Here is a 70,311-nt window from a genome sequence, read left to right as displayed (position 1 = left end):
GTTGAATTTCTGAAAATTTGAACACGATTATAACACAATTTTAAAAATGAGAAATACATATTAATTATCTAAAAACTCAAATTTATTGTATAAATTTAAGTATGATTATAAAAATAAAAAATAATTTTTTTTTTTTTTTTAAATTACTAAAAAACTGAGACATATTTATACACATAAATTTTCATTTTTAATTTATATAATTTATAATTATATAATATATAGATTCGTGTTTTTATATCCTATATTTTATAGATTATATGTATATCTCTATGTTTTATTTGTGTCCTCAATATATCTACAAGGTTAAACCATGTGTTAGTGTTGTGAAGTTTGAACTTGCTTTTTAAAATAAGTGTTTTTTTTTAAGATTTTTATGTAGTAGGATCGAGTTAGATAGTGATTAAATGCAAATAATTAGGTTTGGACATTGGAGTTAAGGGGGGGTTTATGTAGAGTCAATAATGCGCTAATTATGTTGTGATTGCATGAGAAAGAAAAAACAATATAAATTTTTATTTTTATTTTTAAATGGAATGAATCAGTTTGTTTATTTTAAGAAGGTTTGAAGGCGTTGAATAAAATTTGGTTGACCAATGGTGACACGTAAGAAAGTGATTTTCCTTTGGTTTAAAATAAATATAAAAATAGATGTGAGTAGTACTGAAGAGAAATAAGTCTGCAATGATTTTAGTTTATTTAAGAATATGATTTAAAATAATTGTTGATTTAATTGAAAGTTGATTCGCAATGATTATTTGTTTTTAATAAAAGATAGTTAGGTTGAATTGTGAATAGAGATGAGAGTTTGAGGTTGGCAATGGAAGCAGAAATGGAGAAAATTGGAAAAGGTCGGTCACCGGCTAATGCTATTATTATTCATGTAAATTGCCATAAAGCATAAATGGGTGGGCCTCTAAACTTTACTATCAAAAAGGTATCATGCTCCTTCAACTTTTTTTTCTTCTTTTTTATTAGAGAATAAATAAATTATTACAATATATTCAGTCTAGTCTCGTATTAATTAAAATTAAAATAAATTATTTTGATATATTTAATATAATATTATATTATTTAAAATTCGAGATAAATGATAATTTATATTTTTTTTAAGATAAAAGATGACAGAGTTAAAAGTTAAAAAAACAATACTTATTTAGGTTGAGGCAATTGTTTCCTGCACCCAATCAATTTTGACTGGCACCCGACAAAAATTTTAAAATTCCATTTTGCCCTTGTCTTCTTTATTAAGAAAAATGGTGAAAATTGGATATTGGCCTCCAGATGCACAAGTATGAAAGGGATTGTTGTTCATTCCAGATATAGAAATCTGTGTAAAAAATTAAGATTTTCAATTTAATATTTCGAACATATATATCCGTAAGATAAAGATGAATTCCAAACGTAAATGACCATAAGTGGAAAATGGATTCTAGATAAATTTATCCAAATGTAAGCAGTGCAAACAAGCTTACTTCCGAACATAAGCATCCACAGTAAAAAAAATCAATCTTCTGAATACCACAAATATGGAACCAACAAAATGATGTCTGAATAACCATATCCGTAGGTCATTAAGCAATTCCGACTAAAAATATCCGGAACGCCTAGGTAAAGAGAAAACTAATCATAATGTGTGACGTCTTTTTCAGTGACTTTGTTTTTCCGGTGGCTTCGTTGTTTGTCGCCGTCTAACTCCCTCACAGATGATGCCGCTTCAATCACCACAACAGTAGATGTCGCTCCTCAGTGAAGGTGAAGCGCCACTTCCTCGATGAACGGAGAATGCTGCCTCAGGGAGAACGCGCACAGAGAAGAATGAAAACGACGGTGGGTGGTTGTTGTGTATGTGTTGGGTGCTTGGATTGAGTCTTGGATTGGGTGCACATCCTTAACCTAATTTTCATTTCATTAAGGATATTTTAGTCTTTTCATAAGAATGATTGGGTGTCGGTCAAAATTGATTGGGTGTAGGGAGAATCTGCCTTAGGTTGAAACAAAGTCTCAACTAAATAGGGATTGGAATGAAAGAAAAAAAAAACTTATTTCTCAAACTGCTTCAATATTATTTTAATTCTTATCGAATAATTCAATTTAGATTTTATAAAAAGTTTTTTCTCTTCATTTTCCAAAATTGAGAATCATCACTTTTTATCATGTGTGGAACGAAAAATTAAGTAATTATTCTATAGGTGATACACACAAGTTCTACCTCTGAAAATGATTTTAAAAATAATATTAGAATAAAAATAGTGATTTCAAAATTGGAGATACAAAAGTAAATATATATATATATATATATATATATATTAAAACTATAATTTATATATTTTATAATGACTAAAATAACTGTTTACAAAATATTGGAATGAAAATAAAAAATAATTTATAAAAGCTAGAATTAAGATGGACTAGTTTTCCATTAACTAAAAAATGTATTTAAATATTTCTTAATGGATATGTAGTTTCTTCCTTTAAATAGTCGCCTCTACATTTTTAAATGATTTTTTAACATTTCAATAAAAGTTATATATCTATTAAAAAATGAGGTTATATTAGTAAGAGGTTTGATAAAAATAATATATTTATTATCATTTCTAACATGTGTGCATAGTTTTGCATTCTTCTAACAAAATGAAAGGACGAAACAAAACTCTCCTACGTGAAATTTTCTTACTTTATATATATATATATATATAAATTCATATACAAATTCCTATGGTTTATGCCATTTTTTGTTAATTAAAAAAAAATCAAATCAATATTTTTCGTAGCTCTTTAATATAAACATTTACTACACATATTACTAAAATACAACTTTAAATTATTTTTTTAAAGTCCAAAAGCTTAAATAATTATATTTAAGTTGTATTCATCAAAGTGTCGCTTGGAAATGTTTGAGTCTATTTACCTTCATAAAAAATATTTATTTATTTCTAATTACAAAATGGTGACATCATTTTGAATATATTATTGTGCTTTGTAAATTTTGCAAGAGAAAATAGAGAAGATACAATCAATTTTACTATTCTATGTACTACTATTAAAAACCAAAAAATAAACTGAAAAATCATGAAGCAATTTTTTTTAATATAAGAGTCATCATATTATTGAAACATATCTATGAAATTTAAGATTTTGAGTTATTAAAAAAATTAGGGGTGATACTGTGGGCTGGTCCACCTTGCACAAAGAGTGCGGGTTCATTTCATTGACTCGTCCCACATAAGAGGTAACTCACAAGGTTAAGGGTCAACTCGAATAAGAAAAATATTTTTAAAAAAATCATTAATTATAAAAAAACTTACTGTTGGAGATTTCACATCTACTAGAGATTAGAGTCTTTCATTGTATATAAGTGGGTGCAAACTTCAACCTCATGAGCCGGTTTTATGGGGTTGAGTTAGGCTTAAAGTCCAACGCACGAGCTTCTATCTATCACTCTCGGCGTGAGGGGGTGTGATGGAGATCCCACATCGACTAGAGATTAGAGCCTTTCATTGTATATAAGTGGGTGCAATCCTCACCCCCATGAGTCGGTTTTATGGGGTTGAGTTAGGCTTAAAGTTCACTTCTTAATACTTACTCTTACTATTAAAAAATTAAAATTTTATCAATATTCATTTAATTAAGATAAAAATATAAATTCAAGTATAAGGATGGTTAGAAGACTCGATTAAAAATAATTAAAGTTTTGTTTTACATATATTTTTCCTATATATGTATGTAAATGTATAAGAGTATTTTATCAAAGTTTTGCTATAAAATATTTTGATGAAGATGACTAATTTTTTAACTATCCTATTAAAATATCTTTTTTGTATTATTTTTTTTATTAACAAATTTTAAATATAAAACTTTACTTCAAATTAAATTCATTGTCACTCTTAATATTATATCCTTTAGATGATTAAAATAAAATATTTTTGTTAGTACATTAAATTCAATTTTCTTGAAATAAAACAAAATAAATGTCACACTGAAAATAATAGGTGAATTTAGTATATTTTTTTTTACAATTTTTTTTATTTATGCCGGTCAGTAGACCAATCCGTCCCGCTATTGACCAGCGTGAATTGCAAATTATGCGAGACGGGACAAAACGGGTCAGCGATTTAAATTAATAAGTCCACCCCACACTTTTTGGTAACGGACTGCGGAACGGTCCGCATAACCCACCTCGTATTGTCCTTCAAAAAAAAATACATTAAAATAAATTACATGAAAACTTTAAAAATAATAATAATGATATAATAATGATGAATGGATGGATAACTTGGTTACCCATAAGCATTAGTCTAATTCTAATAATAGTAATAATAAATAAGAGTTATTCCGATATGTAACATGTTAGAGATGTTGAATCGCATCACTGAATTTAATGCTTCCATAAGTGTGAACAGTGTAAGTCACACATCACATGAGAAAACAACACCCCGACCCCGACACACTGCCAAAACACTAGGACTCTGTCATTGTAATGTTTGGAGTTTATGTTGTCACTCTTGTATGATGTGTACATTTTTTTATCTTAGGTTAAAATTTAAATATTCTTATAGTTTTAATTATTTTACATATTAATATTTAACATAATTTTATTTGATTTTCAAAAAAAATAAGATATTTAAACATAACATGAAAAGAGTAAAGGTGTTGTATCTTGTCAACCCCTCTTTATTGATTTAATTTGATTAATATTTTTGAATTTGTTAATTCGCATTTATCTTATCTGTCTAATTCGTCATCCTTTATTTATAATGCGAAGATAGATTATATGTTTTTATAATGAAAAAAAATGTATTTTCAATATTTGTGAAAAAAAAATTATATCTCATTTGATTTATTGGAATATTGTTAATATTGATTTAGTTTTTTAGACATTAAACTTTGGTTTATTAGAATATTAAAGTTTAATTTAAATTTATTGTTGTTGTTGCATTTTTATATTAATTACTAAAAACAAATAATTAGATAAAAAAATAATTATTGACATATCACTTCACCAACCACTGGTTCATCCTATGACGAGTTTTATTGAGAAATAAACAAAATTGAAGAACTATGAATAAAATCATATTTAATGAAATTCGAATAGTATAGGGCAAATATTAATTATAAGACTCTTTTTATCAAATGTGTCGTTACATTATTTGTTTTAATCACTTCGGATTGTGTATAAAGAATGTAGTTAAAAGAAATTATTTTATTAAAAGTGATAAATCGTAATATAGATCGGTCGGTGAATATTTTGTATCAATGGTTAAAAAAAAAGTTAGTTTTTTTAAAAAATATTGATCAATCTTTTAATTAAATTGAAATAATATTACATCGAATTAAATGATAAGTCATCTAATATTAAAAAAACAAATTTTTAATAAATTAATATTAATATTAAAAGTGAATTTTAAACCTAGCTCAATCTCATAAAATCAACTTGTAAGATGAGATTTATATCACTTGTACACTATATAATGTTTTAATCTTTAGTTGACATAAGATCTCTAATACACCTCATCACGTCGTGGTTACCAATTTTCTAACATATTTGTTGGAGATCCCACATCGTCTAGAGATTAGAGTCTTTCATTGTATATAAGTGGATGCAAACCTCAATCCTATGAGTAAAGTCCACTCTTTCCTAATATGGTATCAGAGCCATTTCGAGTCTATCGTGTCACCCACTATCAGACCACTCATAATATCTAGTCTCATGTGTTGGAGATCCCACTCGTGTGTGAGATAAGGTTTCTTGTTCCTATGGAAAGTGATGTGTTGGAAGCACTTTTACACAAATCAAAATGAAATCAAATACTAATTTTTTTTAATTAAAGATTGACCAAAAACAGTGGTTAATGAGAACGTGGGACATTAAAAGTGGCACGCATATTGTGTCATCATCTTTTATTGCAGTATTGATTTGGAAGTTATAATTTTCTTAAGAGTGAAGTGCTGGCAATGCCCACTTAAGAGAATCTTCAGGATAGTAGCTAGGGATGGCCTAAAAATAAATACATGTGCATAATAAATATTTATTAACACACACATTGTGGATAATAAATACAAATATTTGTATTTATTAATTTAACAACTATTGTACGTATTCTGGTATTTAGATAGTTGATATTTGCTGTTAGTGATTTTTATATATTTTTTTTAAAAAAATAAGTGAGAAAAATAAGGTTGTTTGTTTGAAAAAGTTTTGTAGTAAAATATTTGTGTTAAAATGTGATTTTATAAATTTTTATTTTTTATTTAGATTTGTGAAATTAAAGTTATTTTTTGTGGTGTAATTTATTTTTTAGAAAAATTGAATTCATTCTTATTATATATTATTTAAATATTTAAAAAAAATAATTTTATACAAAATCTAAAAGGTAATAAAATAATTTACTTTTCTTTCCAGATGAGATAGCTAGTACTGTACTCACTCTAACCTAATCCCAAATATAATTCACACTTTAATATAATTGTTTTTGTGTGCTTTGTTCATAAGGAAAGAAATTACCTTGTTTAACAAATGGGATTTAATTTTTTTTAAATGTTAAGGTAGTTTAATTTTATTAATTTGAATAAAAATTGTTAAGAGATCATTTGTTTGGTATAAAGTTGTTTAAATGGTGATTTATGATGGGTATGGTTTTTCTTTTTTATTTTGTTCATATTTTATATTATTCTAAAACTAAACTGTAGTTATTGTGGGTTTTTGAGTATTTTTGTGAAATGCGACAGATTAAATTAAATTAAATGGGAGATCATAATCTAATTAATAAAAAAATATCTTAATAGTAACTAGACAATATAGCTAATTATATTTTAGATTTTTATTTAGGAAAACTTAGTACGAAATTATATTATTTACAATATATCTTATGAAATTATTTGACCTAAAGCACTCAACTTAAAAGGTGTATATATATATGTATATATATATGTATATATATATATATAATTTGTTATTTATACAGATAATTTGTTGTGACTAACTTTTTTAATTTGTCACGTATAATAGTTTCAGTAGTACAAAATTAGAAATAGTCACAATAATTTTATTAAAAATATACGTGTCACATATCATCATTATTAATACGAAAGATTATATGATAAATTTGTTGGTATTATTAAATTATATTATATCTTAATAATTGTTTAGGGACTTATATGCTTTTTATATTATTAAATATTTTATTATCATTTATCTTATAATTACAAGTGGTCAAAATTGACTATTTTTTTATTCATAGTAAACTCAATGAAAATGCATTTTAACGGTAATAAAGACATATTTTTTCCTATAATGAAACGTTTCTACACATTATATTATACATGGTGTTTTTTTCATTAGTATAGTGGTTATATGCATGTACATGTATAATATTTTTATTAATAAAGTATAAACTTGTTTGATTTTTACTTTTTTTTAATGAGTTTTCTAATTAAATGTGATGAAGAGTATGGGATGGTAACCTTTTGTTGAGTGGATGCTAGATCAATAATAGGTCATCACCAATTTGGAGATGTTATAACTCTAGATACCACATATAAAACAAAAACTCAATAAGCATAATATATTATTTGCTCCATTAACTAGATTGAAAAATCACTATTAGTTAAATTTGATTGGTTGTGCCTTATTAGGTAAGTAATAGAGTTTATTGACGTGGTTGTTTCATATTTGGTTAGAGGCAATAGGTGGAAAAATCTATATCTATCGTAACACATCAAGATTTAACCATTTGAGTAGTTATTGCAAAATTATTTTCAGAAACGCATCATCACCTTTGTTTGTGACATATTATGAAAAATTTCCCTGAGAAGTTAACTTATATATGTGTATATATATATATATATATGTACTTTGTTTGTGACATATTATGAAAAATTTCCCTAAGAAGTTAACTTATATATGTGTATATATATATATGTACGTATGTACCCTAGATATAAAATCAAAGAATCAAGGTACCTATTTACAATATATATTTTTTCGATGGGGTGAATACTATTAAGAAAAGTGAAAGTATTAATGTTTTTGTTATTCTTTTGTTCATGCAATGACAATTCTTCAATAATTTGTGGTGAAATTTGAAAAGGCGGTTTCATAGTTGGATAGAGGTATAAAGAACGTGAGATTATGAATCCAAACACAAATGTCGTATTTTATGTATTTAGTCCACACCTGAGCACAATGTTGCATCTATTAATACAAAATTCACGTTTTTGAAAGATTTCAATATGAACTTGGAAAGATAAACTATTTTACTAAGAAAAAAATAAATTGTGATAGTTATACTTTCATCTATGAAGTGTCTAGTTGTCATGATGTTCAAGATACTTTTGATGTTGACATAAATTTAAATTAAAAGAACCTAAACGTGTATGTGAGCTTTATGAGTTTATGGGACTATTATGCAAACACATTGATGTTTTTTAAAGCAAAAGGAATTCTTAATTCTTAATCATTTTGTTTTGCAAAGTTGGACTAAGGATGCTAACAAATATTATAGAGGCATTTATATTGAAGATAGTTTATCCATAATACCGGTATTTTTAACAAAAATGCATCCACTACAATAACACAAACATGATAGTTGATATTGTTAAAAAACCAAAGAAGTTATATAAGTTCATCATTTTATAATTTGAAAAAGCTCATAAATGAGTATTTGATCTCCAACCAAATTCGAATGTCGTGACAACTTATTTTTTTTAGTAAAATATAAGAACGAGTATCAACATTTCACATTGGAGCAAGTTAGTCAATAACACATTTGAATTTTGGAGATCCACATATATCATTAACAAACTGAAGAAAAAAAATGACTCGAAATAATAAATTCAACAATGATATCACTTAATAAGTCATCACTAAATAGAAAACACATATATTGACATAAAGAACATGGTTAATAATAAGACTTGTAAAAAAATAATATTTTATTTTTGTAATTTGTTTTCCACTTGTGTTATTTACGTATACTAGAAGGATTATTTTTCTTAGTTTATCAATACACGTAGTTTGCATATGTAATTTGTTTTCGATTATTTAATACAATGTCATAAACATTTTTTATAAATGGTTTCTTACAAATAACATTATAACTCAGTACTAAAGTAATTTGAATTATTTATTAACAATAAAATATTTAGAAAAATTAGTGAGATATGAGTGAATGAAATAAATAAATAAATACAGGAAAAGAAAAAAAAGCCAAAAGGGGGAAAATTTGTTTTATATGCATTTCCATAACTTTGGTATTCTACTCTTCTATTTTATTGCCTTAAATTTTTTTATTTTACATCTATATATATTTAGTAATGAGAAGAAGATAGATACTTGAATTGTAATATATGTTGTTGATGACCAAATTACTGTTAATTAGTTTAAATTATTATTTTAAATTTTAGATTAAAAGTAATTCTTCGTATTTATTGTTGGATTAGGTCAAACATTTATCTAAATATAATATATTACAATAATAAATCAAATAAGATCATAAGTAAAAAAAACATATTTTACTAACTATTATAATTCAACAATTTTATAAATCAATATAATTGTAGATAATTTTATTGTTTTGTTTATTGAAACTATAAACTTTGTAGGCATATTATTATTTTTTTGTTATGAAAATTATACGCAATTTCTACTTCATTGTAATCAATAGTCTGTCTAATGAAATCAAATTAAATATTTTAAATAACGATATCAGCAATAATTTTTTATCCATTGATTTTTTTTGTTTTGTTTTCATTCTCAATTATAAGAGCACACAAAAGTTGATATAATTTTTTATTCCTATAAGTAGTAAAATAAAAGTAATATTTATATAGAATGTAATCAAGATATTTGATATAATCAATATGTAATATATGATATCACACAATATGATAAAAATATTCCTATAAAATATTTTAAAAAAACCAATGTCACCACATGTGTGCACTATATATTTCTTTGAAATTAAGTATTAAAATATTTTCAAGAATATTATAAATATCTATGATCAAAACAATTTATTTTAAAATTTTAAAGGATAAAATAAAAATCAGTATAAACATAACAACCTAAAATTATTTTAGGGTTAATCTTGTCTTAGTTTTTTATATATACACTCTGTAAACGCATATGTTTCTCTTCCGCCAAAACTTTCACCATCCACACAGAACCTTAAGGTGTGACCTGTGAAGCTTGGTTTTCAAAGTTCAAAGATTGCAGAGAACCTCTCTCGCCGCCGCAGAACCCTAACCGTCGCTCCTTCGCCGTTCGCCGGTGTAGCAGGCCAACGCCGTGGCTGGTGACTTATTCTTCCCCGTTTACAGGCACGCATATGTTCTAGTTATAACTCATACGTTTTGGAACATTGCACATAAGCTTCATTCACTTTCAAAATCATCTCCTAGTCTTGTTCGATTTCCCCGAACCTAATTATCGTTCAATGCCATGGTTTTGAGATTTCAATGCGAAAGTGACTTTTGCTCTGCTGTTGTATCTCTATTCTCTACCATACAGTTATGTCCCTATTTTGTTTTGCTTACTGACACTGACTCAGTGCAGGGAAATCATCCAAACGAAAGCGCGGACGGTATGAAGACGCCACGACCCGCTTCTAAATTGAAAAGGTAACACAATGACTTGTTTGTTCTAATTTGAGTTCTCTTTCTCTTAGCGGTCTCTTTTGCTTGATTTAGGATTTCCTTGAAGTAATCGTTTACCAAACTGCACTTATTATGTGAAAGCTCTCTTAATTGTATGTTCATTGTGAAATAAAACTGTTGTTTACTTTTATCACTTTACCAAGTACCTAACAACGAAATCAAATTAAAATTCCTAGTTCATGCTGCGATTTTCTTGCTTGTTCTTTATCACGACTTTCCTTAAGCCGTTTTTTTTAATAGAGAAAATGTGCTAAGTTGCAATCTTGCCCCCTTTTTAATTCCTCATCCGTGATATTGGTCTCTCTATTTTTTTTAGCAATTTTAGTTTCCCAATTTAGAAAATCTTCAATTTTCGGTCTAGTTTTCAATTTTGTATTCATTTATTTAATTTATTTTGGTTCAATTGAACTTAAGACTAAAGACATATATTTAAGGTTCCATTAGAAAATAATTTAATTAGTTAAAGTTTAAAATATAAAAGAAATAAATATATGCAAAGTTGAGTGTTAGTCCACAACATTTTCAAAATCAGGGACTAAAAAAAAAAAAAGAAATTGCAAATCAGTAATTAAACCGAGACCAGAAATGCAATTTAGCCAAGAAATTAAATTTACGCTATTAACAATGTGTTTGTCAACTTTGAGTTACACTAGTCTCTCATTATATACTCCTTTGATTAAATGATTCAATGTTATTAACTTATATCGGGCTCCTATAGAACTCCTTTGATGAAATGATTCAATGTCATAAACTTATATCGGGCGTGTATAAAACATTGTTTTATCTTGAGTTGCTAAAAATTAAAAATTTGCTTTGGTCTCTGCTCCCTTTTCAGGAAAAGGGAAGAAGGTAAAGGCAAGAAAATAAAGAAAGGAGGTGACAAGGAGGAAAAAAGGAAATTTGCAGACATTGGTGAAACTCACAGCGTGCTAGAGGATGACCATGATGAAGGAGAAGGTTAGATTAAACATATTGTGATAATTTGATTAAAATTATGATTGTTATACAACTTTCATAAAGTTGCTTTTCTGTGTATGTACCTAGGCTATGGAGTGAGTGTTATAGGATATAATTTTTCCTTGTATTGTACTCTTTCTTTTCATATATATAAAATATAAGTCAGCTGAGCAAGAGACTTACTGATTTTTTATCATATCCAAATTCATTTTGGTGCTAGAGCCTGTAGCTAGACCAATCATGATATGATCTCACACAGGCTCATGTTGTAGTAGAAGAACTAATAAATTTCTTGGGGTTGATTTATTGGAGGATATCACAAAAAACTAGATAAGTTATACATGGTCCTGATTCTTAGAAGTCTACACTCACATTTTGACCTACATGATCAATTTTTGCTTTTGATCCATTTCCTTTAATGGATGGTTTATTTACTAGAGTTATTTGGGTGCCTACTTTGTTAAAAGATGAAAATTTAACTGATGTTACTGAAACATCATTAATGGTAGCACCATGAGAAAGAGGAGGTTGTAGCAAATGAGGAGTATGTGGTGGCTTGAGTGGACTTCCTCAATGCTCACTACAAAGGAATGGGTCATACCCAAGAAAGTTGCTACTCCTTGCATGGTTTTCCAAACAAGGCCGCCCATGTTTCTAAATCTGAAAAAGAGAGCTTTTTGAAGAGAGGTACAAAGAGTATTTGAGGCTTAAATCTGAAAATTCAACATTCAAGGTCAATCTTCTTTCATGCTAAGTATTTCAATAACTTGTATTAAGAAGCAGACTTTAAGCCTAATTCATCCGCTTCTTAATATGGTATCAGATCCATTTAGAGCGTATCATAGCGAAAGTTTTTTGAGCTGATCAGGCCACCTTTTATCGGTCTGCTATTAGACCACCCATCATATAGTCCCACACACATGTTGGCAGCCTCAACGTGAGAGGTGTGTGTTGGATATCTTACATCGATTAGAGATAAATAAAAACATTTCATAGTATATAAGTGGGTGTAAACTTTACCTTTCGAGTCAATTTTATTAGGTTGAGTTAGGCTTAAAGTCTAATTCTTAATAGGACTCAAATTTCTATACCTTTCATTCATATATTTGGGAACCTAGCCGTGTCACATCTATTGGTTTTGGATATTTTTGTAACCTTTTCATGAATTTCCCTGTTATACTCGGTTTATTCAATGAAAGACAAATTTGAGCTTTTATCCATATTCATGTCCTTCTTTAATGAGATTTAGAAGCAATTTGGAAGAATAATTGAAATCGTATGAAGTGACAATTCTAAAGAATATTTTTCTGTTGAATCTTCTTCTTGCTTATCCTCTCTATGTATTTTACAGCAATCCACTCCCTGTTTTTTAACAAATAATATGCCTTCTTCATATCTTCTAAATCAAATTTGCGTCTCCATTATTTTTCCAAATAGTCTTTTATTTAATGTCTCCCCTAAGGTGTTTGGGTGTACTTGTTTTGTTCATAACGTCTCTCCTGGTTTATAAAACTCTGGCAAAGGCTATAAAATATGTTTTTGGGGATATTCTTACTATAAAAAAGGATGCAAAAAGATATTATATGTCAGTTGATGTCACCTTTTTTTGAGGGGGAGTGTTAAAATTATGATTATTTTTGTATTGTACAGCTTTCATAAAGCTGGTTTTTGGGTGTATTTACCTAGCCTAAGGTTTGCGTGTTATAGGATATAAATTTACTTGTACGGTACTTTTCTCTTTCCATATATATAAAATATATATCACTTATTTTTATCACATCCAAATGGAAGTATCACATATTTTTGGGGAGGCAAGAAGCTTTGATGTGAGTGCAAAGCTTTACCTAACAAAATCCTTTTGTCAAGGCATTGTCATATAAATGTAGTTATTTGTTTCTGATTTCATGCTCTGCCACTCTCTAACTGATTATTTGTTTCTGGCATGAGATAATTATATAATTGTTAATTATCTAATTGATGTGTTGTTACTCTTTATTTTCTAGGGTTTGACAACGAGTCTACCAGAAGCAAAGTTGTGGAAAATTTGAGGCAAGATCCTGATGAAAATGATTCTGGATTAGAAGAAGGTTCTGAAACCGAAGATGTTGGGATTTGTTCAGATGAAGAAGATATTAGAAGTAATGGTCAAACAGCTTCAGAAGATTCAATGCATTTAAGGTTTCTTAACGTTATTCATTTTTTATTTTTCTGTTTGGGATAGAAGAATAAATTTCATTAGAGAGAAGAGAGAAAAAGCTAAAACTAGGCTGTGGGTAAGGATTAGGTATCCGTAGTAAATGTGGGTATATATAGAGGAAAGGGCTCATAAGTGGGCTCTTTAGAAGCATCAAAACACTTCAATCTCTGTTTATTTTCTTATAGCTGGCTTTCATGTTAAATATTTTTTTTGATTGTGCTTTTATAATTTTGACCTTTGTTCCATGTCGTGATTTTTTGCAATAGATCTGGTTATTACTGACTAGTTACTTGGCAGTATTTTTGTGTCACTGGATTGTTATACATCAATTGTATATATTTTCAATTTTTATTTTAGCCTAGCCATCCTTTAATCTGACATTTTTGTTCCGTGCAGCTCTTTTGATTTACATTTGCAACATAGTTTATCAAAAGAAGAAATTGACAGCAAAAGTAACGTGAAATATAGCTGGGAGACTCCAGCTATTGATATGAAAAATTGCAAGTGGATTGGAACTGGAGAGAACATTATGGAGGTATTTCATGTTAAATTATTCTTTTGGTGTATCGAAGATTTCATTTCATGTCTTCCAACCTCAGTGAAAATGCAAATTTAGCACATTATCATAGCCATTTGCCAATCTATAGCCTAGGAATGGTTGGCTCTGGCACATACCTCGTCTTTGTTGTAATTGTGTATTATGTAAAATCCACTCACATGCACACATTCATAATCTTTGGCTAATAATATATATGCTCATCCTTCAATTTTGTGTATGCCTCAAGTACATATTACATTGTTAACTCTTGCTTTCTTGTTTAGGATTTGGATATCAATTCTTATCATGGTCTCAAGGCAACATTGTCTGAGCATTGGATGGATGTCTACAAGACATCTGGGGCCAAAGATATCGGTTCACCTAAACAGAGGATGTTTTTCTCCCTTTGTAAGTTGATTGTGAATCATTGTGATCAATTACAATATGTTGCGCATTTGCAATCATAATCATTAAAAGCCTAAATCCTTGTGTTGTGTCTTCCCATGAGTGTAAATTCTGTATATTCAGAAAATTTACCATTTCTTCTATTTTCTATTGAAAATTTGGTCTGACGGGCAGATTACACTGTTGGTTGTAGAGGGAAATTAGCAAAATGCTAAACAAAGAAGAAACAAATGACTTTTCCATTTTTTAATTAGTTTTTATAATTTTATTGGCACTGACTTCATGTTGACTTGGTTTCAGGCAGCAGCTACCGCGATATACTTTACTGTAACAAGAGGCCTTTCTATCTCAAAGGCCTCGAAGATGCAACCATTATGGATGCATACATAATGCATTCTGTAAGTATATTTCTGTGTCATTCTATATAAAGTTATGGACTTTCTGAACGTATTTGATTTAGTGATTTTTATACACAGCTCAATCATGTCTTCAGAACTAGAGACTCTGTGAGAAAAAATGATGCCAAACTGACCAAGCTTAAAGAGCATACTGAAAGTGATAAATTTCGAGATCAAGGTTTTACTCGTCCTAAGGTAGTAAAGGATTCTTAACTGTTTTATTATTATGGATATTTCTTACCTCTTCAAATCTTCAATCAGTGTTCTGCAATGTATTGTCATATGAAATATATGACATGTAGAAAACAAACATATTTTATATTTTAACATTTTTGAGGGTTAAAAAGTTTTTGGTGCCTCCAAAATTGGTTTTTATTATGATTGATACCCCCAATTCTTTCCCAGTGAATTTTATACCATAACATTTAATAAATGTGAATTTGGTCATACTAGTTATTTTATTACTTTTGAATTAATGATGTTGACATGTTTATTTTAACAGTGTCTGACTAGCAAAAGTTGACTAGTATGACATATTAACACAATTAATTGAAGAGTAATAAATTTAGTGTAAGGACCAAATTTGCATGTCTATTACATAAAAATATGAGAAATTTTTAGATGTACCAATTTAAATGTGGGTCAATTTTGGAGGTATCAAAAACTTATTTAACCATGTAATTAATAGATTTTGTTTACTTGAGATTCATATTTCATGGTGGATTTGATAATACCCCCCTTCCCCCATACTTTATTGCGTGTTTAATTGATAAACTTAATATTCCTTTGAAATGAACCTTAAGTTAAATGTAAGTTTTTATTTAAGAAATGCAAAGCATATCTTCCATGTATATATGCTTTCTGTTTCTTGTGGTAGTAATTAATATCCTTTGATAAACGTAAGCTCTTATTTAAGAAATGCTAAGCATATTTTATGTATACTTTCCTGTTTCTCTAGGTTTTAATATTATTGCCATTGGCAAGTATTATGTACCGTGTTGTAAAGAGGCTTATACATCTTACACCTTCAGCTTCCAAGGTATGTTGATGTTCTCACTTTCTAATATATTTTTAAAAGTATATTCATGCCAAGCATTTGATTTGATCCTTTTTTGCATAACATGTTTGTTAATGAGTGAACTGAAATGATACACTATTATAGTATAATGGCATAAAAGTTAGCCGTGTCTTTACTTGTTGATATAATCCTAGGTATGTATTAAGGAAATATAGGATCTGTTAAACTATGAATACAATTGAATTTCAATTATAGAAAACTATATCTCTCTCCATTTGTTGTCTTATAATGATCTAGCAAGAACACATGAACGTAAGGATGGGTAAAAGTCCATATTTGTCCAAATGATAGAATCAACAAAGTAAACCATAGAAATGATCGAAAATGTTGGAGATCTCATATCCACTAATGATGTGTCCAAATTATAGTATATAAGTGAGTGCAAACCTCCACACCTTTGAAACTGGTTTTGTGAGGTTGAATTAGACTTGAAGTTGACTTCTAAGATGATATTCAAGCCTATCTTATTAAGGGTTGTTGGGCTTATCGTGCTATCCATTATTAGGTCTTTATTGGACCACTCAAAAATATTTATTCGCATGCTTGAGATGTGCAATTCTCAACATATGAGGGTTTGTTGAAGATCTCACATCGACCATAAATATGACTAAATTATTGCATATAAATGGGTGAAAACCTCACCACCTTACAAGTAGATTTTGTGAGATTAAGTTTAAAGTTTACTTTTGAAGAGAAAACATGATAATATTCAGTGAATTATGATTGGATTAACAAAAGGAGCTTAGAGTTAAGAGAGCTCATGGATCAAGTCACATGTATGGGTATGAAACTCATTTCCTTTTCTCTTTTGGTCTTGGCAATTCAATGGAACATATAGAACAATTCAACAATTTAAATTGAACCATAAAAGTGAATAGAAACAAGATTATAATTGGTGCATATCAAAGGAAACATGGAGGAACCAAGAATCATTGAAACTCATATCAAATCTCATGAATGGGTATGAAACCCATTTTTGGTGTTTAGTGTCTCACGACCAACACAAGAACAATTAACAAAGGAAATGATTAACATGGAAGAACATCCCATTTCATAGAATCAAGACCAATGCAAAAGAAAATTGCTGCTTGAAAGTAAGAAATTCAAGATAAGATTCACATTGTGAGAAGTTCATAATGTGAAAAGGTCAACAAATCCAATTCATATTATTGCTTTTAATGCATGTCAATTTGCACGGGTTGTAAAATATGTCTGCATTGAACCTTCATTATTACTTTGTAGGCCAAAATATTGCTTGTACATGTAACTTTAAACTGAAGTTTTGTTTGTTGCATTGGTGCTAGTGTTACTTATTAATATTATCTCTCTTACTGTATTGTATTTTCCTTTAGAAAAATAAATAATTCCTTTGGTCCTTTTATGATATTTGTTTTATTTTTTCAGGTCAATGTTGAACATAAGGATCGTTTTTCCACTAAATTTGGAAGTGAAGAACATAATGGTGAAGAGACTGAAAATGCAAAACCTTCCAAAACATCTGACTTTGAAAAACTTTTTGGTGGAAATAATGAGGATAACTTTATGATTGGCATAAAGTTCACTAGGTAATTATACTCTTATAGTGTAGCATTGTTTATTGAATGTATTCTTTGGTGCATAAGAAGTGCACCTGAACATGGACTATTGTATTAATATTATGTCAATGCCAAAATTGTTTGTTATTCTAGTGCCAATTGGGTAGGATCACCATTTGATAGAAGATCCACTTTTGGGTATTGTGTTCATATTGGATGAAATGTGATCTTATGGAGAAGCAAGAAGCAAAATATTGTTGCTAGATCCAATATCAAAGTTTGATATTGGGCTATAACTACAAACAAGACTACATGACATTGGAGACATTCAAGATACTAAATTGTCTTTGATTAACATTACACAAATCTGGGGTTTCATGACCAGACTTAATAGATGATATAGATTCTCAATTTGTAGTGGAAATGTTAGAGATTTGATTGCATTAAATAGGGAGATATGATGCAATTTGATAGGAAAATATTTTCTATTATTAGATATTGATTTTGTTCCTTATTATTGTATCTTTTCTTCATTATAAATTAGAATAATTGTGTGTACACAACAGATGAAATTCTTCATATTCCTTCTCAACTTCTTTCTTATGACCAATATGATATCAAGAGTCTAATGGGAAGGTGACCCAAAACTGTGCATTCCCTATGTAGGTGTAAATTTCTTAGAAACTGTATGTTATTTTTTTCTTTTTGTTTTATTTTTGCCCTCATAGATGACAATTTCCCGATGATTTTTTTTGCAAGCTTTTTCTGGTGAGTTTCTTTTTTTTGTGAGCTTTTTCCAGCTAGTGACCATCACTGGCTTCACCTTATTGGGCGAGGATTTTTTCTTTTTGATGGTTGTCATGCCTTCTAAACAATTTTGCTCTCTTGCTGCTGCCAGGCACTGAGACTTTTGCTTTCTGGAAGCTCCCTTGTCATCTGAGCATTTTTGCTTTCCTACATCCATCACGTCCTTTGAGAATCTTTGCTTTTGGTAGCTGGCATGTCCTCTGAGCATTATTGTTTTCTGACAGTAACTGTCATGCACTGTGATTAGTTTTCTTTTCATACAATCATTGTGTCCTTGGGGTATTTTTTGCTTTCAGGCAGCTGCTGTGTTATCTATCCATTTCGCTCTCGAGATACATAATACCTCAACCTGAGGTGGAGAGTTGATGATATGATTTTAAAGGAGAAAACATGTTGAAGATTGATTGTTAATTTGACAAAGTGAAAGTCATGTTTGGGAAATATCTATTAGCTTAATTTTACCTTTGTCAACTTTGGCAATATAGTGACTGATGTGTTCACTAAGTCTCTCAAGGGATCTTGTGTTGATGACATTTTTAACAAGCTTGTCTTATATGATACATATGCTCAGCTTGAGGGAAGTGTTTGAGATGTGATTTGGTTACATAAAATATGGAGATATGATATGATATGATTTAAAGAAATATTTTACGCAAATATTTTCCATTATTATTTATTGATTTTGTTTCTTATTATTTTATCTCTTCATTATTATTTTATGCAACACATGAAATTCATTATATTTATTCTCAGTTTCTCTCTTTTTAACATGGTATCAAAGATCCTATGTGACCTGTTTTGTCACCAATGCTTTCAATAGGAGAGAAGGAGCTGTTAGGGAAAATCACAAATGACTTTGTTAGCTCTAGTGATTAACTATTTGACATGTTGACTAAGTCACTCAGACTCTCATGTTGATTACATTTCCATAATTTTTGGTTCATATAACATATATGCTTTAATTAAGCTTTTGTGGAAGTGCTAGAAAAGTGTTTTTGTTGAGTTGGGACATTTATGATATATATTCTTTTGTATCCAGGATTTATTCTCTTGTACCCTACTATGAGATTATAAATAAAGAGCATAGATGTTGCTATAAGACACCATTCATTATACCCTGTCTATAGTATCATTTTAGATTCTTCCGATTGTTTAACTTATTGAACTGTATTCCACCCGTAAGTAAGGGCACTATAAATTGTTAATGCTAGGCAGCTTGTATTCTATAATAAAATTTCTGATCAATGAGAGTCTTAGTAACTTAGCGAACATGTGGGTATAGGACAATCAACTCTGGCCCATGCTAAAATCAATTTGCTCACTTATTTTTTTCCCTCTTACATTTCTTAAAAATGACAATTTTATGTAGTGATGGTCACTTTCAAATAACTGCTTCAGACAAAAAGGGATGTATCAGTACACTGCTTAGTTACATATGCACGATATTACTATAGTATCCTCAATCAACCCATGGAATCTGATAATTGTATATGTTGTAATATGCAATGTGAGATGATTTTCAGTTATAATTTAAGTTTTATGCTTTGTTTTCCACAGGAAGACAATCAAGTTATTCAGTGATTTCCATACCTCAGACATTATTATTGCTTCAGCACTATGCTTGGTTAATGTAAGTATTTTTATTTCCATTTATTGTAGTTTCTTTTATTCATGTTTGACTCTAGAAATTTCTTTTGATCCCTTTAGATTAAATTTACAAATTTGTGATTGATTCAAGTTCCTTATATTGGTCTTATTTGTTGGGAATTAACTTATTCAGTTTTGGGCTTTTGTGTCCAACCTTCATGTTCATATTCCTTCTGGTATAAGTAAAAGGTATTTGGCATATTAATGCTGTTTGTCAGTATCTATCTATTTGCATTTTTTTGATAAGAAAAAACTTGGATCAATTTGTATCATAGTTGTTTGGTAAAAACATTGTATATGAATATGATAATATTATCTGAGGGGACAGTCCCCAGAAAAGAGACTTAATGATTACAGATCTGTAAATCTCATCACCAGTTTGTATAAAATCATCAGAAAAATAATTGTCTTATTTGAATGGGGTGTTGTGGAAGAAACTACTTAGGAGTTCACGGTGCTTTGCATATAGACAATTAAATTTTTTAATAAATAAGAAGCTTCCATATACCATAGTATAATTAAGCGGAAGTGGACTTTTCCTTACAAGTTAAATTAAAAATTTGGTCCATATACCCAACACATTTTTTAGTCCCTATATACATAAGTCTACATTTTTGGTACTTACATGGAAAAAAAACATTTACGAAGAAGTTCTGGTTGTTTGTCAGAGTTATCAACCATTGACACTGTTGGATTTTTCTCTGTTCTTTACTGAGATGGTATGATGCCATGTAGGACAAAACATTGACTAACCCAAGGAATAAAAATCTGAAACTGTTATAACTCAGGCCAAGGGGCTGATTCATTAACATTTTTCTTCCAAGAGAAAAGTTGTAGTGTTTTTTAACCTAAGGATCAAAATCAAAATATTTGTCAAGTATAGAGAATCAACTTTATTTTAAAAATTATAACTTCATTACAATATATGTTCTTTTTATCATGTTGCTTTTCTACTAAAGTATAAAATACACATGCTTATTTTAAAATAAATTCTCCGTATTTTGTTCCTTTTCTAAAATTTGAATTTAAATAGTTTTATTTATTAACAAATCCTTAGTGTTACGAAAGTCTGCTGAATCTTTTATAAATGTATTGCTTATAATATCATTTTGTTCATTTTTCTAGAAAATTGAAGAGTTTGGGATAAATAAGGAAAAAGATGTGGATTTTCTTTCATCCATAGAGGTAAGTTTCCCTAACTGTTAATTTTTGATCATATTTAATTAATATCTAATCTATCTGAATATGTAGTTATCCTGCATGTGAGGCATAAAATATCTAGTTGACACTATTATTTATGCTAAACAGGTTCTGATTATTGATCATGCAGATGTAATATCAATGCAGGTCTGTAGTGATCTTTCTTTAAATTACTGTGACAAATTGATATTCCCGTATTTTGACTTCTATATGAATGTTGTTTCTCATTGATGTTGAAAACTTGCCAGAATTGGTCTCATGTGCATACAGTTATTGAACACTTGAACTGCTTACCATCTAAGCAACCTGGAACAGATGTAATGCGAATTAGACCTTGGTATATTCTATTGTAACTATACTATGTTAAAGTTTTTGTTTTATTTTTTTTTGCTCCTATATTAGTGTTGACCTACAATTTTTCCCTTGTTTTCTTTTTCTTAATTTAGCACATAGCAAAAATTATTACCACGTAAATAATTGGAGCTATTTATCTTTAGATGAAGCTAACATAATAACTTATAGTGAAGGGTCTGCTTCAAGTCACAGTGGTGTTTTTTATGGAGAATTGGAGGTTTTCCATTTTCAACCATGCCATTGTGGTATCTTGTTTGTAAAAACTATCTTACATTTCTCTCCAAAACCATTATAGTGATTGGTAGAGTTATGTTTCATAGCTCTGCCAATTTAAGTTATCACAGGGAACATTGAGTTCGATTCTTTAGGAACTGTTCAGTACCAATACTTTTACATTTCAATTGCTTGAGTTTTGGTGTTATATATCTGTCAATATGTTTTCATCGTGTGAGATGGAGGAAGAGTTGAACACAGGCCCTCATCTTAGATGCAAGTAACAAAATTCAGTATATTGAGTTAATACAGCTTTTATGAACGTTAAGTTACAAGAATGCAGTATATATTGCACTGTTTTATTAGAATACAATTGAATATCTAATGGAAAAGAATATATTTTTAAGCTTATGATGTGTTTTTCAAAGACATAAAATCACAAGTCTGTTCTTTGACTTGCAATTGTACTGTCTTATCTTCCATTCATTTTATTTGTTGTATGATTTGCATGTTAAAGTCTGGTTATTAGAGGTAAAGGGGATTAGAAGTAAGATATACAAATCTGATTTTTCTACACCAGAAATTTGAGATTCATATGTTTGTATATTTCTTAGGTATCTTGATGATCACGCCAGGTTTTACAGGCAAACAATAATGCTGGGTTTTTATTCAAATCCTGGTAATGATCTTTGCTTCTTGTAGCGATTTCTTTTGAGAGCACATTTGCATTATTCTTTTTGCCTTTACCTTTTACAGGGGAAGCTAGATCTGTTGAGCATATGCACCATCAACTCTTTTCCTTTTTTATTCTGTTTAGTAATGGGATGTTAGTTTCTAGAAAAAAATATTGTTTTTATTTTTGTTTCACAAGGTCATCCATCCCGCCTTTTGCGTGAATAATTTTGTCTATGTCTACATTTTACATTACAATCAACATAATAATCAGTTTTCAATTACATTGGTGAAGTTTTGATTTTTGAATTTTCCTTTTCTGAAATTGTTAAACTTATGCTGCATTGCACCTTCTTATATTGGGTGCTGAGTTGAATTTCCCGTTCAATTCATTTTTATGTGGACATTTGAAACATAGCCAAGTCTATTATAACCTCTGCATTTCCTTATTGCAGATATAAATGCTTCATTCAATCATCAATGTGTTAATTATGAAGGGAAGGTATGTAACATATATGGTTTCACTGCCTAGCTTTTTCATAGGTTCAAGGTTTTTGCACTGTTACCACACCATTAGTAGAACTGCAATTTGCCATTGATGGCTTTTGCTTTCCAGCATTTTACTTTTGGCTGTTGAAACTGCATGAACCACATGGTTGATATGGCAGAGATTGGCCATCTTATATGATTGAATTTCAATGTTTTTTTTTTTCCTTTTTTAAATTCCAATATTTTAGGGATTTAGAAATAGGAAGCTGCACCCGATATTTTATGGGACAGGAATGATGTGAATAACAATATTTCATCTATTCCTTTATTGTTTTATTTTATTTCAGTTTCACTTGTTTCAATTTTGCTTTTACTGGGGTCTGTATCCCATATTTATTTCAATTTTATTTTCTGTTGGAGATCTCATATCGACGAGAGATAAGAACATTTCATAGTATATAAGTGAATACAAATCTCACTTTATGAACTTGAGTTAGGTTTAAAGTCCAATAAAGCCATTTTAGAGCCTATTTTAGCAAGAGTTTGTTAGGCTTATCAGATCACCCGCTATCGAATTAGTCATAAATATATAGTCTCACGCATGGGTTAGTAGGTTTCAGCATGAGAGGGGTGTATTTGAGATCCTACATCAACTAGAGATAAAGACATTTCATATTATATAAGTGAGTGCAAACCTCACTTCATGAACCGATTTTATAAGATTGAGTTAGACTTAAAGTTCCATTCTTAATATTTTCATTCTTAATTCTAATTTCAATTTGATCGGTACACACTTTTGCTTTTCAGCGGCATCATGATCTGCCATATGGCATAGTCAATTTTTGTTTTTGTGTGGTGGTGGGCTGCCATTTGCTTTTGATAACCTTCGACCATGGAGGGGCTTTTAGTTATAGATGCATCATGACTGAAAAGTTCTCAATCTTTCATACTTATTATATGGACAGCATTGTTGATATGGCTTGTGAAATGAAAACGATAATCAAAGTCTGTGTGCATTCATGTGTCTTTGTGTCTTCCCTCCCTGAAGCAATAACACCAAAGATGATATTTCTCTACAATTTTTAAATATTATAGTAATCAGTACATTTTTGTTTGATATCTGCAGGTGAAACTGATCTGTGAATATAAAGGTGTCTTACACAAAGTGCTACCCAAAATAAGACAAGTAATCTTTTTCAGTATTGCTGGCTTCTTGAATAAATGTTCTGCATTTTGGTCCTATACTTTTTTCATGCAATTAAGGTCTAGTTGATGCCTGATGTTTCTGATAGGACGGTAACGGAATTGGTCTTTCTGGTAGTCTAATTTGCAATGTTATTGCACTTCAATTTGCTGGGATTCTATTAATAGACACTATATAGGAAAAGTTTTCGTTCTTTTTTATTACTGAACAGTACACAAGAAAAACCAATCAGCAATATAATATTATCTCCGTTGCTATAGGCATTTTATTGTTGTGATATACTTTCTGTTCGTAAATTCAAAATAAGTAATATTTTTGAGGATGGTTTATTTACCCTGTAAATCTTTAGGAATGACTGTAATATCAATGCTTTACATAATTAGCATATTTTCATGGATGTTCAATAATTTGAAAAGTAGGGTGCCAATATACTCTTGTTTCAAGGAACTGTAAACAAACTATTTGGTCTTCTTTTCATGATTAGTTAATTTAATATACTAACTTTCCATCATTACTATTTCTTCTAGATTATTGTGATCAGGAAATTCATTTTTTCTGTGTAGTGTCATCAATTTATCACTGTAGTTTTGTGCCTCACTCTAATTTTGAGCTAACACTTCATCTAAATTTTGAACCCTGTAGGTTTATGAACGATTTGATGTAGACTCAATAGTAGAAGCTGATGATGCCCGTTTTGATTATTTTATTAAAAAGGTATGCATTTTGGACTTGTGATTTTGAAAATATTGATATGTTGAATTGGGTTTGAAGAACGAACTATGCATTCTCTTAAGAGTTTGATGTCATTGATGTTCTTTCTTGACTAATTTGGCTCAAGCCAGATTTCAAGTGGCCATTGTAACCTATAAGTTTGTGATAACCATTGCTCAAATAAGCTTGTATGGTAAACTTTAATCTGGATATCCGTTGTTACTAAATGTGAGGTTTGATTTTGCAGCTGCATAATTTCTGATGTTGAGAAGATTCTGTCAGGGTCCTGTCTCCCTGATATCTAATGAAAATATTTTTGCCACATGCCCTTCTCATTTAATACTCACTCTAATTCATTTCAACCCAAATACGTTCTTTCTTCCACTACTTTTACAAGCAGTAGGAATACATATAATCTGAATTTAACTAAATCTTAGGTTTCTAAATAGCAAACAATAGCGATGAACTGATTTTGTCCTTGAATGAATATTTATGATTTCTTGTGCTAGTAGTTATTAAGCCATATTATATTAGGGTAAGAGAGTAGTGTCTCCTGGACTATTAACTCTAGTCAGTTAATTTTTTCTTACTCATGGCATTGTGTTAATACTGCAGTTTAAAGAAGTCACGCAATAAAAAATGAGATAAATAGAATATAGCAAAAATATGGTTTTACTTTTAATTGCGATTGTCTGTGTAATTATTGACATTAAAGCAATATTGCTTATTATCTCTTGTTGAATGAAAAGTAGTTCAATCATTCTTGCTTAGTACTGTGGCTTATTTGTGTTTAGTAATATGGGTTACCCTAGCAGAACTCTTGTCTATTTGATGCATTTCCTTTTCTTTGTAGTGACCATAATTTTTCTGTTCAATTTCTTTAAATAGGTTCCTTAGGATGGTCCAAGTGGTATTAAGTTATTAACCATTATGTTGCTTGTTATTATGCAGTTTTTGAATTTTTGATCATATAAATAACAATCAATCATTCTTGTCCTGCAGGTTTTCCCCAGAATAAAAGATTTAGATCAGGTTACTTTTAGTTAAAGACATATTTTCTAGATTTTATGCATGAGATAGTTTAAACTCATACACTAACATTTTGGTTTTCTTTGATGTGATATTTGATGCAGGGAGGGACAATGTTATTTACCAATTCTTACTTTGAATTTATTCGACTCCGTAATTTCTTTAAGTCACAGAATGCCTCCTTTTGTCTGCTTGGGGAGTAAGGATCCATTTCCATTATTATGCCATTACTGTTCTTTCTTTTATAGTTGAATATTAGTTAACCATACGGCATTAGCCAAAGTTCTTAGTAGTTCTTGTGTTGATGGCTGGTCTTTTTTTGTTAATATAGGTATACAAGTCAAAGTGATATTTCTCGTGCACGTCTTTGGTTCTATGAAGGAAGTAGAAAAGTTATGCTGTACACTGAGAGATCTCATTTTTACCACAGATATAAGGTTGCATGGATTGAAATAATTTATTTTTCCCTCTCCTTTTCTTCTCTGTCATTTTTTGTTCCTGGTTATTTATAACAGCTCTATGTTTTGTGAAAAAGTAAAAATGAACGGACCTGCTACTGTGGTCGTTTGTCAAGTTATTGACATGCAGTAACAGAAATGCTGAAGAGTTAAACACCTAATTTAGTCCTGAAACTGACAATTTATGTTGTTTTTGTCCCTGGATTTTTTGTCCGTTCAAATTGGTCTTGAGATGAAAGAGGCCACTTTTTATGGACATGCACCATCAAGGTTGAAATCAGCCATATTTTTAACTAACTGTTGAATTTAAAGTTACAGAAACAGAAAAATGTTGTCAACTTTTGAGTTAACTCTTAAACTCTGACAAGTTTACAATCCTAGTCAGAGACACAAGACTCGACTAGTTATCATACTCTCTTATGAGTAAACTCGGGTAAACTCGTTCACTAGATATCTCGAGTCAGAAAACAAATTAATGAGTTTCAAATTGAATGTATTTGTTGTCCCACTTTTATTGAACCATGACAGTATTTTATTAGACTAAAATTATTTGAAGAAATTAATTTCATTTTGATTTTTTTTTTGACTTTATATATGATTTATTTATTTATGTATATTCATCGTATTTAGTTCTAATGTATTATCACAGTTTGCTACTTTTTCTTTATGGTGAAGTGTAAATATTGAATTATTATTGTATCAAGGGTATTATGTTATGCATATGTCATTATGAATTTTTTAATATTATTTTTATATTAAGTAAACTCTTGAGTTGAATCTACAAGTTAAATTTATAAAGGCTTCATTAGTTTATGAAAACTCTCGAGTTTGACTTTACTTAGAATTACAATAATAAACAATTAAAATCAGTTTAATTCATAGGACTATCTATACTATAGAGTATAGACCATTAATATAGACTCTGTTCATATCTTTTGGTTGTTCCGAGTTTGTGGTTTGTGTAACGGTTACCTATGGTAGATTCCTTATTATGAATAAAAAACACTATAGACTGCAGTGTACATGGAATAGACCATTACAGGAAATTGTGTAAGCATAGTTTGTGTTTGATCACTAAAGTTTTTACACTTATGGGGTCTATCCTCTGCTTTCATATTTGTTTGATACTAAATATTTAGTTTATTTCTTGATGGCAGATTCGAGGGGTTCAGAATTTAATCATTTATTCACTCCCAGAGAGGAAGGAATTTTACCCTGAGGTAAGCTGGTTGTAAAGATACTTTTTCCTCTTTGACTAAAGAATTCACTAAGAAAGGGGTATAAAACTGATGAAACAGTAATTGTCTTATGTCTACGAATACGTAAATGAATGAAATTAAGAAAATGCATCAGTTCAAAAGAACATTCTAGTTCTATTGCATGGTCAACGTTGGAAAACTGAAAAATCCAACGTGCAAAGCCTCCAACGTGCAAAGCCTCCTAAGGTAGCTAAGGAAACAAACCTGTCCATAAAAGGTGGAGAGGTGGAAATTTATGGCTAAAGGTTTCGGAATTGTTTTCCAGGACAACCGACTTAAAAGGGCACAACCAAAAAAGGCCTCTTTAGTTTATTATTCTTCAACTGTTTCTCTAACATGCATTAAATCAAATTTGGTGTTAATGGTTTCATTTGAGTATTGTAAGAAAATAAGGAATTATTTTATTTTCACTCACATTCTTATTATCTCTATTTGTAATAATCAAATGAGTAGGAATTATGTTGAAATGAGTAGGAGGATTCTGAATATGTTTTTTTTCTAATTATTATGGAAATATTGAAAATATTTTTATCCTAATAATCTGCGATTCACAACAATTTTTGTTGTTGTTGATATAACTGCATAAGATGTTATTTTTATGTCCTTAAGTGTAGATTATAAGTCTTCTTCCGTCATTGGTATCCTTTTGCTGTTGCAGATTGTGAATATGCTTAATGGGTCTAACAATATGACTTGCACAGTCCTTTTTTCCTGCCTTGACAAGCTTCGGGTAATGCTTTATTCTCTTTGTTGCCTTTTATACTGTTATTTGCTAGAATTTGGTTTGTGTGGGTTTATATGCACTTGAGTAAAAAGGAGAACGGGAGATGTAAATGTAGAGATTGGGATTTGATGGCCTTGTATATTCTTGCTTCCTAATTTGTCTTACTGCTACATTGTTGACTTGAGTGTGCCTATAGATATGATGTGCTTTTTCATCACTAAAGGTCAATGGACTTTCTCTATCCAGGGTTCTGTTCTTTAAGAAAAAACTTCCGTTGATAAACTGTAGATTTATGTTAAGTTATGTAACTGATTACATATTTTCTCGCATACATAACGCTTATGGACTGTAACACTAATGGAGTTAATTATATGACACCTTTGCAACAGGGAGAGAGAATTTTTTATATTATGGCGATGTAATTGGTTTTGCTCTTAATTGACTAAATTTATTATTCTTCTTTCTCAGTTATTGAATAATTCCTGGTGGAGGTTAAAGTTGTCTTGACCATGTGTTGTATTTTTGTTTTCTGCTGGATTGTAGTCTTTTACAGTTCGTTAATAATACGCCTCCATGCACACACACACACACTCTTCTAGTCCTGCTATCTTGTTTTGTTTTGCGTCTCTCTCGTCATAATTCCTCCTTTCTCTTTGGATTACATTTCAGCTGGAAAGAATTGTTGGAACTACTCCAGCCAAAAGGATGATGGCTGCGGAGAAGGGTGTTTTTGTTTTCTGCCATTAGAATTCTGCCTGGGAAACCATGCAAACTAAATTTTGTATCCGTGGTGTGATGGCATTGTGTAATAGTACATGTTACTCTTGAAATTTGTTGTAACGTGAGCATTGCTGGAAAATAGGTTTTTCGAGGACAACAAAATTCGTGGAGAAAAATCCTAGGTTGGTTTTGTATATTAGTCTTGATTTAACCACTGTTTTGTACACAATGTACGTTAAAACAGTCAAATCTAGCAGAGGCTGGATGATATTTTTATGTTCAAATTATTCAACAGATTGAATTAGCATCTAGGAAACACTCAACCAAGTATTTTAATTAAATGTAAACTCCACCTTTTAGTGTTAGTTTTATACAAGGTGTTGAATTTAGCAACCTTTGCATTTAAAGCGAGGACTGAGAATTGGATATTCTTTTGTAAACTATTATAGTCTAAGTGTTAAATTATTCACATCTTTGATTGGTGGTGGGGTGGCGCAATGTTGAGGTGGTTTATGTTGGGATTTGTCGTGGTAGATTGGTTGTTGTCTTCGGAATCCTTGAAGCTGTGTATTTCGTTCTAACAAAGGTACGATAGTTTTTTTTTTTTGAGTAATGAGTAATTAAAACCATAAACATTAAAAATTTGAATTTGATAGATAATATTGGTATCCAAGGTGAAATACGATGAAAACATTGAATTAGGTTATAGTTTTGGGGAATCCATTGAAATGCGCACATTAATTAGTGACTTCAAGGCCTGCTCTTTGTGTAAGATGCATTGTCTTGTTTTTGTTTCTTTTTTGATCAATCTCCACCTCAAAATGTGAATGGTATTATGCTTATATTTCACAACAAACATTTGAGAGTTGACCTTGCTATGCTCCACATAAGCATGACCTTTTTCATTGAGGTGCAAAGTGGGTGACATGTAGAATGTGAAAACAATGAGACCGTCTAATACTAAAGAACATTCAAATTCGAGACAAAGATTTATGTTAGAATTGAGTTATTTACAACAGAGTACGCATAAATGTTTGCTATGAGATCAAGGTCGTTTGGGCATCCATCAAGTTATATGACATTCTTAATGATATAAAAACTTATATATTCTTAGAATATATTGTGAATAACTATAAAAAATGGAAAATATTGACATATATAGATGAAATAATGTTATGATTAATGTTTTTAAGAATTGTTTTATAAAATAAATTCTACTCCCAATTTTTAATTAAATAATAATAATTTATTATTTATATAATACTCGAAGTGTGACGGGAGTTACAGTTTCATTTGTTATTCCATTGGGTGATCACACATATCAACAATCCTTTGAAGTAGCAGATCTAGTAGTTTTTGCAAGAGCGGAATGCCCACAACAACGCACCAGCTTCCATAGGAATACATCTTTTAGAACACTATATATAGTGGTTCAATTTCTGGAATTTCCTACAATAATAATTCTATGTAAAGTTTATACCAATTGAAGACTATTATTTTGTACATCTAATTTATTGAAAGTTGTACTAATTCATTGTTACTAAATCAACTTGTAAGCAGATTTAACCCTATTCGTATAAATTGTATTTAAAAGTAGGCAAAAAATTAAGTTGTTACAAGCAAAAGTGATCAGAAAAGGATGCAACAAATGTGACCTATAATAATATTCTGTATCAAACTATGATTCCGTAGTCCAAAAGCCAGGGCCTTTGTTCTTCGATGTAAAAGGTCCTGGTGATTCAACAATTCTCTAATGATGTACAAAGTATGTTGTTTCAAAAGTTCTTTTTTCCACATACATAAACGAATCAGAGGACCATCTTTTACCAATTAAAATAACATCATAATGATGTTAGGTTTTCTGATGCCAATTTAATTCTATTAATAAAGTCATCAACTGACATAGTCCCAAGCTCCCCACCAAACCTAGATCTAACTGTGACTGTTTCTGTTTCAACTTCCTTTGAGCCAACAACAGCCATCAATGGAATTTTCTGCTTCTCTGCATTTCTTATGAGTTTAGGTAGGCGCTCTCCATGGCAAACTTCTACTCTGATGCCATACATTTTCAGTTTGTTGGCTACACCATTGCAATATTCAAGCTGCATGAAAGGATAATATAGAAAAACATTCCCCATTAATTCACTTATCATTGTCTGTTATCGTGTCTAGAAAAGAAACAGTCTCTCTAGTTAGGAACTTGATAGCCCCATAAATACACTTCAGTATCAATAAACAAAAGTGTAAATAGTTCTAAATTAACTAACAAATGCGTCCCATTGTAAATCTGATAGGAACACAAAATTGACATTAGAGAAATACTAAACAATAGAAAAAACTCAAACAACACAAACCATACATACAGACATTGATAACTGACATGCAAAAAAAAAAAATGATTACAAAGAAAATGCAAAAAAGAATTGTTTTGTATCTTTAAACAGTATTCTAATAATTTAGGAACCTATTTTTGTAGTCCCCCCCATCAAGAACACACTTCTCTAACTAGTATTTTAAAGAACTTTGTTCAGTCTTTCTTTACTTCTAAAATACGACCCAAGGGATAATGCCTTCGTTTTTGCATTGTATAACTATGGCCAAGCCAACAACTCCCTCTTAGACCACACGAATTTGGCCTTTCAACCTTTCAAACAAGGCTTGGCTAGTGAAAGCCAATTGTCTTCCTACAGAATCGATTTCCAACTCAAACGGTAAGTTCTTTTTTACTGCCATAAGGGTCTGCAAGGGCCTTTGAGCTCTCCTCATTCCACCCTCAAATTGTTCTTCCTGAATAGCTGTGTTGGGCGTCTAGCAACGATGCCATAAATTAAAGAGTAAATTACAATGACACCCCGTACTTTTTTTCACCATTACAATATGTAACTCGAGAAAACCTCAGGAGGTCTTCGTATATAATTTACTCAAATTTTACTCGAACTATACAAGGAAATAAAGAATTATAGTATTGATAACAATCACACAAACTACACTCTCATCACCTCTATTTGTAAATTGTAACAATCAAACTCTCTAAAATAAGGAAATAAAAATATGTTTAAATGAATAGGAAGATACTCAAAACATTTTTCTCCGAATTACTATGCAGATAATGAAGATATTTTTGCCCTAATAATCCTCTATTTACAGCACTCCATCTCATATTGTTAAATGAACATCGATCATACCCAACTTGTCTACGAAATCCTGGAATTTGAGAAAGCCTCTAGATGAAAATGTCATAAAAGATAAAGAAGATACAGGCTAATAATGCATACAATGTATATACTCGAATAAAATATGATCAGAATGTAGAAATCAACCAAAGATTTCTTAGTAGTCAAATGATGTGTTACCTGGGCATCAGTAACAGGTAAAACTCGAGCTTGTATTGGAGAAAGCCATAATGGAAAATCACCAGCATAATGCTCAATGAGAACACCAAAGAATCTTTCCATTGATCCAAGCACTGCTCTATGGATCATTATGGGCCTCCTTTTCTCAGTATTTGAGTCAACATATGTGATGTCAAAACGCTGTGGTAGATTGAAATCAACCTGTTTTAAGTTAAAATGAATTTTAAGTCAGGCCAAGAGGAAAATAGTTCCCTGCAAATTGATCCATTTAAAACAAGGTAACCAATATACAAGCAATAATCCGAGTAGCTTAAGCTATTAGGCAAAGGAAAACATGTGCCTTTTATATTGAAAAATTTATGAAGTCAAGAATTGCCTGTATGGTTGAGCACTGCCACTTCCTACCAAGAGCATCCTCAATCTTGATATCAATCTTTGGACCATAAAAGGCGCCTCCTCCATCATCAATTTGATAACTCCAACCTTTATCATCCAAAGCATCTTCTAAAGCGGATGTAGCTTTCTCCCATATATCATCATTTCCCACAGACTTTTCAGGCCTTGTGGATAAATTTACTTCATACTTGTCAAAACCAAACTGCAACAATATTTGTTCAGTAAGATCCAGGACCCCCCTGATCTCATCTTTAATCTGGTCATCTAAACAAAATATATGTGCATCATCCTGTAGAAAAGGAAAATTGAAGTCAAACAAAAACCAATATACCAACATGCACTTTACGAAAAACAAATTAGAAATCGAAGGTAGCAACTTCTTGAATACTATAAAGGAAAATAAAAACGGGTGGCCTAGACCTGTATCCAATTGTCACTCTCGGGGACAGTCAAAATGTGTATGACCTGACCAGTGAACTAGGGCTGACAGTCTACTATGTAGAAGCCGACATTGACAACAAATTTAATGAAAAACTGGATCGACATAATTTTAGTAGTTAACATGACAATAACAAACCTGTGTGAAACCTCTAACACGGAAAAGGCCATGTAAACTTCCAGATAGTTCATATCTATAGACAGTTCCCAGTTCTGCCACCCTAATAGGAAAATCACGATAGGAATGAAGCTTGCTTTTGTACACCAAAATATGATAAGGACAATTCATAGGTCGGAGCTGATAAAGCTCATCTTCAATGTTCATCTGATCATACATATTCTCTTTGTAGAAGTCTAAATGACCACTGATCTTCCAAAGATCAGCTTTTGCCACATGTGGTGTGTACAGCAGATCATAGCCAGATTTCAAGTGAATATTTTTCCAGAAATCTTCAATTATGTGTCTAACAAGAGCTCCCTTCGGGTGCCAGAAAACTAAACCCCCACCAGCATCATCCTGCCAGACTATAGTAAAGTTATTTACCCGTGAAATAGGAATAATAAAAAGAAACCGGAACACAACAGCTCTGTTTCTTGTACCTGTATAGAAAACAAATCAAGATCTTGCCCTATGCGCCTGTGATCTCGACGCTTAGCTTCCTCTTTGAAATGAAGGTAAGCTTTTAACTGTTCTTCATTTTCCCATGCCGTACCATATATCCTTTGAAGCATTGGTTTTCTTTCATCTCCTCTCCAGTATGCTCCAGCAATAGACTCAAGTTCAACTGCTTTCTTATTGATATTTCCAGTAGATTCAACATGAGGTCCAGCACAAAGGTCCCACCATTCGTCACCTATAAGGGAAAAAGAATATAAAGATGAGACAGAAAATAAGCACATGATACCCCCGAGGCAAAAACTTATTTTCTAATGCAATGTGAAACCTGCAGCACTCTGAGCACATCCTTGCCTCGTCATTGTTATTCTACTTTACACTTCCATCTTCACAGTTGCAATATCAAACATATTACATTGTCCATTTTCATTCTGCTGAAGCATGTTAATTGATCATGTTAAAGATGCAGAAGAAGTTCAGCGCTCTAAATACTTAGGCTTAGTGTTCATGTAGTTTAGAGAAAGCTAAGATATATAAATCCCTAATTGATTAAGGGTAAACAAAACATTACATTGTTACGAACTTTATGTATATAACAACATGAAACATATTCTTGCCATATTAAAATAAGGGTATTTAGTAAAATGCAGTGGCAGGATCAAACAGAGAATCAAAGTATTGTGTTATGGCTCAAACTACTAGTGACACCAGTGTGGGTGATGATGAGATTGGTAATGGGTACAGGAGTACTGTTAGCACATTCTTTTTAATAAAGGCAGATTATATCATAAACAATATGGGCAAGATTAATACATACACCAGAGTAAGAGGAGAGTATTAAAATAAATAATTTATGTGAGCTGGTCTGCTACTATTTGTACTACACTTGAATGACAGGTACAAACACACACTCACACACAAAGTCTAGTTATCGTGTCCATCCAGACATCAATTCTTATCTATGTTTTCACTGGAATGTGTAGTATAAACATGCATAGAGCATAACATTCATGAATTAAATGCCCACAGTGACCATTTCTCCCCTCTAAAGTCCCTCTTCTCTCACCCTCTCACTCTAAGTTTCAACAAGAGGTAATTGAAAAAACAGAAAAGAGCAAGAACACTACCAATATGGTATATGGTGATGGCATCCTCCTTAATGCTTTCCAAAATCTCCAACTTGTATGGTTCATTTAATGCCAATATTCTTTTATGAGCTTCGTCTCTTGAGACTTCTTCTCTAAGAAGGGGTAAATTTCTTCCAATAATCCGATCCTACGTATGACAAACATTCATGTTCTCCTTTAGCAAGTTTTGAGCATAGTTGCAGAGCATGAAAAATAAAATGCAAGATCCCAAAACATAAAAATTTAACACAGACTCTGCCTACCATCTCTTTTTTAATTCTCTTCAAATCTTTATCGGTCAAAGGCTCCATATCGAAGTCGTAATAAAACCCATTTTCTATCCAAGGCCCAATTGTGACTTTTGCATCAGGGTATAGCTTTTGAACAGCCATGGCCATAACATGCGCACACTGTAAAAGGAAAGGAACATTAACAACCAACAGATCCTCTCCACGACATTAGGAGCACAATTATAACTATAATTTGAAATTCCAGAGATTCCTCTCAAGTTAGTTCGTTATTATAAGTTTGTTGCATATGAAACTGTATATACAGGCTCTGCAGCTTGTATTCAATAACTTGAAAATATATACAATTAATATTTCTATACACTGCATGCCTGAAACTTGTTAATGAAACTAGAGATACAAAATTATTCAGTAACCACAGAATTGGCTTTCCAATTACCGTGTGGCGGACTCTGAGAAGCCTCTCCGATGATTCGTTAGAAGGCAGAACAAGGTGGTTGGAGTTGGAGTTGGAGTTGGAGTCGGAGTTGGGGTTGACAGAAACAGTAGGGTGGGTGGCGACGGCTAGTGTGGTGGTGGTGGTGGTGGTGATTGAGGGGCATTTTAGTTTGGGGGTGGAAGAAAGGAAGGAAGCAAAATGAAAACCAAAACGGCGCGGTTTAAGGGGAGAGACAGAAGAAGGTGAATAGGTTGTTGCTACCGCGAAGGTAGCCATTTGAGGGAAGTGAAGAACAGAGAAGATGAAAATGTCTATCTAATCCAATTTCTGTCCACAAAATAACTGCTTTCTCATTCTCATCAGTTATATACTATTAGGACTCAAACGTATGCTCATATAACACAGAAACGGAAAAATAGATATGTTTTAATTTTTTAGAAGAAAAATATTTTTTATGATAAAATTTATATAATAAATAAATTTTAAAAAAATTATTGTATTTTTACTTTTTAAAATTGTGTTATAATCTATGAAGTTCAGACACTCCTCTTACATGGCGTGTCAGTGTATCGGATACCGACACTGTCGTATGACACCTGTAGGACACGTATCCGTGAAATGTCCAATTCAAAAAGTATTTGCTAGATTTCTGATAATTGTAGTATGGTTCTAACACAATTTTTTTAAAAAAAAATACATTAATTTTCTAAAAATTCAAACTTTATAGTATAAATTGTTATTATGATTATAAAAATAAGAAACAAATCCTTGTGAATCAGTCATGAAAAACATCTTTCTGCTTCAAAAAATAATCTTGAATATACTTGTGCACATAAATTTTTATTGTCAATTTATATAATTCATAATTATATAATATATAGATCTGTGTCCCCGTATCCTATATTTTAGAAATTTTACGTGTTTGTACTACATAAGTTATAATTATAAAAAAATTAATAAATATTTTTTGAGTAATATAATATAGTGTAATATATATAGTGTAATATAATATGTGTATTTTCTAAGTCTCATAATTTATATACTTTCATTCAAAATTTAGGACAAGTGTTTTTATTTAATAAAAACTAAACTATATTATTACCGGTACGATTGCTACACTGTTAAATTAACGAATATAATAGTCTTTTAAGTTTTCGTGTATAATAATTTTACTTCTATTAATTTTCTTATTTCTTACTATTTTAATTTTGGACATTTTCATAATCTTCATATAAATTTTTTATGGTTAATAAATTATATTGTTATTGTTTTGGTTATTAGAATTATAATTCGTAAGAAAATATGTACTATCCAATACACAAATCACGAAACAACAGTCAATAACAGTCAATATTCATTTATTATATTGAAAATTATGAAAAAATTAACCATATGTAAAGGTAGCATATCTCGAAATAAAAATGTTATTTTAACAATCTTATATGTTTTTAGTTATAATATGATTGTTAATATATGAACGCTAATATGAGAAAGCTAAAAGTAGATTTAAAAGTATGGAATAAAGAAATCTTCGGAGATGTGAATCTTGCTAGTAAGGAAGTGCAAAAGAGGATTGAAGTTTTATACGCACATGACGATGATTGTGGGTTAGCTGAGTCAGAAAGGGAGAAAAAGACTCTCTTTGCTGAACTTAACAAAACAAAGTTTAAGCAGGAGACAATTATGTTTCAGAAAGCTAGGCAAAAATGGTTAAAACAGGGGGACCTTAATACAAGTTTTTTTCATTTGAATGTTAAATGGAGAAGATCAAGGAATCAATTGCATGGGTTGTTTGTTAACGGTAACTGGTGTGAGGATAAGCAGGTGATCAAGGACAAGGTTCAAAAGTTCTTTAAAGACAGGTTTGCCAGGAATGATGCATGTCAGATTCGACTGGATAATTCTAGGTTTTGCTCCATTTCGGATTTAGATAATGATTTGTTGATTGGTGAGTTTTCTGAAGAAGAGATTAGGGTTGCGGTTTGGAGGTGTGACAACTCAAAGAGTTCTAGGCCTGATGGCTTCAATTTTGGTTTCTTAAAATTCTGTTGGGACATCATTAAGAAGGATGTGATGGCGGCAGTGAAGGATTTTGCGGTTAATGGTCGTTGGTCCAGAGGTACAAACGCTTCGTTCCTTTGTTTAATACCAAAAGTTGAAAACTCTCAGCAGCTCGGTGAGTTTAGACCCATTTCCTTATTTGGTTGCCTTTACAAGATCATTTCTAAAGCGCTTTCTATACGCTTGAAAAAGGTGATCAGTAAAATTATTGATGGCAGACAGTCGGCTTTTCTTGAAGGAAGGGGCTTGTTGGACAGTGTGCTAGTAGCTAATGAGTTGTTGGAAGAGTACAAAAGAAAGAGAAAAAGTTGTGTTTTCTTCAAAGTTGACTATGAGAAGGCGTACGACTCAGTTAGTTGGGAGTTTATTTATTATATGCTTTGGAGGATGAGTTTTTGTGATTTGTGGATTCGTTGGATAAATGGTTGTTTAGAATCAGCGTTTGTTTCAGTTCTGGTGAATGGTAGCCCAACTAAGTGTTGGGTTTAATAGTGCCAAAGTTCAAGAGGGAGGGTGAATTGACCTTTTAAAACTCTCTCGCAGAAACAGTGTTTAACACAGTTTACAGAAAATAAATCGATTTATGTGAAAATGAACAGATTTATTTCAGCACTGTTTTTGTTTGAAAAACGTTTATACAGCAAGGTTAATCACAAGATTATGCAGATAGATTTTCCAGATGCACACACACTGATATTAGAACGAAAACCAGTGAACCACAAAACAGCAAACTTCAATTTCAAGCAAGTGATTAAGGTTGAATTGATAGCATGCCAATAAATTGAGTAACCTTTACAATCAACCTGTTCCAGTGGCTTTTAACAAACTATGAGTGTTCTTCTTGATATCAAACAGTTTTGCAGAAATTAAGAAAAATGAATCGCAGAACAGTAAGCTTCAATTTTAAGCAATTGTTTAAGGTTCAATTTATAGCTTTGGCAATTTCTTGAGCAACCTATCACAGTCAATCTGTTCCAGTGGCTTTTAACAAATTTTATATGTTCTTATCAAATTCAAACAACTTTTTCAGAAATTAAGAACAGTATGAACAGAGCCCAGAAAGAACATATTTATTATTGATTGAACAGATTTATTTCTTTGTTGTTTTAACAATTATGCAGAAACTTAATTGCAGAGATTGAGAGAGAATGAACACAGGGCAGTTATACTGGTTCACTCAACTGAGCTACATCTAGTCTTCACCTAAAACCAAGGTGAAAATCACTATATCACAGTACAAACAAACACAATTCCCACTGTTCTTGAAACCTACAAGAACTTAGGTACTCTTGCTGAAAAAACCTATTTCAATTCACACACACTCTTCAAGAAAACCTATCAAGAAGAGTGTTCAACCAAACTATTACAAGAAATGAGAAGTGAAACGACTACACCTGATTGAGGATACAAAGATCTGCCTTAAACCAGTAGGCAAGATTGCTAGAACAGTAGCAGTACCTCACACCAAGCTTTTGGAACCAAACTAAGAACAAACACTTTGTGATTTTCGAAATCTTTGAAGAACAAATGCTAATCCTTTGTAAACTCTTAATTCTCTGCTGTCAAAACTTGTTTTTGCATATGTATGAACGATCGTTTAAACTCAGAAGCAAGTTTTCATTTTATAGAAAACCAACTTATAACAGAATTTTGAAAAACAGTTAAAGCTGTTATAAAATGAACAGATTGAAAATAAAATGAACAGATTTATTTTCAAAAGCAGTTAGAGAATTTGTTAAGTGAGGAGACTTAGTCAACCATTCTGGTGCTGAGATAAAACTGAAAATCGTTTAAGCTGACATGGCACCAGAGACAAAAGGAATCTATTCATTTACAGATGAACAGATTTATTTTTTCAAAACGAAGACAGAAAAGCTTAACTATTTAAACACAGTCGTTTTGAAAGGTAGAAGACTTAGTCAAAATACATGATGCACAAAATCTAATTTTCACAGGACTTAGCCAAGGAATCAGTGTAAAAATGAATCTGTTTATTTAGAAAAGAACAGATTTATTTTTATGCAGTAAACGTGTTTTTTGCAAAACATGTGAAAAATAGTTTAAGAAAACTTATGCTTGTTCTTGTCACATGACCAGTGGTTATGAGGTGAGTTACTCAGCAAAAAGCCCACTCTTAAACAACCTCTAAGCACTACCTAAGACACACTTAAAGCAAAGCACAATACATATGAAATGTACATAGAGGTCTTCATCAAACACAATCTTGAAGGGGCAGCAATCATCTTCAACACTAAGGAGTTCTTTCCTATGAGGGGCTGGCCGGGGTGTCAAGGATGGCCGAAGAAAAGAATCTGATTGACAGTTTGAAGATTGGCAGGGATAAAGTGAAGGTAAACATGTTACAGTACGCGGACGATACCTTGTTTTTCTGTGAAGCTAACACCAAAAGCATTTTCAATATTAAGGCGATTCTGCAATGCTTTGAGCTTGCCTTGGGGCTTAGGGTTAATTTTTTGAAAAGTAAAATTGGCGGAACAGGGCTGGATCAACTTTTGCTACAGCGTTTTGCAACTATCCTTAATTGCGACGTGATGGGTTCTCCTTTTGTTTACTTGGGTTTGCCTATTGGTGGGAATCACAAGCACGATGATTTTTGGAATGGGGTCATAGAAAAAGTTCAGGCTAAACTAAGCAGGTGGAAAGGTAAGTGCTTGTTGTTGGCGAGAGGATTTGTTTGATCAAGTCTGTTTTTTCTTTTATCCCGATATTCTTTATGTCCTTATTCAAATTGCCTTTCGGGGGTGGCAGATAAGTTGGTTAGGATCCAAATGAATTTTCTTTGGGGGTGGGGTTCTAAAGGAAGGAAGATCGCTTGGGCTTCTTGGGAAAAGGTTTGTAAGCCTCGCGAAGTTGGGGGGCTTGATATTATTGATTTAAAGTTTTTTAATCTGGCTTTGTTAGGTAAGTGGATATGGAGGTTGGATTCGAATAAGGGTGGTCTTTGGAAGGAGATTCTCATTTCTAAATATGGTGGGTGGAGAAGTTTGAGAGAGGAAGGAAAAAGTTGTAGGAGTTCCCTTTGGTGGAAAGACTTGAAAGTGGTGTGGGCTTCAGAGGGTTGGGGTAGAAGTTTTGAAGATGGGTTCAAATGAAAAGTTGGTGATGGGAAGGATATTTCTTTCTGGAAGGACAGTTGGCTAGGTAGTGATGCGCTGAAGAGAGTCTTTCCGAGACTGTTTTCTCTTTGTTTGGCCAAAGATGCAAAGGTGGTTGAGCTTGGGTCTTGGTCTGACGGTGTTTGGGTTTGACATTTAGCTTGGCGTAGACCTTTTTTTGATTGGGAGAAGCCTTTGGTGGATCAGTTGTGTCAAGCACTTCTTAAGGCTAGGCTGGCTCCGGGAGAGACGGATATGTGGGTTTGGAAGGCTGGGGGTCTTCAGACATTTTCATAACTCTGCCTATTTTCTTGTTAGGAGGGATTGTGAGGTGGATTTTTCTCCGATTTTCAGTAAGTTATGAAGTTGTAAAGCTGTACCGTCTGCTTTATTTACAGCTTGGAGGGTGTTGGAGAATAAGATTGCTACTAGGGTCAATCTGGAAAGGCGTGGGGTGTTGGTGGAAAGTTCTTTGTGTTGTCTGTGTGGGAAGGAGGAAGAGTCTCACCGCCATTTGTTTTTCGCTTGCTGTTTTGCTTGGCGGGTTTGGTGTTTTTGTTTTAAGTGGCTGGGAGTGTCATTTGTGTCTCACATTGATCCTTCGTCAAACTTTGCTCAGTTTAGGTTGAGCATGTTTCTGATTCATTTAGTGATGTATGAAGCACAATTTGGGTTGGGGTTGTGAGGGAAATCTGGAATCACAGGAACTCTATCATTTTCAATAGGAAGGGTGGCTGACGCGTCAGAAGTGTGTGCAATGGTGCAAGCAAAGGTGTGGTCTTGAACTTCTGCAAAATTTTGTTCTGCCTCGTTTTCCTTCTCTAGCTGGTACTTGAAACTTTTGAAATGTATAAGAATGGTTTCTTGACGTATGTTAGGTTTTTAGTAAGATTCATGCTTTGGTTTGGTTGATTTGGTAGCTTTAGTTTAAAAGTTGTTCATTGTATATTTTGTATAAGAGTTGAACCACCTCTGAAGTGATTCACATTTATTTAATTTTTATTGCTGATAAAAAAAACATATGTTTATATATTTTAATTATTGCATTCTTTTGCATTTGTGTCGTTAGGATTTTTTTTAAAAAGTTTTATTTTTTTTTAATTTTATCTCTGAAATCTATTTACTTAGATAATACGTGCTTCTTTTGCTAATTTGCTTCCTGTATTTAAATGTAATTTGAAAAAAATGTTTATATTCTCTTATTGGTTCACTTAGTACTGCTTTCATTATTTAACATATTTATACTGTCTCATGTCTCATTTATAAAGAATATCTTGCAACTTATGTAACAGAAACATTATTACGGACACTAATATGATACAGACACGGAGATATGTATAATTTTTAAAATGTAGGACACATGAACACGAATTTATATATTATATAATTATGAATTATATAAATTGACAATAAAATTTATATGCACAAGTATGTTCCAGATTACTTTTTGGAGTAAAAAGATATTTTTCATGACTGGTTCAAAAAGATTTGTTTCTTATTTTTATAATCATAATAAAAATTTATATAATAAGTTTGAGTTTTTAGAAAATTAATGTATTTTTTCTTTTTAAAATTGTGTTAGAACCATGTTAGGATTGTCAGAAATCCAACAAATATTTTTTAAATTAGACACTTCACGGATACGTGTACTACAAGTGTCATATGAGTGTCGGTGTCTGATACATGTATCCGACACCGACACACCATTTAAGAGGAGTGTCTAAGCTTCATAGTCCGCAACACAAATTAATAATTTTCTTTCTATACATAATCATAGCACAAATATGAAGTACCAAGACCCACAATGTTTCCAAGATGTACATTATAATTTATAACTTTGTTCATGTGAATAGTTAAATAAACCATTTATTTACTATTTCGGTTATCATTTTCATTGAAAATTACTTCTTAAACAACTTTTTAACTTATAAAAGCGCATTAAACTACAAAACAACATTAAGAAGATATCTAACTGATTGTATAACATAAACTATGAAGTAATAAACACATTAATAGGATTTATTATAAGTGTGCAATAACCTAACATTATAATGACCTCATTTATCAAATATCATTATATAATGTCTTCTCATAAACAATAAAATCTCATTGTATAACTACTATATTCTATACATCTTGGTTAGAACTAAAAGAAAAACTCAACGGTCATAAAGTTATCCTCATCAACGACCTCGATCACATGTAGTATCATGTCAAGCTTAAAATTTGTCTTGAGTTTTAGTAGGAAGAGGTAAAAGGGGCAAGTACGCATAATTGATAAGGCATAACCATCCTACTCAGTCTCCTGGCCTAGTATTATAAAAATGCAAGAATACCTAAGGTTTCATCCTCAACTCTAAAGCCGAACAGAACAATCGAAAAGCCTGCAATAACGCCCAACTATTCAGATTCAATTGTGTAGGCGCGAGGTTAAAAACTCTTAGCACACCCATAAAGAACTTGTCCAATGAGAATTAAACATGAATGTTCGTTATTAGAGAGGAATAAAAGAAAATAAAATCCTTGAATGAACCCTCCTATACTAACACATGATGTCGAAGGACTTGCCTTTTTTCAATGATATAGTGACATCTGACACATTGTCCTCTAGTATATCAATATTAGCGACGAAGAACTGGAGCATGGACAACCACCAATACTTCGAGAAGTATTCTTAGACACGACTGTCCACCCATCCTTAGTCGACTTCGTGGGCATGGTTCTTTTCCGATTTCGTGCCTTCGACTATGAAGCTCGCTTGGGACCCTCATTCTTGGATCTGACAGTTCCTCTATTACATACCTCATGACTAATATGAGAAGACACGATAGTGTTCTTGGAGTCACTAGAATCAAAGCTAGACAAATTCACAAAATGGTTTTGCACTCCCTCGTCGACACCACTTGACGCACTTAAAAACAAACTATTAGAGAGATAGGAAGTCATGGTTACCTATCAAAAGACTCTTCGACCGACACACACGCAGACAAAATTATAGAAAAATAAGGTGGGCTATGGAACTCACACCCCACGTTATTTATAGTAATAGAAAAAACTCAAATACGAACAGTCACATTAACCTCAACCGTCATACCACTTCACCATCAATGGTCTAGATTGCATGACCTTTCACATCCTAGAACATGTCATATCTAATAGTTGTAACTTGTAACCTTTTAGATCCTTCGCAAGTCATCTCTGCTCGAGCCTATAGGACTAGTATACCTATCGGATTCGACTACATGTCAACACGACAACAAAAGGAAATGAAATTTTCTTTCATCACGGGCAAATTCTCACAGCATACTTGACCTATCTTGGTCTAGACTCTTTGCTTTTCAACTCGAGCTTGGAAAATTAATGTACTAGAAGATTCCGAGATACAAAGATCATACTCGCCATCTAACATCTCGGCGGACGACTTGTCTAGGATTAATGATTGAAGTGTAATTAATAAAGGATGTAAAGTAAACAACTCCCATAATCATGACTATAGGCAATTGGACCTATATGGACCTAACTTAATCATCCATATAAGTAGAAATCCAATACAATCACTATAAATAGGTAAACACTCCAAGGGTAATGGGTAGTGAATTTCTCACCTTTTACTTATTCTTACACATCGTTATATTTGAATTTAAATTGACTTTAAGCATCGGAGTTAAATCAAATCACAAGTATTTTCGTTATAGGAGAAATCGAGACGCTGAGATATAGAAGGAGAGACGACGCACACGTAAGGGACATCCGATTACAAGGAACATGTTTTCTCTTTCAACTATTTGTCAAGTGAACTTTAAACTCTGAATGAAATTCGTGGTCGGGCAATAGTTATTTCTAAACCAAAGGCAACATGAACTCCTGCTGCCATCGAGATCCTAAACATAATTATAAACAAAAATCACGAACACAAGTTGTTATGACAGGCAAAAATATAATCACTATCTTGTTCCTCGTCCTACAAGATGGATGCAGAATAAATATATTGACAGTAAAGAAGTAGGACCAATGCTTGAAATGAGAAATTCTATAATACCAACAAATTACATCTTTCGGAAAAAAATAAACATATTTAAATAAAGTATAAATCAAATTCAGTAGGTAAAGTTAATTTGACATTATTATTGATTTACCTTATAAAGGTAAACTGAATGTATGATACAAACCACCTTTTTTTCATGTAACCAAATCAAATTTTTATTGAATCCATAGAAGAGTTTTAAGTTTAGCCGATAAATGATTAAAAGATTCATCGGCTGAGCAAGGAATCTGGTGTCAGATAAGTATATTCTACAACCAGAGTGGTTAAAGAAAAGGCAACCAATTTAATCATTCTCAACTAAAACATGCATCACAAGGATCAGGTGCACTTATTCAGTTCTACAATTCTAGAATACCTGTATCTCAAGAAAACCACACACTAAGCACCGAAGACACAGTTACTTATACATCAGGAAGGGAAGGGTTTCCTTCCAAATAATTATATCCAAATAACATTTTGAAGCAATTATTTTGAATGGCATAATTACACAGTCTAAAAGTATAGTTGTATATACTAATGTTGCGGCCATAAATGTAGAAGCTATCTCAAGGAGCAGGCATGCAGTCAGGAGTAAAAACAACAGGAACCTATCAATGTCTCAGCCATTTCCTGTGATCAAAAGAACATATGTTGAAGCTGTGGGTTTTGAACGTCACAGTCGCATTGCTTCTTCTATCTTCTAATCACGAGCCAGGTGTTTGATTCTCTGTCAGCAAAAAATATAGGATAAGAATGCATACAAGGAAAAAAAATAAGTATGGGTAGTCATCATGATCCAGGCACTGGGTAATTTCTTCATTTAATACTTTATTTTATTTCTCGAGAGAGGGTTTATGCATTTGGACACCAAACAATGACTTGTTTGCTGAATTGACTTGTTATTATCCATTCAAGAAATTAATACTACAATTTATAAAAAAAAGGAAAAGGCAATACGGATGACAGGAAACCTATTTGTTCCATATTGATTTCTAAGCTGTGCTTGGTTAAGTAGGTGGACAGTGAGGTGAAGGAAAACAGAGAACGAGAATGAAAATGATTTTTAATAAGTTTTAAGAAAAAATTGCTTCCTTAGAATTTGAGTTTGCATCTAACTACAAGTTAGCTCACTAGATAGGAGTTGCCATACATACATGCACTATTTTGGTCATAGTTAATATGAGATTTTTAATACACCTACCTAGCTCTCGTCATGGATAGACCATTCCCGAGTTGATTACCTGATAAGCTCACTAAATAGACTTCAATAACAGCTTAGAACATTCTGGTATCGAATGGCCTCATAAACTCAACCATGAGGCATTGGAGATATCTGCAACCGCTAAATAGACCTCCGCTTTTTTTATCCATGATAATATGTTTGTTCCTAGGAGATAAAGGAACAGATGGAATAATGCTAAAAGGATGAATTTCAGATTTTCTCATATCTATAGAGAAGGCAATAGGTGTGCTGATAGTTTGGCTAACTATGGTATAAGAGGTGTTGATTTTATTAGGTGGGAAGGAATTCCCCCTAGTATTTCTTATGATTATTGTAGAGATAGATTTAGGCTTCCATATTTTAGGTTTTCCAGTGGGTTTTGGTTGGGTGCACCCCCCTTGTGTATTTCTTTTCTTTTATACATGGTACCAGGAATGCTTAAAAATACAGCCTATAGAGCTAACCTAGTTAGGATTGTAGCCTATACAGTGATGCTTTAGTATTCTTATTTTCATTTTAAAAAATGTTATTTTTTATCCGTGCTATAAAATTAATTCTACACAATAGTCTCCATTTCATTGCGTAATTCAGACACAGAATCACAGCTTCAATCAAATGTCTCTTTTTTATCTTAATAACTAATACAATATTTGCAAAATTTCATTTGGCTGAAAGGTAAATTGACAAAGTTAAAACAAAAAGAAGGAATAAGAATCTTACTTTCCATACTTTTCTTAACACTTAATGTGGTTAACTATTTTGTCCATACCATTGATTACATGGTATAGGCACATAGTTTGCATACCAATAGAAGATGAGACCATGGACCACGACTTGATCTAATGTCAAAAATCACGAATTTTTACCATGAATACCCAAGCTATTCAATTATATGACAGTAATTCAAAACGTGTTCCACCAAAGAGAACTAGAATTTCTATATTGCCAATCAAAGAACTAGAAGTACACACCTCCAAATTGATGTTCCAACCGAGCCACAATGTGTTTTCCGTAAGTGTATTTCTTCAAAGCATGAGCATGAATTCTTACTTGAGAAAGTAACATTGCTTGCTGTTTTTCAGAACAGATATCAATGACCTTCTGGACCACATAATTAGCAAATTGATCTTTCATCATTATCTACAATGAAAACCAAAATACAATATTGTAAGTGTACATACCCCAAAGGTGTATGCATTAATTGCAACAGGATCCAATTAGCTGGTAACTTAGCACTGTTCATGCTAGAAGTAAGCAAAAAATTAAACATTTGTAATGATTTAATATTTTGAGGAGATTGACATCAAATATGAAAGATAAATGTAGAATTAATGATTGTTTGGCAACTTTGAAAAACATATATCTAGGTAACAAGGCTAGTCTTTAGACTAGAGTGTTTGGTTTTCAAAACGTATTGGACTACGCACACTAACATTAGAGAACAAAAGACAATTCAACCAACACTGCAATAGATTAGCCATAGTTGAAAATTAAGAGACAGTTTCAGCTCCCATCTGATATAAGATTTTGGGTGAATTTGTTTGTCTTTAATACTTTGTAGTAGAGCCGCAAACCAGCCTTGAAAATTGACTTTGGGCCCCCAATATGTTTCAGCAGTATGTGCTGACCTAGTAGAGACAGCAATTTCAGACCAATGACCTCTTGAGGGCACTTGGAAGAGATTATTTGACCTTGTTAAAGTAGCTTCTGTTCTGACCTTCCTATAAGCTCTTTTTATTTTGTTGGAGATCATATCTTATCATTTACATGTAAATAGGGAAACCCCTGATATATTGTATAGATATTATTTAGGGATTCTCCTTGGCTGTAGCCTTAATCATTGATAATACACAATATCAGTAAATCATATAAGGTATCAGTGGTTAGGTTTACTATCACAAGCTGAATATTGTGCCATGGCAGCTACGGAGATACTAAGGACACTAACCTTATTTGTGACAATCAAGTTGATCTTCACATTGAATCAAATATGGTTTTCCATGACTGTTTGTGAGAGAGAAAGTGCTCTACGGGCATTTATAAAAGTATAATTCCGTGTGAACAATATATGAACATTTTACAACCAGAAAATGTGGCTTTCCTTCCATGAAAGACCCTAAAAGCATCAAACAGTCTTCCCAAAACTAAATTTATTGTTAAAACATATTTCAAAGCTTGTGGAGAATCTCCTTCAACGTCAAACTAAACAAATATGCTGGTGAGTGAAGCCTTTTTCAAGAATGGAACAACTAGATACTCTTAATAACAATTAATGCATAATTTTCCTTCCTAAGTTTAAACTTACCAATAAATTATCACTTTGTTCACCATGCCCAAATATCTCTGCAATTAGCATCTCCCGTTCAATGGCATCACCATACTCCAAACATTTCTCTACAACATTTGAAGCAAACTTATGCTGGCTTAATTCAACAATATGTCCTGACAACTTGCTGATAATTTGGCTCCTTTCTTGAGGCTTTCCTCTCTCCAAGACATGCTGTGATGACATAAAGCACCAAAACATAAGAAATTAAGAAAAATTGACATATAAAAGGGAAGCAAAACATGAACACAAAAACTGAGTGCAAAGCAAAGTAACTAACACTAACAATGTGAACCTCAAAATTTATCAACCTCAATCATGAATACATTACTACTTTTTTACAAGGGATATTAATGCTGATCTCCCTTGAGGTTACTGTTAATTACACTTGCACCCTTTTTTTTTAGGAAAATAACATCAACCTCCCTTTTCCCTTGCTTTATTATTTTCAAGGTTATTGTGTATACCTGTGTATGTTCTGAACATAAAAATATGGGAGGTATGTGAAAAGAACATTTTTTCAATTAAATATATTCTAAGAATAATTAGCACAAATCTAGTAGGGTCAATGTAATTAGCCCTTTTTGTAATGGGAAACTCACTGAGAGAATGCACTCTTCAATTATAGAAGTCAAAAAAAAAAAATTCCAACAAGAAAGCATATGGAAATCGAATGATTAAATTTGGGAACAGAGATCTAGGGAATAGGTTTGGGAAAACAGAAAATTTAAGAGGGATTAGAAATAAAAGTAAACGGAAAGTGGAACAAAAAGGGAGTAAAAGAAATAGAGAGTGAAATATCAATGTAGCACTTGCTGAGACTGTTAAAGATTTATTCAGCCAGTGTGCAGATTCTGTAATTTACAATTGTGTACTGATAAAAGGACATCACATTCTAACTTGTCACAGTTTCTTTTTACTATGAACCATAAACATCTGAACCTAAAAAATTAAATTATCGTTTAGGAGAGAATAGTGACCAAGTACCTGTGTAACATAATTACCATACTGGTCCTGAGCAAGATCATAAACTGACTCCAAGATTTCATCCACAATAAACTGACATCGAGTCTCGTCTGTGCAATGTTCTAGGACTCTCTACGAGAAATATAATCATACGATTAAATTCATGAGCAAACAAAAACAACTTTCTTTTAGGAAGAAAGGGAATGAAATAATTTTACCTGTATGACTCGGCATCCATAGGGATGCATTGATAGAATAGCAACTTGACCACAAAATGCAGATAGTATAAAACTAATTTTTTTGGTTGGAATCGATTCAATGCACTTTTGAATTACATGGTTACCGTTTTGGTCACGAACACATCTCATAACATTTCCATCTAGCTCATGAACAAGCTGAGCTTTCTGTTCAAGCTCAATAACCTCAAGTGCCTGCATGGACATAAAATATAAATAATATATTTTCTATACAGTAACAGATATCCCATTTTGAGAACATAATTTGTTAAATCCCCAACCCCAATGCCTAACTATGATATTCATATGCCCAAAGAATTAATACATGTCAACTACAAATGTTAATGCTATGATTCAATGACAGAAACAAAGTCAGAGAGAGAAAATCCATAATCAAAACTTCCACACAGATTTCAATACTTGTGGCCTGTCAAACATGCCAATGAAATAAATGTATACTAATGTCCAAAGTTATGTTAATTATCATAAATTATAGATTATATACCTTCTGGATTACACGACAGCCATACATCTGCAGACTTAGAGGTAGTATCTGGCCAACCAGTCGATCTGCAAGTTCCCTCCTCTGCTCAGGGCTTCCATACTCAAAAAACTAAGAACATGCAAAGGGAAAAGTTAGACCAGAATACATTCCAACTATTCATAAAAACTCTTAATGTTAATGATAATATACATCACTTCAAAAACAAACCTTCTGTATTACGTAGTTGCCAAATACATCAGTCATTAATTTAGAAGCATGTGGAAGAACCTCCTTAAACACCAATGTCTTCTCTTCAACACTGCAACTTTCCAACTTCTGCTGGATAAATCGACTTCCATGTTGATCAGAGCTGGAGTTAAAAACCACAGCAAAAAAATTATCAAAGCCATAAAACTGATCAATTAGACAGGCGGAAAGACAGCTAAAAGGTTACTTGCCTAAATTCAACAATATGTCCAATAATATCAGATAGCTCAAATCTCCGACCTTTGCCAGATTTTAAGTCTTCAAGAAAATTAACAATTTTGGGGTCATGACCACTGTCAAATGACCTCTGACCTTGCCATCCAGATATTATGCCTCCATTTCTACCAGAAGCTGGGGAAAGTTTTATTTCATTATTACCACCTAGAAGCCCGGGACTTCCTTCTGGGTATCCTGATAAAACTGGGCTAGGATGTGGTGAACTTGGATACTGCATTAAAATACCCATGTTTGGCATGTGTCCAAAATAACTAGGAATCACTAATCCGCCTCTTCTGGAGTTCATATTAGTAGCAGATCTCTGATCAGGTATTTTTTTATCATCCAAATAAGTACCAGTACTGGGCCTTTTCTGTGAATCATAAGGGCTAATTTGGTTAACACCACTTGCTCTAGGTGCCAGTGGATCAAAATGACCAGAAATACCATATCCCTCCACAAAAGGCTGCTGATGATATTGCATGTACATGGGATCACCAAAAGAAGGCGGCAGAGGAAATCCAAATTGCCCAAGGTACTTGTTTGCCTGTACCATTTCAGTTCCATGTGAAATGTTTCCCCCAGTTGAAACCCCAGGTGTTAGTGGAGTATAACTAGAACTAGTAGCTCCATCAACAACAAATGGTACAGCACCATGAGGAGGGTATGCAGTAACATATGGAGGAAAAACTGTGGGATTTACAGTGTATCCACTAACATACTGTGGAGTATACATACCTGAGGCCTGCATATTTGTGTAAAATGGATTTGCTGAGTTCATATAAGCAGCTGCTGTGGCATATAGGGGAGGTGTAAACCCAGACGACTGCAGTAGTGGCTGGACATTGGAGAACTTGCTTGAATTAAAAGGAAACTGTTCCCTACCAACATACATAGAATTTACATTTTGAGAATTGACACTAGGTATATCAGATGCATTGTTTTGTTGCTGACTTTGCATCAAATTGTTCTGGAAGCTTGTCTTTTCGTAACTCAGACTTTCTGAGTGTGATAGATTAGATACACCAAGAGCCTTTAGTTGAGATGCAACAGTTGCAATGTCTAAGTGACTAACACCAATGCTGCCAGTGGATTCAAGAGATGATGAGCTTGCAACTGGGGCATGGGTATCAACAATTGATGAGACCCTTCCTATAGTAGGTTTAGCAGCCTCTACTGTAGTAATAGGGGGATCATGAGAAGAACTAGAACCGACTTCTAAGTCTATTGGTTTATCCACCAGTCCGTGACTTTCGGAATGAGACTTATTATATACAGGTGACATGGTGCGAGGAAAATCCTCCTGAAAGTTTGAGTATTGCACAACAAAAATATGATTCACACTCATAAATTTATACACAAGGAGGCAACAAAGTCAAATACTTTACAACTACAAAAAAAATCAGAAAAGAAAAATACCATAACTGTGGGATTAATACCCAGTGCTATAAGCACAAGGCAAAAATAAACTAGAGAAAATAAATGGAGGGAAAATATGATAAACATACTATTGGTTTGAAAGAAAATTAAGGGACTTAAATATGTATTAATACAAGCAGAAAATTGAATGGATTTTACAAAATCAGTATAATCACCTGAATTAAATCAACCACGTTTTTAGGTTGAGATGCCAATGAAGCTGCATCAGGTCTACGCCATACTCCGCTTGCCTTAATTAATTCGTCATCATATGTCTGTTGGTGTGATTCGTCTTCCAACTCCTCCTTGTGTGTGGAAAGAGTCCTTTGAGGCAAAGGTAGAGAACTTTTATCACTATCATCTGCAGCAGACATTCTCCAATTATTTCTAAAACTCCCAATATGACGTCCTAGATGGCGATTTTCCCAGGATGCAAGTGGGGGAGGAAGTCTAGGGTTTAGGTTGACATTGGAACTGTAATATGCCAAATAAGCTGGATCAGCTCGCAATTGTTTTTCAGACTCGCAATTTTGCATCGTACTGCTTAGAGCTGCAAAGCTTGCATTCTGGGTGATGATCTGCTGGGGTAAGAGGTTTTCTATGGCCAAAAATGAGCCTTCCATGCTGGGAGGTGCACTGCCACTGCGATTTGGTGTTACATCCTTTCTCCCACTGTGGAACCTATGGCCCTTCAAAAGTATACCCAAATCCTCTGTCGCCATGTTATGAGATGTTGAACCGAAAGCTGTAGCTTCCTTATGCGAGGGCCATTTACCCCCAGCTTCGGAGATTCTAATTGGACTCTCAGTTGCCATACTACTGGAAGATTAGCTGTCCCCTTCTTTTGTAGTGAAAACTACAAATATCACATTGCATCCTAAAGACCACCCAAAATCAGCAAATCTAAAATCTCTTATCAAGAAATACATCATAACAGTAATACAAAATTACACCACAAAAGTAAAACAAGTTAGTAAAATAAACAATAAATCCATCCAATTAATACAACTAGTAGTAAAAAAAGCCAATTACCCAAACCCTTCACACAAATTTCCAGGAGCATTGAGTAAAAACTCAATTTCACCAGGCAACACCACGTATCAATTAATTAACACAAACCAAATTACAACCACGTCCCGCTGCTTAAATGCATGACATCACCCTGAAAAACAGGAACTCCAACTATGATCCCAGTCATCCATCCCTCCATGCACAGCATCAAACATTTAATGAAACCATAAATTACACAAACATTCAACAAAAAACATCAAAAGCACCCCATCCCTCCACATTCAATTGAAAAAGAAAAGTAAAAAACAAACAAGCTACCCAACACACAAGCTCGTCTTCTGGTCAAAGAAACACGTATATTACGATACTCCCCGTCGTTGACCAAACAAGCACACAACAATCCCGCACAAAGCTCCCCAACCTACCACGATTATCATCACCATAACACGAAAACAAGAACAATTTCATGCAACACAGAAATACAGAGAGCAACGTGGAAATCAAAACAGAGAAAGTAGTTGAAGATATAACAGAGGGAGAGAAAGAGAGAGAAGGAGAACCTGAGGTGGTGAAGATTCACTGTTTGAAAACCCTAGATTGATTGCAGAGGCAGAGATAGATATTGATGGGTTTGAGGTTTGGGTTGTAACGTAAGAGTGCAATGAGGAAGAGGAGCAGAGGATTTTTTTACTTGTTTTGAATTTAAATATAAATAAAAAAGAAGAAACAAAAGCTCTGTTTGGATGTTTTTTTTTGCTGCTAATGAATAATAGGAAAGAAAAGCGCTTTTCTCCATTTGGTCTCTATCTTGAGAGGCAGAATGGGACAAACATGGAAACTAAACTCCTTCATAATAACACTACTATGTGTCATTATTGTTTCAATCCAAACAATAAATAAAGTTTATTCAGTTTCAAGTATAATAATAGTATTAATGACAAAAAGATTATGTTATTTTGTTATTCATAATATGGTATGTGTATTGTATCAAAACATGTTATCTAATTTTATGCATATTTGATTTATTAAGAAATATAATTTTTATTTTATGATTATAAAATTAATTTAAATTTTTACACGTCAATTTAATATTGTTTAATAATATTTAAATTGACATTCAAAATTTATTATATTTAATAATATACATAATTAAATCAGTCTTTTAAAATGTAAGATTAATGTTAATATATTAAATTAAATTGGATTGGATGAAACGAAAGGATAGAGTAGAGTATTGTTTTAACTTATATTTTAACATATAAAAAAAAGAAAAGAATGAGTGAAATAAGAGAAATTAAAGAATGAATGACAACAAAATTTCAAAATTTAGATGACATCCTATTTTGTATTTTTTTTTAATAATATTTTTTTTATGTGATGATAAATGATTATTGTTATTTGACGTATCAGTCGCTAAGATGTCAAGTAACATAGCCTAACCTAAAAACTTTAAAAAAAAAAAAGATTCTATTTATGCATTTTACTAAAACTATTATACAACATTAATCTTATAAAATATTATCTCTATATTTTTTAACACCCAAATACATTTGTTAGTTGCAAAATGATTCAATTGAATAATAAAAACAATTAGTATTATACAAATTAAAATTCTTTTGTAAAATATAAATCCAATGTTAATAATATATAAAAAGTAATTAACTAATTTTATATTTTATTTTAAAATATTATATTTAATAATATTTAATTTAATTTTAAAATATTTATATTAATTTTATATTTTTAATTAACCTTAAAATTTGCATGTTATTAAATATAATAAATTTGAATACATCTCACTAAAAATGCATTTTAATAATACTTGATTTGACATATTTATATTTATTATATACTTATGCACTATTCCCATTTTACAATATTATAGTACTGCATATATTTTATTGTTTAACATAGTATATATATATATATATATTTTTAAATAAAAACCTTCATATTAATATTAAACATGATTATGCAACTTATCAGACTAACACCTCAAATAACAATAATCATATCTTATTACATGATGAAATTTTTTTATTTAAATTAAAATTAATTTTTTAACAAAGGAATAATGTAATATTATAAATTATTATACAATTTTCTAACAAAGAAATGTTGATGATAGTGAGGTTGAGTGAGAATGAAGGTGATGTTTAATTCTGAGTAACATGAAAAAATGTATTGGTATATTCTCAACCACCATAATAAAGAAGAATCATGTTAGTTTCAATCATCATGATAAAGGACTAAAATGGGTATTTAATACCATGTAGAACCTTTAGTAAAAAGGTAACACAGCTGAATAAATAAATAAATAGAGAATCTGGATAAATAAAAAATATTTATTTTTAAAATTGATAAAATAATTTGGAATTGACCAAAATACACATTGTACAAATCCAGAAAGGCCTAAACCCTTGTTCTGTTTCAATGTAGCTAAGAAACCTTTTCAGTTTCAGTTTTGTGTTGGCCCATCATATTCTTCATTTCTTCTTCTTCTTCATGGCAACAGAGGTGAATGAGAGCACACAAAGGAACACCCTTGTAGTTAGAAAACCGTGTTTTGGCCTCCCAACGGGTTGCCCTCAATGCTTATCTGCTTACCTTTTTCTCAAGTTCTCTGAAGTTCCCTTCAACTTGGACTATCACCCTAACTACCCTGATTCTGGTAAACCTCAATCTTCATTTCTTTTATGTGAGGAAAGAAGCAATGATTGTTCATTTATCTTAAGCAGAATAGCCTTTTTATCTTCTTTTTTTTTAAAGTTCTGGCCTTTTAGTTATTTGATTGTGTTTGAGGCTTCTGGGTGGGTAATCTTACGTACACTCATACCCCATCTGATTAAGTTTCTTTCTTTTGCTATTCTTGTTCTTTCTTGGCATATGGGTGTTTCAATTTGTTTGATTGTATCATTTTAATGTTATTTTCATTTTGGCTGAATTTTTTGGTGTTTAGATCAGATTCCTTACTTTGAGATTGGAGATTGTGTGGCGTATAATAATGAGAAGGAGGGGATCATTGAGTGCTTGAAAAGGGATGTGGGTGATTTAGATAGTGGAGTTTCTTCTCTACCCGATTGGATACCAACCAAAGTGTTGCTCACCACATGGCTTGCTGATGCACTGGAGTATGAACTGTGGGTGGGATGTAGTGGTTCTTCTGCTTATAAGATCTATTATTCTGATCTTCCCTGGCCTATAGGGAAGGTCCTCTGTTGGAAGAAAGCTCTTTGGGTGAAGCAGAAACATGGAATAAATAAAGACAATGCTGAAGCGAAGGAAGAAGAGGTTAGTTTCTCTTGAATTTTGATCAGTCAACACTTGAGACCAGGACAATTTATCTGTCCTGTTCCATTTCTAAATCTTGCATACAGAATATGAATTTTATTTAGTTTTCTAACCTTCGGTCCAATATTTTCCTTTTATTTAACAATGTGTGTATTTCTATGATTTTTTTATCTTATGGAGCTGTCCCTGGTCAACAGATTTACGGTAGAGCAAACTCTGCATATGATGCTCTGTCGACTCTCTTAGGGGAGCAAAACTACCTTTTTGAAAACAGGTTCTCTGCTGGCCACTTGAAATGTTATGTTATACACCATTATAGCAATATGTGCTACTATTTTGGGTTCCTTTCATATAGAGATCAAATTTTGACTTTGAACTCCTGGTAATGTATTTTGTATGCTATATCCTGTTTATGCAGGCCATCAAGCTTGGATGCTATTTTTCTTGCTCATGCTTTAGTTGTTCTTCAAGCTTTACCTGTGAGTGAAGTTATATTATAATTTACGCCCTGCTTTTGATATATATATATATTTTAAGATAACATGGATACCCTGACAACTAATGAGATGTCGATTTGAATAAGAAATCTGTGTGTTGTGGCATGTGTTCAACTGTTAGCATTTATTTGATAGATGATTTGCTTTAACACAGGGAAGAATTGTAATCATTGAATCTATAAGTACTAGAGTTAGGATCCCAGAATTATTGAGTACAAATCTAGAATTAGTAAAGTAATTCATGGTTAAGCAAACTTAAAGCTGAGAGTTTGAAAAATTCTCTGTCTGGTGAACGAATTCATTTCCCAATTATATTGAAGTTACAACATGTTTATATAATACTGAGACTAGAGTCAATAGAATCTAAACTGAAGATGTTATCAGACTTTAAGTTAGTTAGAGAAGCCATCTGTCAAATATCTTCTTAATCTATTCAACTACTGCTGTTCTGGTAAAGTAAAAATAAAAGCCAGAGTAAAACTATTTTCCAATACTTACTAGTCTCGTAATAGAACTATTAAAGTAATTATTGGTTATGAAAACTTACAGCTGAGTTGAGTGCGTATTGAAAAACCACCAACCAACCATGGTTGGAAAGTGACAGTTGCCAGTGGGGTGCGTGAAAAGTTATTATTCTTTTGTGTTGCTGTAAATTTGGTTGCCTGAACTGAGTGTAATTGATGTTTTGAAATAAACATCAAAATTTCCTTTGGCTTCCTAGTAATGGAGCCTTTAATTGTGTTAGTACAATTTATCCGACTATTATGGAAGAAACTTGTAGAAATTGGTTGATTTCTTTGGTTAATCTTCTCTCCAATACAGGTTTTGTTACCACTTTGCAGCAAACAGCACAAACTGTATTTAATAACAGAGGCTGTTGAACAACAAAAATAATAGTCAAATCTTATGCTCCCATGCATGGTTATCAAACTCGCAAGTTAACTCGTTAACTCAGCCAAGTTTACATTTCCACTCACCCTGGGTGAGTTGACTGGGAAGCAAACTCATTTTTGAGCAAACTCGATAGACTTTCTGTGAACTTGGCTGAACTTGCGAGTCTGCAATTGAAACTTGCTTCTTGCTGAACTTTTATTCCATAGGCACCTTCTTACTCAATGAAAAACCCTTTCATTTCATAGCTTTTCTTAATATCTCAAGTATATAATTTGCTCCTTCTCTTAACTCATTAACTAGGACTGTATGGTTGGCAAAAGAAGCGCACATTTAATAACCTTGTCTTGAATGTGCTTAGTAAGTATGTCAATACTCAGGTAAAAAGTTATGGGCTAGAAGTGAATTCTTACTGCAAAAAAATGTCATTACCTAGTATAATTGTATGAAAGAAGGTTAAATATACAAGAATGATAGTTTGTTGTGATTCATCATTTCCTTTGTGTTGGGAAATGTTGTTCTTAAAGCATAACTGGATAATGGGAAATACTCATGAATGAGGAAACTTGTGCAGATAATGCTGTCTCACAAGTGTCGCAAGTCCTTTGCACTTTAACTGTTTTTGCACTGTTCCACCCTTGAGATACCTTTTCAATTTTTTCTCCTGACATAAGTGCTGTTTGTGGATAGCAGCAATTGTTTACTAGAAGCACTGCAAATTATATTTTTTGAGGCGAATATTTTAACTAGAATTGCTGCATTTTTGTACTACCAGGAATCATCAATTTTGCGGGCCAACTTTTTGGAACGTACAATTTTGGTGAGATATGTGCAACAATGTAATACAAAAATTACAGAAGTCAGTGCTTTTCCTTCCAATTATCCAGATTTTAATGCAGAGCCATCGTCATCATCATCAGCTTCTAAAGGTCGTTCAACTTCAGGTAAGATATTTTAAGGATATCTTAATTAATTTTCTATAAATTTTTTCCTCAACAAGTGTCAGACTAATTTCTCATTTATACATTCATTTGTATTTTTCCATTTCTTGGTGACCACACATTTTTTAACATATATTTATTTTGGTTATTCCCACTTTTTGTCTCTCCTTTAAAGTTCAATTGGTCATGTTGCAGTATTATAAAATTTTCCTTTTAAGCTTGCTAGATCCCTTGAGGTCACAGCCTTTCTCCATTTTAAACCACCCAAGTTGTATTTTCTGTGACATTTTCATTAATTATTCCATTATTTTGTAATATTGATCACAGATACTTCAATTTATTTATAAACATTTATGGCATCTCTAGTTTTCACCTATACATCATTTTCCTCTTGCTTCTTAATAAAACTGCAATGCATCTACTTGGTCTTACTTCTGTACACTTTGAATTCAATGTTTGTCTCCAAGGACCAAGTTTAGAATTAACCTCTTTTGTTGATGGCTCAATCTAAACTATATCATCTGAAAAGGAAAAACATACATTTAGGGATAATCTTTTGTAGGGATGGAGCCAAATAAAATTTTATTTATTATTTTTTATTAACTAGTAGGTAAGTTGTTATATTTTATGATATTAATTTCAAAGTATAAATTTAAAGTTTGTCTAAAGAAATATTTTAAAATTTATATAAAGGAAATGAAATTGAAAATTGTAAAAAAAAATTGGCCAATTAATTAACAGTGGGTGACAACAAGACAGGAAAAAAAGATCAAGTCACACAAATGAAGTTAAATACATAAATTCCACTGTAGGTATAAAACTAGTGCCAGAGAAGAAAATTTGTCAGATTCTATGGCAAAAGCTCTCGGAAAATGATGTAATAAGTAATGAAAATGTTAAAATTATACTGAATGTAGTTCTGAAATATAAGAAATTCAATGAAAAACAAAGAAATACTATAATAAGGTTTTACCCCAGACAACATCTTAATGAAACTTGACATCCAACTAGGTTGGCACATTAAAACTTCATCAATCATGTGTTACCAGAGTAAAAGATGCATTGAAAAAAAATAAAAAAAAATAGAGAAAACAGAATACATCAAATCATGGTGGCCAAACCAAACCCATGGGTAGGACAATCTAATCAAACAAATCTATATTCCAGCAGCTCAATTTCTAAAAGAATCCTATCTAATACCATCTATTTATTAAAACTTTTTTTCTTGCAAACAAAATGTCTACTGTCATTATAAAACCTTCTACAGCACTTTTCTTGGCACTTTATTACATGCTTTTTTTTCAAGCCAATAGAAACCATTTGAGATGCTTTCTTTGCTTGGTTCATTTTAAAACCATTTAATTTGATGCCTTGAAAGCCATGTAAGCTTTGTCCTATGTAAATCGATTAGATTAGCAGAATGAGAGAACATGGTTATATTCTATTTATTTACATAAGAAAATGTGAGGTTTCATTTCAAAATGGTCACTATAAAGTGGTTTATATCAAAATTATAGTAAAATGCACCGAAAGGCATGCCTAAGGGGTCAACACATCTTGATGGTTGAGGTCTAACGAAGCATCTTGATGGTTATATTGCTTTGTCACTACTTACATTCTTTCATTTTTAATGTAGTTTGATTTGCCATTTTTTTCCTCTCAGGTTCAAAGCCCAAGACTAAACCTAAAAGAAAGCCACAAACAAAGGAGGAGAAAACCTTTAAAAGAAGGGCTAAGTATTTTGTGGTAGCACAGCTAGTTGCTGTTATTCTTTTCCTCAGTGTCAGGTCTGGATTTAGTGACAGTGCTGACTTGGAGTTAGACGATGTAGGCTATGATTTTGATGAATGAAAATGCATTGACTTGTTTATCTTCCTCTCAATGACAAAGCCTTAGGCTCAATGCATGTTGAAGGTGTGCATCATTTTCTTGTGTATGGTCCAAATTTAGGAGTATGGAAAAGTACCATTCACATAAATTTTTCCCAGAGGATCCATTTTTTCTATACATGAATTGATTTCAGTAGATTGATCATTGTTTAAGAGTAGTAGTTATACTTTTTCATTGGATTATGATGCAGGTTTGAGTTGTGGGAAATGAACCATGACCTGAGATTTCTCTGGGTTTGTAAGCCTTGTACATAATTTTTGGGAGGATTTTCTTACTATTATATTGTGCATATCTGCGAAGGATAAGAATAAAATTAATTTGAAATGGATTTATTTTGTTTTCAAGCACCAAGAAAGATCACATATTCAATTTATTCACTATGCTTTTCTTTTATAATTTTGTTGATGGAGAATTTTGGCAATTAGTTTTGAAAGTGGACCACCAGTTTTAAATATAATTAGTTTGAAAACACAACATTAATTTCAAACATAATTAATTTGAACATTTTTTACTAACAAATAAGATCTTGTAAAATATAATTATACTATGTCAAAATATTTTAAAGTTAAAATACTCTAAAGGATTTTTGATTAATTAATAATAATTTTTTTATTTTTAATTAGGTGAATGTATCTATTTAATGTAATGATACAATTATGTTCTGTCAAACTATAATAACTATTTATGCCAAATTAAATAAGTATAAATCTTATCTTAGTTTGAATTCTCCCATTGGATAAAAGTATTGCTATTTAATGGTGTTGGTTGCATAAGTTGGTGAGCTATTTAAGATGTAAACATGCTCAATTTGTTTTCATAATAAAGTTACCATTGACAGTACTTTTACTGCCACTGAAAATTTTCTACTTTAAGAAACATGATGAACTTTTTTAGAATTTTGTTTATGTAACTTTGTTGGTAAATATTAGTATAGTTATTATTCAATTAAAAAAACAAAATATAAAAAATCTCATTTTATAGAAACATTTTCTTAAAAAATATTACAGGCTAAAATTATGAAATTGGTTCTTGTTATACAATTCCCCACAATACTCAAATGCCTTGAGTAGCCAAAATTTGATAATTATTGGAAACCCTAGATTTTGGTGCTTGAAGTACTTCCAAAACATTTGTACAACTCTATGCCATTTTCTTTATTTATCTTTTCTCTGTTTAAAGCACTGACATTAAATCCCTAGTTTTTGGTGCTTGAAGTATTTACAACACTTCTATAAGTGTAACATTTTTTTCATTTGTTTTCTTTTTTGCTTGAAGGAACCTATTTATAGAGGTCTAGTCTTCAAATTAGTTGTTAGAAGGTTTGCCGAACTTGTTGAAAATCTAGATATGTTGTCATTTTCATTGCAATTACTTTTTGACTGAGACTTTGACCCTGGAATCTTTTCTTCTGATGTTCTTAATTCTTCCTTCTCAACATCATTTATTCTTGAATCTTGAATGTGACTCAGGAGTAGTAGCTTGTGGATTTTTGGATTTTTTTTCATGAGAATCTTTGGCAACTTCTAACAACTGGTATTTTACTATTCCTTGATTTTTTCTGCTAAGCTTCCATTTTCTAACATTTCTGATCTTATACAATTAATGATGAGGCCATACCTAAATCTTCTTACAGCATTATGTTGCTTTGTTGACTTATCATTTAATAGGAGATTGAGTAATGATGATTTGACCCTTCCCAATAGACAAATTATAAGGTCTTAAGGAAACAAATGATTAATAAAGTCTTCAAATTTGTAGATGATTAACTCTCAATCTACTAACCATTAACTTTTATGATGTGATTTTTGCATGATTCATATAAAATATAGTAAAAAATTGTTGGAAATCCTTCTTGGGAGTTTTTTTTTTTAAATACTGCATAAAATCAATTTGGACAAACTTAAAATTTCGGATGTCTTATTTATAAATGGATCAAATTTGAAGAGTTAAATATTCTTTCTAAAAAACTTCATCTATTTAGGAACCAACATGATGATTTCAAAGAAAAAATAAATTCAATTTTAACAAAATATTGGGTGCAATTGCCCTTTGCTATTCTACCTTTTATATTGGTTAGTTAAATACATAATTACATTCTCAGACACCCATTTCTAAACAAACCTAAACTAATTAACACAAAATATGAGACAGCTATGTTCTGGTGTTGTTGCTAGAAGTAGTATTTTGACACTTGACATTGTCCCATTGCTTGACAACTTCATTGTACCCATCAGCAGAATCCAAAGCAAACTCTGCCAGTGAGCTAATAGCAACAGACATTCCAGCACAAAGCACCTTAATAGCAACTTCAGCCAGTTTCTCTGGAGCCATTACCTCTTCCACCTCACCAGCTTCCACAAGTTCCATATTACCATTATTTTGTTTTGGTCCAAATGAGTTTCTCCTAGAATCTTCTCTTAACTGATGTGCATAGAGAGACCCCATCCCTGCTGCAAAAAAGTCTAAGCCATCAAGCACTGCCTTTTCTTGTATGGCATCTAGGCGTCTTGACCACTGAACACAGAGTCCAAACAAAGGGTGAGTGCCACTGGACCTACGAGGAGAGCATGGTAACTTGGATGCATCAGGCTCAGATCTCATGCACCGAAGAAGCCATCCAGTTAGTGCATGAATGTAGGATCTTTGAGATGTGATCCATGACTCAAAGGCGTTTCTCCAGTTCCTTAACTCGAATTCAAGATTGGAGGCTGAACGAGCTAGCCTGTTTGGATCTATCATTAACATGGAAGACTGTTTCCTAGCATGTAATTTAGAATAAGTGCCAGCTAGAAGAATCTTAGCTTCATCAAGGGTTCTCTTCTGTTTCTGATGGCATTCTGCCATCACTTTCCACATCTTTTCCAGCCTGTCATTTGTATAATTGAAGAATCAGCAAGCATGATGTAAGCAAATATGGCGGTGCTAGTTTCATATATGATATATCTGCTTTTCAGAAGGCAAATGTAGGTTGTTTTCTTTAAAGTGTTGCTCATGTAAAAAGTAAAAACCAGGAATATATATAAAATAATATGGTGGTCCTACAAATCTAGACAACGTTAAGTAGATGTTAAGAGATTTGATGGCTCCACACCACTTGGGTTTCACTCAAGAAGTTGATGACATAGATTGATAAAGGAAAACTCTAAAACTAAGTCACCAGAAGGTAATGAAACTGTTTTGGTTCAAATTTTAAGTGTTCTCAAACCACAACATTCAAGTTCAGTCTCATTGTTCATAATAAGAGATAAATCCTAGTTAATTGTTTGTTACTTCTGAATTTTAACTAATATTATCTAATCCTTTACTATCTTCCTCAACCAATTTTAAGTATCACAAGCAGATATTCGCTCATCTTTTGCTAAGAACCAATTTTAAGTATCACAAGCAGATATTCCCTCATCTTTTGCTAAGATTATGAGTAGTTTTATTAAATCTCTATTAATGATTAATAGGCGCCCAATAACCGACTCTTAGGAGATCAAGCTAATTAACGGTAGAGAAACATTTCAGAAATTTCAACTATATAAGTCCTTGAAAATAACTTTATCAGAAATTTCAACGATCTTTCTTAAAGGATCAAATGAAAATACTAGAAGCATGTTTGAAGTCTGAAAATACTTCAAACTTTGGCCTAAGGGTTTTGGTTTAGTCTCATCTAAAAATCAAAGATAAATGGGGGCATTATTTGACATTTATACATACCCTTGCACCAATTCAAGAAGTTGGGGATATAACTCTTCATCCCTTAGAGTTTCTATTCGCCTTGAAATAGCTTCAACTGAGTGTATTGAAACTGTTATCTGGGTATCTAGATCTCTAATGGCTGCTCTTGCTTTATCTGCACAAGAGGGGTCCTCTCCTCTTAGATCAAAGTTCCTGAGTTGCTTGCATTTCTTCTCATATGCAATTCGGACACGCTCTCCAGACTGTTGAAGAAGAAAGTGGCCACAGTAACTAATAAGTTTCTAAACAATAAAATAAACCGTATGTGATCACAAGCATAATGACCTGTAATGTAACAATAATAAAAAATATAAATATTTTAAAAAGTACCAAAAGAAAAATAACTGAATATAATTTAAACTGTTGAATTGATCTCTGCTGTCCTTTTTTCCAAATCCTGTTACACATCTATAAAATGGTTTATGCTCGTTAGTTAAAGATATAATGCTTTTTCATATTATGTTGAAGTTGAACCTCTTTTATGATTACTCAGATGAGAACTTATTTTATTGGCAATCTAGTAATATCCATAAGAACTAAGAAGAGGAGTATTTTCCATTGATGAATCCATAACATGAGAGAATCATTGATTTTGTTTATATTTCAAGGGTAAGGCTATAAGAATCTGAAGGAATTTCTAGACAAAGAGTGCTAAAATAACATTCTCTAACATTCTTCTAACATACACTCTTTTATTGGTTAAAATTCATTGACAACTACAAAATCAGGAGAGAAACCCATTAAATAAGTGACTCCTATAAACATGATTTTCAACCAATGGCAGAGAGTGTGCAACTAGCATTTCTCTATTCTACAGGAGAGACTTACATAATTGAGAAAATGAGCAAAGGACTTAAGTTCTGAACTGTTTACAAGAAGGAGCATAAGCATCAGTTTTATTAGGTTATTTTTAAGTAGCAAAACTATCTGTTTCGAAGCACATCACACACATAAGAACTTCAATGAAATCCTTTTTTCTATAAATTTGACTTCCTCACAAACATAAGATAAGTTCAGTAGCATACCCTGACTTCTTCGTAGAGTTTCTTCTCCCATGTATTTAATCTGTCCAATGTGGAGTGGTGACTACCTGATAACATACAATGTTCCTCTGAGAGACCCTTTGTGCTGTCACAACCTTCCTTGCCAGTGTTTGAACAATTTACCAAATATCTTGATGAAGACGAGCGTGAGGAAGCTGATCGAAGCAGAGCTACCGGGTTCAATAACTTTGATCCTGTTAATGAAATAAAATTCAAATTAATATTTATGAAAATTTACAGATAAACACTGACAGAAAAAAGAAGATTCACTAAAATCATACGAGGAATTGGAAACATGAAAAATCATTTCTGGATATCTTCTCTGTAAATAAGATTTTTACAATGGAGTTTATTATCAAACTTTAGGCTGCCTATTGATTATTTTCCATTCATAAGGACTTCACTCATAATTCTAACTAATATGGAAAGTATGAACATGGAAGTACACTCACAACAAAATATAAATATAAACTGTTTGCTTTAATCAAACCTGAAAGTTCACTAGAACTCAACAAATATTGAGATTTCTTGGCCTCTAACAATGCTGCAACGTCATTAGCTGCATTGTAGACGATTGTGAATTGAGTTTCAATATCATTGATCACTTCTGCCATGCTTGTTGGCCTTCGGTTTACATAAACAGTAAAACCCGGTGTTTCTTCCACAGCTTCTTGCTTACCAATTGTCATTTTTCTATGGCTGGATTCAATATGACCAGCAGCTTGAGCTTTTGATACTTCAAAACTTGCACTTACATGAGCTTGGGAATCTTTGGCAACATGCTCAGTTTCATCTTCAATATCTGTTTCTTCCTCCTCTTCCTCCTCCACTTCTTCCTCCTCCTCCTCCTCCTCATCATCATCATCATCATCTTCAACATCTTCAACAATAACTTCTTCTTTGGAAGAATTCATGTTGGGTCTAGTTCTTTCTTCTGCTACATTTCTCTTTCCAACACAAACTTCATGTTCAGTTTCATCTTCTTCCAGGTCTGGTATTCCTTCTTCTTCTCTAACCTGCCTGAGTCCTCTGTATTCATCGTCCATTGCAGTGTGGTCAATACTTTTTGCAGGATAACCATAGCTGTCCAAAGATGAAAAGGGGTTCCAAAAGAAATCCCATTGGGAAGCTTGAGGTGAAGGGGGAGGGATATTAGGCCTATTATTGGGAGAATAGGCAAAAATTGAGGGATTCACTGGTGAGGATTGCATGTTGAAAAAGCCATCAATGCCATACTGCTGCATTGGAGAATAATATGTCTCAACACGGACCATTTCAGGGGATTGAGGCCTTTCCTCAACTGAAATTGCTGGGTTACCTCCAGGCCTAAGGTAATTCACTTTCAAAGTGGAGTTTGGTCCGATCCCAAACTCAATAGCTGCTGTTGTTGCAAAGGGTTTTGCTGATATGGGAATGAATCCAGGGCCATTTTTCTTCTTCACAGGTGTGAAAGGTGGGGTGATGACCGTGTCCAATGAGAACTCACGAGGCTCATCACCTTCAATGTAATCGCGAAGTGCTGCTGAAACTCTTTTCAGAGATTCTATGTATGCTATGTGTCCAGTGGCCAATCGAGTTCTTTGTTCAACAGCTTCTTTGATGAACTTCTTTCTGTCCCTACAAAGCTGAACAGCCTCTTCATCATCCAACCTTGAATGTGAACATCCCATCTCTTCTTAGTCCCCTATGAATGAATGCCTCAAACTTGCATTGAAAAGGAGACCAAAGGATAACCTTTCCTTATGCCTCACCACATTCATACAGAAATCATAAATCTGTCACAAAAAATAGAGAAAAGTTCATCAAACATGGGTAATCCCAGAAACATACATACAAAATAATAGTATTATATTAGAAACAAATAAACCTAACAATGCCAATGAAGTTGGATACTTTTCTTCATTTACAAGCCAGAAGAAGGTTGATGAAAACACAGGCATGCTTAACAGTCTACCAGAATACAAGAACACAACTTTGCATCTGGGATTTTTTTTTTCCAAATGTAGAAATAAAATCAGAAGATCGGCTTAAAGCCTCCCAGAAAACCATCTTCAAAATGAGCAAAAAAGGGCAGACACTAAAGAACAGATTAAAAAAAGAACAAATGTAAATTAATAAATATAAATTTGGGAAAATTCATACATCAATAAAATCAAAAGAGAAAATCTCTGTCTCTCTCTTGCCTCCCTCCTTGTCTCTCTCTCTCTACACACTCACAACAAAAATACATAAAGAAATAAGCAGATAAACATAAAAAGAAAGTACTCATTTTCAGCAAGACAGAATTTTGCATGATACCCTTTCTCAGTTTCTTCCTTCTAACACAGACAAAGTGTGCATACTGGTTAAAGAGGAGAAGAAGAAGATGAAAAGGGAGAGGAGGAATAAAGGGTTGGATGGGAGGAGCGCTGGTGACAATGAGGTGAAGGAAAACGACAGTGTTTTGATGAGGAAGAGTGGTGGAAAAGGAATCAGTGCAGAGAGAGAAGTGTGTGTGAACAGAGAAAGACGTTGAGAAAAAGCAACGGTCAAAACAGAGGGATGAAGAAAACAAGTATACTAAAAGGAGAAAAGAGAGAAAGAAAGAAAAAACAAAGTGAGAGAAAATTGAAAGCTTTGGTTTTTGGTTTCAGGTTAAGGTTGGAGAGCTAATAAAGGAAGGAAGAAGAGAGTGTGAGAAGTGAAGCTGCCTCACTCTTTGCCCTCCATGTTCTACTTAATTACAACACTGCCACATGATTTTGGTTGAAGCTAACTAAATCACAAGTTTTGTTTTTTACTTTGAAATTTTTGGGGGAAAGTGACTGGTCAAAATGTGTGATTAGTGGGACCCAACACTATCTTATGCCTCATAATGTTCTTACCAACATTACATGTACCTATGAAAAATATTAGGTCTTATGTTTTTAGATGGTTCAATCAATTGGGAATTATTGGATTTGGACAATTTGCTACTTGTCTTTTCATAAAGTTTTTTAAAAAATTATAAAAATATTAATTATTTTACTATTCTAATTTCATTCAAATATGTCATATGGTAGATGAATTTAAGAATAATTTGATTTTAATAATCTAGATCATTGAATAAAATTAATTAGCTAAGTTGATGTTTTCTTAAAACTCATATTAATAGCACTTTACTTAACTTACCTTTTTAGTACATCTTTAGTTTACTTTGTTTTCCAAAATAATTGGTATTTATTTATTATCTTGTAAGGAGATATTTTTCCATTAATAAAAAATTATTACTTTTAAATAATTTCATTCAAACATTTGCTTACTTTTCCTACTCTCCAATTGATATCTTCAATTTAAAACCCAAATAAATTACATCTAATTAGTTCTATCTATCTTTTAAATTAGTTATATTTTTTTAGTTTAGTCCATTTAAGTAGTGATTAGATATATAAATAAATATAAATTATAATACATTTTAAAAAATATTATTATTTTAGTTTTTTAATATAATTATTATTTTATAAATAAGACCGATCATTACAAGTTGATCCAGTTTAAATTATGAACTAAACAAAACCAACTAAAATTAATCTCTTCCAAATTAAACTATAATTCTTTTAGTTTGAACTAAACTGTTTTAGAAACCTTTTAGATGCACTCAATCTATTTTTATCGACAACCCTATTTTTTTATATAACCATATTACAACTCTCAATACTATTATTTTAATATTTTTTTAATAATTTAATTACAAATTTATCTTTTAATATATATATATATATTTATTTATAAATCTATTACATCAAGGTTACATCAGGATTGTATACAACTTTTGGAGTTGTCACACTATATTTTCCTTTTTTTTCTTATGAAACTTGAATTAAAACTCAACAAGATAAAATTCAGAATAAACTTAAAACAAACCTAGTTTATAAAATATATATAACAAAATTATGTATGTATTTGTTTTTGGAAAAAATTAAATAAATTAAAATATTTAAAGTGTATAATAAATATAAATATAAAACATGTTAAAAGTAAAATTTTCATATATATATATATATATAAATAATTAAAATATTATAGTTACACTCTTATCTAATATTTTATAACTACATAATGATCAACATTAAGCATAATAATTCCACCAATAAACACAATCTTTATAACAATTTAATTTATTCATTGATAAAAATAATCTCTATAACAATACTAATAATGCATCATGTAAATGAAAATCATGAAAATCTTAAACATAAAAGATTAAATAAATAACCTGACATCAAAATTATGGAAATTGCATGAGAGAAAATGTATGGTGAATGAGACATGTTAGTTAGATGAATGGAAAACTACAAAAGTAAAGACAAAAAAAAATAAAATATAAAGACACCCACCCCACCCACACTCCTCTTGGGAATGTGAAACTAGCTCAACTCACAAACTTTTGACCTTAGTGAGGATAATATGGGTTATTCTTAGGGGTGGGGGTCCCACAATTGGTGGGGTCATGCCCTTTGTAACACTTAATTTCATTTGTAATTTGAAGCTGAGATAAGGATATTTTGGTACTTTAATGACCCACTTGTTCGGCCTTATAAGGCTGAAAGATTTTTCTTTTGATCAAACGAAAGTGAAGAATTTAGAAAAGCAAAAAAGTATGAGTCTACAATAAAGGAAAAGAACCCATGGATGCTTCATTTCTTACAAAAATAAAATAAAAATAAAAATAAATATATATATATATATATATATATATATATTTAGAGTTTTCCATTTTAAATCTTCCCCAGCATTTCCTAAATGTGTTAGAATTATGATATTTTTATTCGAATTTTGAATTTTAAATAAGTTTTAGATGATG

General features: G+C 31.8%; 6 protein-coding genes and 1 long non-coding RNA gene across 11 annotated transcripts; 4 read left to right on the top strand and 3 right to left on the bottom strand.

Moving 5' to 3' along the window:
• The first annotated feature begins 10,126 nt into the window (after positions 1-10,126).
• On the top strand, positions 10,127-29,532 carry LOC137821151 (protein NUCLEOLAR FACTOR 1). Of its 3 annotated transcripts, none has more exons than XM_068625611.1 (24): positions 10,127-10,317; positions 10,553-10,617; positions 11,489-11,610; positions 13,614-13,788; positions 14,204-14,342; positions 14,630-14,753; positions 15,051-15,148; positions 15,227-15,343; positions 16,107-16,187; positions 17,631-17,791; positions 20,126-20,198; positions 21,341-21,400; positions 21,524-21,562; positions 21,664-21,752; positions 22,597-22,661; positions 23,110-23,156; positions 24,270-24,329; positions 24,990-25,061; positions 26,061-26,090; positions 26,192-26,286; positions 26,419-26,524; positions 27,703-27,765; positions 28,463-28,534; positions 29,198-29,532. In XM_068625611.1, the coding sequence occupies exons 2-24, from the start codon at positions 10,583-10,585 to the stop codon at positions 29,273-29,275; spliced, it is 2,001 nt and encodes a 666-aa protein (XP_068481712.1). In that variant the 5' UTR covers positions 10,127-10,317; positions 10,553-10,582; the 3' UTR covers positions 29,276-29,532. The 3 variants fall into 3 exon arrangements, with proteins under 3 accessions (XP_068481712.1, XP_068481713.1, XP_068481714.1); XM_068625612.1 differs by having other exon boundaries at positions 10,184-10,323; XM_068625613.1 differs by having other exon boundaries at positions 10,219-10,323; positions 10,548-10,617.
• A 1,367-nt stretch (positions 29,533-30,899) lies between these two features.
• Positions 30,900-36,288, bottom strand: LOC137820641 (threonine--tRNA ligase, chloroplastic/mitochondrial 2). The gene is made up of 8 exons (XM_068624823.1): positions 35,866-36,288; positions 35,442-35,588; positions 35,179-35,326; positions 34,036-34,289; positions 33,575-33,952; positions 32,978-33,286; positions 32,602-32,802; positions 30,900-31,350 (listed from the first exon to the last, which is right to left on the bottom strand). The coding sequence occupies exons 1-8, from the start codon at positions 36,139-36,141 to the stop codon at positions 31,090-31,092; spliced, it is 1,974 nt and encodes a 657-aa protein (XP_068480924.1). The 5' UTR covers positions 36,142-36,288; the 3' UTR covers positions 30,900-31,089.
• A 3,932-nt stretch (positions 36,289-40,220) lies between these two features.
• On the top strand, positions 40,221-41,039 carry LOC137822447 (uncharacterized). The gene is made up of 2 exons (XM_068627334.1): positions 40,221-40,590; positions 40,849-41,039. The coding sequence occupies exons 1-2, from the start codon at positions 40,221-40,223 to the stop codon at positions 41,037-41,039; spliced, it is 561 nt and encodes a 186-aa protein (XP_068483435.1).
• A 4,311-nt stretch (positions 41,040-45,350) lies between these two features.
• Positions 45,351-54,107, bottom strand: LOC137820152 (pumilio homolog 6, chloroplastic-like). The gene is made up of 10 exons (XM_068624012.1): positions 53,774-54,107; positions 52,379-53,079; positions 50,759-52,086; positions 50,529-50,670; positions 50,322-50,429; positions 49,799-50,011; positions 49,602-49,712; positions 48,594-48,788; positions 47,260-47,428; positions 45,351-45,793 (listed from the first exon to the last, which is right to left on the bottom strand). The coding sequence occupies exons 2-10, from the start codon at positions 53,015-53,017 to the stop codon at positions 45,771-45,773; spliced, it is 2,928 nt and encodes a 975-aa protein (XP_068480113.1). The 5' UTR covers positions 53,018-53,079; positions 53,774-54,107; the 3' UTR covers positions 45,351-45,770.
• A 1,495-nt stretch (positions 54,108-55,602) lies between these two features.
• LOC137820758 (mitochondrial outer membrane import complex protein METAXIN-like) lies at positions 55,603-61,000 on the top strand. The gene is made up of 6 exons (XM_068625000.1): positions 55,603-55,884; positions 56,173-56,504; positions 56,702-56,778; positions 56,923-56,983; positions 58,668-58,836; positions 60,497-61,000. Exons 1-6 carry the CDS (start codon positions 55,719-55,721, stop codon positions 60,682-60,684), a joined length of 993 nt encoding a protein of 330 aa, XP_068481101.1. The 5' UTR covers positions 55,603-55,718; the 3' UTR covers positions 60,685-61,000.
• Positions 61,001-62,116: 1,116 nt separating this feature from the next.
• Positions 62,117-63,170, top strand: LOC137820759 (uncharacterized). The gene is made up of 2 exons (XR_011082680.1): positions 62,117-62,256; positions 62,958-63,170. It is a non-coding gene; the product is annotated as an uncharacterized lncRNA (long non-coding RNA).
• LOC137820757 (protein ALTERED PHOSPHATE STARVATION RESPONSE 1-like) lies at positions 62,743-68,124 on the bottom strand. Of its 3 annotated transcripts, none has more exons than XM_068624997.1 (5): positions 67,788-68,124; positions 65,980-67,264; positions 65,472-65,683; positions 64,426-64,649; positions 62,743-63,589 (listed from the first exon to the last, which is right to left on the bottom strand). In XM_068624997.1, exons 2-5 carry the CDS (start codon positions 67,157-67,159, stop codon positions 62,875-62,877), a joined length of 2,331 nt encoding a protein of 776 aa, XP_068481098.1. In that variant the 5' UTR covers positions 67,160-67,264; positions 67,788-68,124; the 3' UTR covers positions 62,743-62,874. The 3 variants fall into 3 exon arrangements, with proteins under 3 accessions (XP_068481098.1, XP_068481100.1, XP_068481099.1); XM_068624999.1 differs by having other exon boundaries at positions 67,755-67,827; XM_068624998.1 differs by lacking the exon at positions 67,788-68,124 and adding an exon at positions 67,632-67,754.
• Between the last annotated feature and the right edge of the window lie 2,187 nt (positions 68,125-70,311).

Source organism: Phaseolus vulgaris, chromosome 9, assembly GCF_000499845.2.
Source record: "Phaseolus vulgaris cultivar G19833 chromosome 9, P. vulgaris v2.0, whole genome shotgun sequence".
Lineage (NCBI taxonomy): Eukaryota > Viridiplantae > Streptophyta > Magnoliopsida > Fabales > Fabaceae > Phaseolus > Phaseolus vulgaris.
The sequence above is the reverse complement of the archived record's forward strand: the minus strand, read 5'-3'. Positions and strand labels throughout refer to the sequence as shown.

Excerpts from the sequence above, each read along its gene's own strand:
- LOC137820757 (XM_068624997.1), bottom strand. The coding sequence starts at position 67,159 with ATGGGATGTTCACATTCAAGGTTGGATGATGAAGAGGCTGTTCAGCTT. Across the intron at positions 64,650-65,471 it reads AACTCTACGAAGAAGTCAGG|TCTGGAGAGCGTGTCCGAAT; the intron begins GTATGCTACTGA and ends CTTCTTCAACAG. Across the intron at positions 63,590-64,425 it reads CTTCTTGAATTGGTGCAAGG|GCTGGAAAAGATGTGGAAAG; the intron begins GTATGTATAAAT and ends TACAAATGACAG.
- LOC137821151 (XM_068625611.1), top strand. The coding sequence starts at position 10,583 with ATGAAGACGCCACGACCCGCTTCTAAATTGAAAAG. Across the intron at positions 21,753-22,596 it reads GTAATGCGAATTAGACCTTG|GTATCTTGATGATCACGCCA; the intron begins GTATATTCTATT and ends TATATTTCTTAG. Across the intron at positions 26,287-26,418 it reads TCCTTTTGTCTGCTTGGGGA|GTATACAAGTCAAAGTGATA; the intron begins GTAAGGATCCAT and ends TTGTTAATATAG.
- LOC137820152 (XM_068624012.1), bottom strand. The coding sequence starts at position 53,017 with ATGGCAACTGAGAGTCCAATTAGAATCTCCGAAGCTGGGGGTAAATGG. Across the intron at positions 50,430-50,528 it reads GCAACTACGTAATACAGAAG|TTTTTTGAGTATGGAAGCCC; the intron begins GTTTGTTTTTGA and ends GCATGTTCTTAG. Across the intron at positions 48,789-49,601 it reads ATGGTAATTATGTTACACAG|CATGTCTTGGAGAGAGGAAA; the intron begins GTACTTGGTCAC and ends ATGTCATCACAG.
- LOC137820758 (XM_068625000.1), top strand. The coding sequence starts at position 55,719 with ATGGCAACAGAGGTGAATGAGAGCACACAAAGGAACACCCTTGTAGTT. Across the intron at positions 55,885-56,172 it reads CCCTAACTACCCTGATTCTG|ATCAGATTCCTTACTTTGAG; the intron begins GTAAACCTCAAT and ends TTTGGTGTTTAG. Across the intron at positions 56,505-56,701 it reads CTGAAGCGAAGGAAGAAGAG|ATTTACGGTAGAGCAAACTC; the intron begins GTTAGTTTCTCT and ends CCTGGTCAACAG.
- LOC137822447 (XM_068627334.1), top strand. The coding sequence starts at position 40,221 with ATGGCCGAAGAAAAGAATCTGATTGACAGTTTGAAGATTGGCAGGGAT. Across the intron at positions 40,591-40,848 it reads TAAACTAAGCAGGTGGAAAG|GTAAGTGGATATGGAGGTTG; the intron begins GTAAGTGCTTGT and ends TGGCTTTGTTAG.
- LOC137820641 (XM_068624823.1), bottom strand. The coding sequence starts at position 36,141 with ATGGCTACCTTCGCGGTAGCAACAACCTATTCACCTTCTTCTGTCTCT. Across the intron at positions 35,589-35,865 it reads TTCTCAGAGTCCGCCACACG|TGTGCGCATGTTATGGCCAT; the intron begins GTAATTGGAAAG and ends TTCCTTTTACAG. Across the intron at positions 33,953-34,035 it reads TTGATTTGTTTTCTATACAG|GATGATGCTGGTGGGGGTTT; the intron begins GTACAAGAAACA and ends ATAGTCTGGCAG.